The following is a 72,089-nucleotide window of genomic DNA, read 5'->3' as shown; positions in this document are numbered from 1 at the left end:
TTAGAGTACTTGATGACTCACCAAATGTTAGTGGTAAGACACTATTGCTGAAGACACCATATACAGCTGACCTGAAAAATGGAATGGCATGGCTGGAAGCCAGGAGAGATTCAGTCCCCAGAGAGTCAGCATATCTAGTACCAGAAGCTGCTACATGGGCGACTGGGGGAAAATGACCAATTTCTATCCAAGCAACTCGTGGTCTCACCTACTTAGCAACAAATAACCAGTTGTGATGCCCACACAAGTGCAGGATATGCAGAGACATTTATAGTACCAATAACTGTGGGCTAACTCCACAATGCATGACCCATATACCTCAACAAGGAGGGGTCAAAGGGAGGTGGTAAGTCATGGATGGGCCTAATCATGTCACCAAACTGACTGTTTTCCTGAATAGAAAACTAAATTTAAAAAAAAAAAAAAGATATTTGGACTTGGACTTTGATTTTATGAGAAGCAATATGGAGTGAATAGTAAAAAAGATGAAGTGGAGGGCAGTTGTGAGGTACACATTTCCAGATGTCAGAGTGGAATGGACAGGTGGAAATATAGGAAAGAAAAACGGATAAATAGTATATGAACACTTTCCACTAAACATGGGATGAGGCCCTGGCATGATCTGTAGCCATCCCAATACCACCATCCCCCTTATCTCACAATCACACTCTTGTGCCATATGTGAGATTATATTTTTTAATTTTTAAATAACATGTCTGGCCACCAATTCATGGTATTTAACACATATGAGATTTACTGAGTAATTATAAATTTGGAATTGTTGTCCCTCATCATTACCCTACACAAATGTTTCCTCTCTTCACATATTGCCCCTTCCTTATGCTCACTCCTTTCTTTTGTTGAGAACGTCAATAATTTGCATGATAACACTTAGAAAAAATATATTTTCATATTAATTTCTATTTTAGTAAAGTATCTTAAAATAGTTGCCTACATTCAAACTTTTCCCTCTCCCATCCTGTGGCCATTGATTTCTCTTGAACTTTTACTGCTTTTAAGCATAGCCTTGGGCTGGAAATATTGCTTAGCAGTAGAGTGCTTGCCTGGGAAGCCTAAGGACTCTGATTCAAAGCTCAATTCCCCAATACCCACATAAACCAGATGCACAAGGTGGTGCATGCACCTGGAGTTCATTTGAAGTGGCTGGAGGACCTGGCACTCCCAGCCTCTCTCTCTCTCCCCCTTCCTCTCTCTGTCCATCTGTCACACTCAAATAAAAATATATATATATTTTAAAAAAGAATAGTCCTAATGTTGTGGACAGGAGGTTATAATTCCTAAATATAATGATGACTTATGATGCTTTAAAAATTTGTTTCTTGAACTCCAGCTTGACTCTTATTTCCCAGTTCACCTTATTCTATAACACAACTCATTCCCTAGTTTTTTTTGTAATACCCATCTCATCCTCTCACATTTTCAGTAAAGTATTTCTGTGGGTCCTCCTGGATCACAGATTTAAATGTTTTGATATATCTTATCAAGAAAGCACACAATGTAGAAAGTGTGTTTGCTCCCTTTGCAGAGACTTGGACCAAAATAGCACTATGTCCTATACCATCCCCTGTCCCCAGGGGAACTATTAGTGTCCATGGGATTTCACAAAGTTTCTCTCACTAGATTCACACACAACTCATTTGGACACACTTATTTATCACTAGCAATTGTGTGTGGTAATTGGTAAAAGAGACAAAAGTTTTTGAGATTTAATTTACGTTTCACAATTGTTGTACCAAGAGATCAGATAATCTCAGGTCAGTAGGTGTTGGGCCCTGAAAGGCCCAGGTGTGAGGCCTAGTGGAACTTCCTGAGCCTAGCTAAAGTTTGGCGACCTGTCTCTGGCCAGCTATGACTCAGCAAGATGCCTAATGGCTTCTGGCCTGCTACCTCCGAGTGGCAATTGTAATTACCATTTCAATAGTTAAAGTTTACTATTGGCCCTTACTACTTCCCCCATCCTAAAATCCCAGCCTTCGTCCCCAACATGATATAGGCAACTGCTCAGAGTAATAAAGCGAGTTGTTTCTGTGAGTTCCTGCATTGAAAAGACTCCCAACTCAGTGTGGTTTTTCTCCGGTGGCCAGGAGAGTTTTCTGGGTCGTCTGATGCTCATCATCCTCCTCAACTCCTAGGGAGGAACCAGCAGGCCTGGTCCTTCCCTCGGCACTGCCTGAGAGGGAAGGAGCCCCACAAGGAGGTAGGCAAGATCAGAGGACCTTAAAGTATCTCTTACATAACTTTTGTCTCTTCAACACTATTCCTCAGAGTGTTGGGATTGGACCAATCCCCTGACAAAAGACAGCATAGAGGTGGTTATTTATCAGTCCTGTACACAGAGGCTGTGTGTCAGGATGGAAAAATGAGAGTCCTGTACACAGAGACTGTGTGTCAGGATGGAAAAATGCAAAACCTGGGAGTTGACATTTCCAACAAGCTTATACTGTCTCACATACATGAGGACAATGTAGTTCAAGGGATGTTTATAACACACGGCCTACACTTATGAGGTAAACCTTAAGGTAAGAATCTCCACATGCACCTCTGTCCTCCAAAGTGTATCCTGTACATGAGCACCTCAGATACCAGTTAGTGGTGTGAGTCAGTGTAGTGTAAGCTGCTGTACAAGTGACTTAAGGATATGATTCTGTAGTTAGAATGTCAGGCCCTACTTATAGGAAAGTGGGGTGGTGAAAGTCACACCAATATGAATCCTGGTGCAGGATCATGGGCAGACACTCACTTCTTGAATAACAAGTATTAGACTCTAAATATTTATGAATCTAACAAAAACTTTATTTGATTTACAAGAGGATGAGTTTCTCTACAGACAAGTGCTATCATCAGAAATGTTTCTCCCTCTCAGAGAAATGGAGGATGTCAGTGGAATATGTAATGAACCAGGTTATTGAAGATAAAGTCACCTGCTTTGGCTAGAAAATAGAATGATTCTAACTTTTCCTATGAGAAGTCTATTTTTTGTTTTGGTTAATTTTATTATTATTAATTAGTTTTGTACTCACTGAATACAGTCAACTTGCTACCATCCATGACCTACCATCTCCCTGTGCCCGCTCCTTGTTGAGGTATATGGGTCATGAATTGTGGAGTTAGGCCACAGTTATGGGTAGGATAAATGTATATGCATAGAATGACCCAACATGTGCCTCTTACATTCTTTCCGCCCCCTGTTCTGCAAAATTCCCCTGAGCCCGGTTGGGTTCATTTTTGGTCTGCTTCACTGATTAGCTGTGGGGTCCTCTGGGGCTCTGGGGCTCTGATTTGACAGGAGTTGATGTTTCTCTGTGTTAATCTCCTTCACCATTGAGTTGGTACCTGGTATCACCATGAAAACAGCACCCATGCTTGTTTCACCAATTTTTCATATTTTCAGCATGGGCCCTTTTGCGAAATGATAGGGTGGCTCTCTCCTTAGGATCTATATCTATCTGAAAAAGAGAAGCAGATTCTCCAATGGGGAGAAAGTGAGTACCAGAAAAATGAGACAACCCTTTCTTTTTTATAAAAAACTTAATAGGTGTAGGCCCCCTTGTAGCCCATGATTGGTGGTAACTTGATAATGAAGAGCAGGCTTATGTTCAGATATAGTTTTGACTTGGTTCCCAGACCTAGCTATCGGTCCCATATCACTGACGGGATCAGTTAGCCAAATCAAGAGCAGTTGGTTCCCCACCATGGCTGTGTGCCACTGTTGCACGTGTGTGAGCATCACAAGAGATTATTTGTTGCTAAGTAGGTTAGACCATGAGTTGCTTGGACAGATCTTGGTCAGTTTCCCCTAGTCACCCATGTAGCACCTTCTGACACTAAATGCACTAACTGTGAGGCTGGCTCTCTTACAGCTTCCAGCCATGCCATTCCATTTTATGTGTCAGCCACATAAGGTGTCTTCAGCAGTAGGGTCTTACCACTAACTTTTGTGGGTCATCAATTACTTTGACAGAAATCTGTCTTTCTTTTAGGAAACCTTTTAAGTCTCTCTGATCAAAAGCTCCTTGTGGATGATAGCCACATGCTGGTACTGGGAGTTACAGGTCAGTGCCCACTAAAAAAAGGAAGAAAAAAGCAACTAATATGAAAGTGTTAGAGAGAGAGAGAGAGAGAGAGAGAAAGAGAGAGAGAGAGAGAGAAGCTGTAGAAGATTAAGGTCAGTCTTCATCATACTATCTGTAGTGTCTTGTGGCTCAGGCCTTCCCTCTAAGGGCCTGGTGAAGGTTCAGCCATTTGGTCTGCCTTTTAGGATGTAGAATTTCATGGTAACATGACAATTTGGGTCTAGATTTTTGTTTCCCACACCCTCCTTTTCCTTCCCCTCCCTCCCCACACATCGTATGGTATAGTCCATCAGATGCTTGCTGGGTATGTAAGGAATCTTGGGTAGATGCAGGTTAGATGCTGTAGATGAGTGAGAGTATGTGGAGACTTTTCTGTGATTGGGTAAGTTCCTGAGAATGATGTGTTCCAAGTTCAACCATTTTTCCTCCAATTTCATTGTGTCAATTCTTCTTACTGTTTTGTAGAATCCCATTGTGTAGACATACCACATCTTAGTTATCCATTCTTCTAGTTGATTCCAGCTCTTGGCTATTATGAATTAAGGTGCTACAGACATGGATGAGCAAATCTCTCTCTACTGAGGCTTGGAGGTTTTAGGGTAGATACCCAGTAAGGGAATAACTGGGTTTGTTAGTATCTCTATAGTCAGCTTTTTCAGGAGTCTTCATATTGCTTTCCAAAGTTTTTGTACCATCTTATATTCCCACCAACAGTGGATGCATGTTCCTACTTCTCCACATCCTCACCAGCATTTATTTTCACTTGATGTTTTGATGTTTGCTATCCTACTAGGGTATGGTGGAATCTCATAGTTCTCATAGATGATGAAACTTTTCTTAAGTGTGTGTTTGCCATATCTATTTCTTCCTCTGTGAACTGCCTGTTCAGCTCTTTGCCCCATTTTGTGAGTCTGTTGTTTGACTTTTTACTGTTTAGGTTTTTCAGTTCTTTGTAGATTCTAGAGATTAGGCCTCTGTCAGTTGGATAACCAGCAAATATTTTCTCCAATTTATTTGTAATCTATTGTCTTTGCTTATTGTATGCTTGTATCTAGGGAAACTCTTTATCTTCATATATTTCTAAAGGTTTGTGCCTCTCTCTCTCTATCTCTCTCTCTTTTTCTCTCTCTCCCCTTGGGCCTGTGAAGGCTAGCCAATTTTTTCTGCCATTATGGAACTTCCCCTGGATCTGTAAGCTTCAATAAATATTCCTTCTTCCATAACTGTACCTGGTCTAGAAGTTTATCTCAGCAAACCTAAGGCTGTCTGATGAGCTGAGATAAAACTGACCATGTGGATGTTAATCTTTTTTAACTTTTGTTTAAAAAAATAGGCATAAACTTGATGCTTACAACTAAAGGTGTCTTCTCTAGTGGTAAGCCACATTTTATGGACTATTCAGATAAAAATTTATAAATTCTAAGTACAGACAGCATTAAACCTTAAGGCTTGGCTTATAAGCTTTCTAAGAGGAAAGAAAGACTACAGGGAACTTCACTGGAACTGAGCTACTGGCATAAGGGCTGGTTACGTCCTGCTGCCCAGACCCAGAGAGTTTAATCAAGGTTAAGTTTGTAATAGACTAATATACTTAGCTAGAGATATTAGATTAAGAGATTTTTTTTGTTTTGTTTTGGTTTCTCGAGGTAGGGTTTCACTCTTGCCCAGCTGACCTAAAATTCCCTATAAAGCCTCAGGGTGGCCTAAACCTCATGGCAATCCTCCTACTTCCGCCTCCCAACTGCTGGGATTAAAAGCATACACTACCACGCCCGGCTGACACTTAAGATTTTCAGCTAAAAATACCTCAAACAAGTTAAAATTACAGATACAAAAATTGACTTTAAATTCAAAATGTTTAACTAATTTATTTTTACAAATCTTAATATCTTAAATTAATCAAAACTGTGGGGACTTTTTAAATTAAACCAAGTACAATTTATAATATATAATGGTTACAAATCTATTGGGAGCCAGGGGAGAAATTTGGTAATTTATATAGATGGCACCCCTCCTGGCAGCTTATGCCCAACCCTCCCCTACTGGGAAATGTCAGGCAATCCACCTCCTGGGAGACTGCCACGTGGCCCCCTTAGACTCACCCAGGTGGGGACAGGGAAAAAGTCCATCCTCTCATGGTGAGTGGGCTCACTAACCATTTCCTAGGCCTACTGGGCATCGACACATGCCGTAAAAAAATCTAAACATACTATTAGTCATATACTTCAATATTTTGTCACTCTTGGGCTGCCTAATCAAATTAAAACAGATAATGGCCCCAACTTGGTAAGCAAGGCCTTTGTAGATTTTCTACAGACCTGGAAAATCTCACATTCCACAGACATTCCATTCAACCCCTGGGGCCAGGCTATCAATAAAAGATATAATCAAACTCTCAAGTCTCAATTACAGAAACAAAAGGGAAATCCTTACACCCACACAAACAACTAAAAAAAGGCCTTATTTACCTTAAATTTTAAAATTTTTCTAACAATTTATAATGTGTGATGGTTATAAATCTATTTGGCTCCAGGGACAGAATGTGATAATTTAAATAAATGGCCCCCAATATTTTCAATTGTTTATTTTAAGGTGTGATGGTGAGTTTCAGATTTCAATCTAAAGATATACAAAGTGTGCCTAGCAGAAGTTCCTAAAGTGTACTGTGGCTTTAGGCTTTAGGCTTGCACTTTTAATATCCAAATATCCTTCATACTCACAGCTTTAAACTAGCTCCAGAAAAATTCAATCTATACCTCCCTTTAAGATCTTCGGCTTGATCCTTACCATAAATACAGTTTCACCTTTTAGATGCTCTATATACTAGAATTAAAAGTTAAAACTCATTTGGAGTGTCATATATATGTTCAATGGATTTGGATTTGTGTTACTTCTAAAAAATGTAAGAACAGCTAACAGCATTGGGAAAATACATTTAAGAGATATTTGGCACAACAATAATATTTCCTTAGATCTGATTCAGTTACATTCAGAGATTTTGTCTTTACAAAATAATCAGCTTATTTTTGATACAGCTAAAGCTGCTAATGACTTAATATCTGCTTTTAAGTCTGCCTTGCCTGGATGGAATTCTCTCACTTCTTGGATAGGAAGCTCTGCTACTACAGGTGTTTGTCTTTTGCTCATTCTGTGTCTACTGCCCATACTCGTTAAATGCCTTTTAAGATCCTTTATGGATTTCCAAACAGAAATACATGGGATCCCAGAAAATGGCTGCCTTTGGTATGAGTTATTTTCTAGATGATATTCTGTGTAAACTCATCCTTCATTTCCACAGAGTGGCCAGAGGAGTATCCCTGGGTTCCACATCACTCTTGAGTGTCTTTCAGGTCATCACAATCAGCCCCAGCAACTGCAAGTGGGGACAGCTCAAGTTCAGAGCCCCCAAGGTCATTGATTCCTCATTGTGCAATAATAAAAGCAGTGTGCAAAGGCACACATGATTGGTATTGATGGTTTTCATGGAAAATGTTGCAGTACTAAGGAAAATTAAATACTGGCTATATGTATTTTTGAAAAATTACTTTGGAATTTTCAGCCCAACATCTCTTGTTTTGGCAAAGGTTAAGCACTGTTCAACTTCCACTAGTTTGGCCATCATTCAAGGGAAGAAAGGGGAAATTATGTGTCAAATTCATTCAGATAAAAGGAGCCAAAAACAATGATGGGCTAGAGTCAGAGTGACCAGGGAAGTAAAATTTTCTGGCAATTTATGGGCTTTCTATGATATGGGGAGTTTGCCATGAATTATGTTTCTGAAGTATTAATGACTCAGGTTTAAATATGTACTATTTGGGTATGGCAAAATTATTTTGTCATGCTCATATAATCATCCAGATAAAAAACATTCAGAAACCAGTAAAGAAACATATATTAAAACCATGGTGGTTTGAATCTAAAGGAAATATTCCCTACATACTCATATGTCCACAATCCCAACTTAGAGATTATGATGTGATCGAGGAAAGTTGGAGAACAACCGCCATGAAACATGCCAGGGAGTAGTGTGTGATGGGGCAAAACGAGAAGTCATAACCACCTCCCATTTCCCTTCCCTTTTTTTTCTTTCTTCCTCTCTCTCTCTTTCCCTCTTCTTCCTGAATTATATGACTATGATCAGTTTCCTCATACTAATGCCATTTTTTTTTTCATTCTCTAACATTAAAAATTCTATCTTCAGGCTGGAGAGATGGCATTATGGTTAAGGCACGTGCCTGCAAAATCTAAGGATTCCTGTTTGACTCTCCAGATCCCACATAAGCCAGACACACAGGGGATAGAATCACCCAAGTTGCCCACGTGCACAAAGAGCAGCACATGTCTGAGTTCGGTTGTGGTAGCTGAAGACCCTGGTGTGCCAATGCTCTCTCTCTCTCTCTCTCTCTCTCTCTCTCTCTCTCTCTCTATCTCTCTCTCTCTCCCTCTCTCCCATCACTCACATTAAAAAGGCTACTCTGTGGTCACAAAGAAAATTCTTTCCTCTCTAAATTCAAATCTAATTCAAGATTTTATTTCCTGTGTTTCATCTATTCAAGTAATTTGTCCCACCAAAGAGTAAGCAATAAATGTACAATTGTCAATATTATAAGGAAAATGTTATGATGGAATAACTAATTGATCTTGAAATTCACGTAGAGTGGTGTGATGGTCAATCTCATTGTCCACCTGATTGAGTCTGGGAGAAATTAATGTGCATCACTCTGGGCAGGTCTGTGATGGTATTTCCAGGATGCAATAGCTAAGGGGAGAGAAGATCCTCCCCCAGAGCAGGCACCAACGTCTGGGGACAGACCAGTAATAAATATATCCGAGGAAAAATCAGCACTGCTTACTTGCCTGTAAGAGCACTTATTTTGATGTTGCTGCTGCTAACCAATCCCTTGTCAACACCAGAATCCAGTTCATCCAGGCTTCCAATGTGCAATGAAGAGCAGTGACTATCCACAAATCCAACACTAGCTTGAGACTGCTGAGAGATCTTACTCTATGAACTGAGCATCAACTGGGTTCTCAGTAACTCCACTGTGTAGACAATTTTCACCATCTATCACTTAATGTGTAAGCCTATCTAATAACCCTGTAAACCATATATGTATATACTGTAGTGAACCTTGACAAACATAGCATTCTGAAATATATATAACTAATATAATGTACAATGGACTAGTGATACACTAATCTATTACAATACAGTAATGTAAAACTAGAGTGCATAATTTCCAATCATTAACATAAAAATGGATGAGCAATGGTGTAAAACAATAATATTGACAAAATGTAGAATAAAAGCTTATAAGGTCAATGCTGTAAAATCCCCCCAAATCAGGTATGGTGATATCTCCAAAATCATTCTTTTTTAAAAACATTTTTAATATTTTGTTTGTTTAATTTTACTTATTTATTCAAGAGTGACAGACACAAGGACTCAGAGAATGTGTGTGTGAGTATGTGTGTGTGTGTGTGTGTGTGTGTGTGTGTGTGAGAGAGAGAGAGAGAGAGAGAGAGAGAGAGAGAGGGCATGCCAATGCATCCAACCACTGCAAACTAACTCCTGACACATGTTTCCCCTTAAGCATCTGGCTAACTTGGGTTTTGGGGAACAGAGCATTGAACCGGTGAACTTAAGCTACACAGGGAAATGCTTTACCACTACGCCACCTCTCCAGCGCAAGAATCATTCTTTATGCACAGAATACATTACTATCTTTTATGCTTCCAAAAGATTTGTGAGCATCATTTAGTCATATGAAAAATTGCGTTGAAGTTTTGATAATTGTGTTGGACCCATAGTTTGTTTTGATAAGATAATCAGTTTCACAATATTGATTCTCTCACTACATGAGCATGTGATATTTCCATCTAGATTCATTCTTCAATTTCTTTCTTGAGATTTTCTTTTTTGTTTTCATTGCACATGTCTCTAGTTCCTTGGTTAGACATACTGCAAGTCATTTCATTTCTTGAGGTCATTGTGAGGTTGGTTCTCTGATTTATTCCTCAACAGTTTGATATTTGTGCAAATGAATGCTTCTAATTCTTTGGGCTTTTTTTTTTATTTTGCCATTCTGCTGCACATGTTTATCATCTTGGTCATATATGATACTGATGTGTTGAGATGGATTGCTTCTATTCCCATGTTCATCAGGGCTTTCAAAGTGAATGAGTATTGGATTTCGAAGAAAGAGCTCTTTGTAACAATTAGGATGATCACATTTTTGTCTTTGCATCATTTTGTGTGACCTGTTACATTTACTGATTTGTGTAGGTTAAACCATTCCTGTGTAACTCTATCAGAAAAATACTCTTTGAGGTGTGTGTGTGTGTGTGTGTGTGTGTGTGTGTGTCTGTTTGTTTTGCACCTTCATGTGGAGGCCAGGGGCCAACCTTGGGTGTCTTCCTCATCAAGGCCATCCGATTAATTTTTTACAGACAGGATCAATGAAGGACCAAGAGCATATGAAGTGCAATGGAGTGGACTGAGTGTGAACCCCGGAGGTCTTCTGCTTCCATTTCTATGGTTGAAACATTCAAACATGGAGCCTGAAATATCTCATTGAGAATTAATACACATACACCCATTAGAATATTGGTTTGTGATTTTCTATTTTGGGGAGAATGTCTGCTGATAATATTAAGGTAGTAGTTTCTTTCTGCAATATATAGTTTAACAAACAGCCATTAGTCCTAGGCTTCTCACCCACTTTGTTTTTGAGAGCACATAAGGAGTTCCAGAAATATACAGATAGACAAATGTGCTTCAGAATAGCTTATTCTAGAACCTTATCATACATAATTTAGATATTTTAGTTATTTATTTGAGAGAGAGAAAGGGGAGGTAAAGAGAGAAAATGTGAGCTTCAGGGCCACTAGCCACTGCAAACAAACTCCCGATGGATGTGCCAGCTTGTGCATGCATCCTGCTTTATGTGGGCACTGGGGAACTGCCAGCCAGCTCCTTAACCTTAAGCTTTCTCCCTAGCCCTGATTTAGATATTTCAGATGATACATTTTAGGACTGTAAAGTTAATGAGATTGTGAAAACAAGTTAATTTTGACTCAAATACAAAATCAGGTAGGTGTTTTGTGAACTTGCAATGGGATCACCATGCTTTACACTGAGGATAAGTGTGACTTCATGAGATACACATGCCAGACTTACACAGAATATTGATCTGAAAACTGTCCACTCCCTCGTCCCTGGGGTCCATAAATATGGAACTTTATATTGACAAGATATCTTTGGAGATGCAATTAAAATTGCAATGGGACAGATGCCTCAAGGAGCTTCATTTGTTCATGACCTTTAGAAATGCCGAACCTTGATGCTAGAGAGATGTCTTAGCAGTTAAGACACTCTCCTGTGAAGCCTAATAACTTGGATTTAATTCCCTAGTACCCATGTTAACCCAGATGCACAAAGTGGTACATGCATCTGCAGTTTGTTTGCAATGACTATAGATCCTGGAATCTCTCTCTCTGTCTCTCTCTGTGTGTCTCTTTTCTATGTCTTACAAATAAATAAATAAAATGCATAAATAAATAAAATAAATGGTGCTCAGTGGAATGGGGGCTGGGAGAAGGGAAAAGATGGTACCAGCTCATGATGTATCTATACAAACTATGATCTCAAATTAAAAAACCACAGAAGGAAAAATCAACATTCCAAAGGATAAAACGGTGAAGGATAAAAGATTATTATTACCCCAAATTGTGAAGCTGTTAATTCTCTAAAACTAGTGCTTTTCCCTGTAATGACCCTGTAATCCTGTGTGGAGTCTTCAACAGAAGGGAAGATGTTTTAAATGTGTCAAGTAGGAATTGCAGGAAAACCTAGCAGTTAAGGAATTTGTCTGCAAAGCCAAAGTACCCAGGTTCAATTCCCCAGGACCCATGTAAACCAAACTCACAAGGGGACACACATGTCTGGAGTTTGTTTGCAGTGGCTGGAGGCCCTTGCACCTCTCTCCCTCTCTCTCTCTATCTCTTCTTTTCTGTCTCTCTCTTTCTCTCTCCTCTCCTCTCCATCTCTCTCACTCTCCCTCCCTGTGTTTCTCCTTTTTTCTCTCAATCAAATAAAAATATATTACACGCATCAAGAAACCCTATCATTCAAGACCACATACTCCTTCTAGTGGCTCCACACTTTGAAGGACTTATGGAACTCCCATATTGCTTTCCATATCAGGATGACTCATCCACCAGGTGTCCTTCTCCACCCAAGATCTGGATTTCTCTAATACAGCCTCTTCTGTGGAATCAGGACGGGTGACACACTTTGCAGTAAAGTGACCTGGGATGAAGAGACAACGACGTAATCACCATCACAACGCAGGAAAAGTGAAACTTGAAACCTCCACAAGTCCATGTCTGTGGATGACTCTCAGGGAGCTGTCCATGAGGATTCCACAGTGTTCAGTCACAAGGCGTCATGAATCTTGGAACGTGGGTTCCAGGGCTGATTTGGGTGCCTTCCTGAGAGGGAGACCTTGTCTTATTGCTGGATTTAGGATTTCCTTGCCCCTTCTGAAGTTCTGTCCTGAAGCTCCTCCCGCAGGTTATTGCCTGTTCCTATGGTAACTAGAAACAGACCTTACCGTTGCCTGGCTACAAGAATTGAAAGTAAAGATTCAGGAATGACGTCACAACGCTCTGGATAGACCAAGCACAACTTGGTTCAGGTTTTGGAAATTTTGTCCAAGTTTTCTGACATTGAGACCTGGAGTGGGAGGCTGGGGAGGAGGAGTAAAACCAAGGACCAGGAAACAACAACCACATGAAAACAGGAAACAGGGACTAAGAAAGAACTAAGAACACGGAAAATGTAAATGTTTTGATGTTCCCAGGGTGAAGGTTCTGGAAAAGCTCCATGAGGAAGAGTTGCTTATTACAAGTGGTCCTTGTACAATCACTTCCTGAGGACAGGAAGACAGCCTTCACGCTGGTGTGTCTCCCAGACCAGCAGGACTGTGAAGAGCGCCTGAGTGCTCTTGTATGGAACGTGGTCATGGAGAACCTACACTTTACAGGTGAGTGGAATTGTCTGGTTCAATGCTTATTTTTTAAAAAATGATTATTATTATTTTTTTTTTTTAGAGAGAGAGATAAAGAAGTAAAGAGAGATAGGGGAGAGAGGAATTGAAGGCCAGGGCCTCTATCCACTGCAAAAGAACTCCAAATGCATGCGCTTCTCTGTTCATCTGGCTTATGTATGTACTGAGTAATGGAACCTGGGTCCTTAGGCTGCCCGTCCTCCCCTCTGTCACTCTTCTGTATCTCACTTTTCTTACAAGTAAATAAAAGTAAAAAAAAAATTAAATTAAATTAAAGAGTTTTTGCTGAATAATCTGTTTTAAGATAATGACCTCTCAGGCAGAAGTGAGTCCTTGGTGGAGAGGTCACTTCAGATGTCGACAGGCCAACAGAACAGACGTGAATCCGATGGGGACTCTGAAGAGCTGAACCTGCTATTACCCATGCTAGCCTTCACAGGTCCAGGTGCATCCCGTGAACCACAGGAGCAGGTTGGGGCTTCCACTGGTGGCAGGAAAGGGTGGAATGTCTGTGGTGCCAAGACAGTCTCTGAAGCATACATCTGACTTCAACTTCTGATACAGTGTTGAGTAAGAGTCAATTAGAAGTCAGAACAGCGGGGCATGGTGGTCACGTTCTAAATCCCGGGACTAGGGAGGCAGAGTGAGAAGCATCGCCATGAGATCAAGGCCACCCTGAGACTCCATAGTGAATTCCAGGTCAGCCTAATCTAGAGTAAGTCTCTACCTCAAAAAAAAAGAGAAATAAAGAAAGAAAGAAGTCAGAACAAGGATTTAGAAGCAGAATGAGAGTTAGTGACATAGGCATTCACCTTACCTAAGGCCTTGGATAATCACATTGTGATCCTCACTGACCCAAGTAGATTGTTTCAACCCTTAGGGATCTGTGTAGCAAAATTTAGGAAGAAGGGAATATAAATTCAAGAGAAGATACCTCAAATATTCCTGTAAAAAAAATCACGCTAAGCAGGACATGGTGGCGATGCCATTAGTCCCAGCACTCCGGAGGCAGAGGTGAGAGGATTACTGTGAGCTTGAGGCCACTCTGAGACTATAGAGTGACTTCCAAGTCACCTCAGGCTAGAGTGAGGCCATACCTCAAAAAAAAAAATCCTGGGGTGCAGAGCTGTCTTAGGGGTTAAGCACTTGCCTGTGAAGACTAAGGACACCAATTCAAGGCTCAGTTCCCCAGGACCCACATTTGCCAGATGCACAAGGGGTGCACGTGTCTGGAGTTCCTTTGCAGTGGCTGGATGCCCTGGCGGGCCCATTCTCTCTCTCTCTCTCTCTCTCTCTCTCTCTCTCTCTCTCTCTCTCTCTCTGCCTCTTTCTCACTCTGTCTGTCACTCTCAAATGAATAAAGAGAAGTAACAAAAAAAATTAAAAAGTAATCAGCCTAAACATTGCAAGGGAGAGAGGATCTGTTCAGACACTGGAACTTTGTGCTTAGCTAGGAAAACTGTGTCAACCATCACCTATCCATGTCTCAAAATAAGTTCTTTGCCTGGAGGCGCGCTCCATGGGAGGGAATACATACTTGATACTGAAAACTTAAAATAAGGGTAGACATGAGCCCTAAGGGTGTAACATCTTCTACTATCTGCCTAAATGTATGTACTATGCTTATCAAACTGCCCAGTAAGCACTTCTCTTGATGTTCATACACCTATATTAATGCTTATCTCAATTTTGGTAGAGAATCTTCTCTTTTCACATAGCATTGACTTTGGGATGACTCAGAAGGCATCATGGTGCTGGGAAGAAGTATCTGGAGTGTGCAGTACTGCAATATCTCTATCACACTTTCCTTGGTTCAGGGTCTGTGGCAGAAGAAGGGGCAGAAAGAATGTAAGAGCCAAAGGAAGGGTAGGACCCCTTACAACATGCTCCCCCCAGTCACATAATGGCCTGGATATCCATGAACTCACAGTGCCTGGCACTACCTACACATGTCCATCAGAATAGGAGGAAAAGATCATGACACAAAATAAAAGAGAGACTGATTGAGATGGGTAGGTAATATGATGAGAAAGGAGTTTAAAGGGGAAAGTGGGAGGAGAGAGGGTATTACCATGGGGTCTTTTTTATAATCATGGAAGTTGTTAATAAAAAAAAATTAAGAAAGAACAGACAGGACTGGAGAGATGGCTTAGCAGTTAAGGCACTTGCCTGCAAAGCCAAAGGACCTTGGTTATATTCCCCAGGACCCTCATAAGCCAGATGCAAAAGGTGGCACATGAGTCTAGAGATCCTTTGCAGTGGCGAGAGGCCATTCTCTCTCTCTCTCTCTCTCTCTCTCTCTCTCTCTCTCTCTCTATCCCTGTGTCTTTCATCTCAAATAAATATATAAAAATAAAATATTTTAAATTAAAAAATAAGTTCTTTCCACATTCCTTCAATCTCTATAGGAATCTATTTATGTATTTATTTATTTATTTACTTATTTATTGATGTAGGGTCTCTCTCTACCCCAGGGTGACCTGAAAATCACTCTGCTGTATCACAGCGACCTCAAATTCACAGATATCCTCCGACCTCTGCCTCCTGAGTGCTTGGATTAAATGTTTGTGCCACCATACTCAGCAAGGAATTTTTTGCTTGCTGTAATAAAAGGTGTGGGTCAAAAGTTCATGTGTATACGTGGTCTAGGTATTGGCAGATGTAAGGCAGCTATGCTCACCACTCTACCACTAACGCAGACAGCATGGGCAATTTGTGTATTGTGGGAGAGTAACTCCTGGAAACACAAAGTCAAGTCACAGCTTCCTCTCACCCACACTCCCTTTAATCAGAACTCAGTCCCCAGATTTTGCCATTCCTTGGACACCCTCTATGATGCTAACACTCCAGGAGACAATGCCAACCCTCTACAGGAGTTCATGACACAGAAGTTTCTTCTAGTTAATGACAGGAAGAAGTGTTTTTCAGGACTGATGTCATCTCCCTAAACAGACACTGTCATCACTGGCTCCTGTGACATAATCACCTGGATCACAGGGGAGATTAGGTCTCACTATATGAAAGCCTCACGCTGAGAAACTGAGTTCTTCCTTGGTATGTGTGGGATTGCTGTCTCCCTGACCCCTGGGTAATATTCCATATCTCACAAAAGCATTAGCAAGTTAGTTGCTTTCTTTCATTTTCCTTTCTTTCTTTTTTTTTTCTTTTTCTTTTTTTTTCTTTTTCTTTTTTTTTTTCTCTGTTTTTGAGTTAAGCTCTCACTCTGGCCCAGGCTGACCTGGATTTAACAATGTAGTCTCAGGGTGGTTTTGTACTCTCCTTGATCCTCCTCCTACCTGTGCCAATGAGTGCTGGGATTAAAGGATTGCTCCACCACTCCCCGATTGCAAGTAAGTTTCTTAACCCAATTCCCCAGCCTTAGACATTAAGACAGTTCAGTGGAACTGGGTGAGAGCTGCTCTCAGATATGGTCACATTCTTAGAGACAAAAGCACACAGAGAACAGGATCTAACCTCAGGTCTGAGCTCACCCCTTGCAGGAACCCAGTAGGAAAGAGAATGACCCTGGAATTTCCTTTTTGAAGCATTTAGCGAATGGATTCACTGTGATTTCCTTTTGAAAAGCAAGGGGCAGGGGGTTGTCTCAGTGACAAAAATGTGTGTGATTGTGCTTCAGAGTTCAGTTTCTCTTCTTTTCCTAATGGGGTCCTGTCACATTCTATTGAGTGAGATGCTAGAATAACAGGCAGATTTAAGTGAGCGATGGGAGCTGTTCCTATAGTGTATAGGAGGCTGGATTCAGTGTCCTGGATTTTCTGTCCACACATTACACGGCTGATAACAGCATTCATTTCTACCCTGGAATCACATGTTCCAGTTGGCACAGTGACAGGGTTTCTGTCATCCTTGAGGACAGGAACAGAAACAAGAATTCAATTTTATAATTACATACATAAAAGCAGACTCTGAAACATTCCCACTGCAATGATCCCAGTGAGGTTTCTCACCCATCACCAGACTTAGTCTGACATAGTGAGGGTAAAATGTTTCCGTCTCTGCAGCATTGGATTCCAAGGGCACTGGCTGCTCAAGCAATTCAACCCTTTTCAATGATTGGTAGAAACGAATGTAACAGATATTTTTGTCCTGTCAGGTTGTAAATGTAACACAAGCTATATTTATTTCATTTGATAAAATTTAGAAAAGTTTTATACAGCAGAAATGGATTTCTTGGTCAAGGGATAGCACTTCAAGTCTAGAGAGATGGCTCAGCAGTTAAGGCACTTCAATTTCCCAATGTCCAAGTAAAGATAGATACAAAACATTGTGCAAACAACTGGAGTTGCTTTGCAGAGGTCTTTGGCCCTAAAATGCACATTCTGTTTTTCTGTCTCTCTTCTCTGTCTCTGTCTCTGTCTCTGTCTCTGTCTCTCTCTCTCTCTCTGTCTCGCTCTCTCTCTCCATCTCTCTCTTTTTAAAGCTAACATATAAAAATTTTGAAACGTCATTACATATCATGTATGCCATCCTAATTTAAGCCACTTTTCAATCAACACCACTACTAATCATTTAACTATCAGAATTAGTATATTTTATTACTATTTTTTTAAGAAAATAGTTACTAGGTTGTAAGAAAGAGAGAGAGCTATATCAGGACTCCTTGGCCCTGAAAATGATCACCACATGCATACAACAATTTGTGCATCTCACTTTATGTGGCTACTAGAGAGTTAAATCCAGGCCATCAGGCTTTCAAGAAAGCATCTTTAACCACTGAACAATCTCTGCAGCCCCACTATTGTCTTGTGATACTTGCATTTTAAAAATAGATGTTATTGGCCAGCAGACTAATTTATAATTAAGAGACTATTTAAAAATATGTGCCAGGACTAGGCATGGTGGTGCATACCTTTAGTATGAGCAATTTGGATGCAAAGGTAAGAGGATTGCTGCACATTCAAGGCCACCCTGGAAGCACAATGTGATTTACAAGTCAGTCTGGGCTACAGTGAGACCCAATGTTATAAAAGAAAAAAAAAAAAAAAAACAAGTAGAGAGTGAAACCCTACTTCAAAAAAATTAACAAAAAATTATGTTCAAAGATTTTTTTAAAAACAATACTTAAGGAATAGTTCTTAAAAGGAGAAAGTGCATAAATTGAAATAACTAGTATTTACAAAGAGATCTCTTGTCTTTCCTATATTCTGAGGGTTGTTATTTCATTTGTTGCAGACATTTGAATTCCACCAAATCTGCGCTGTTTTCCTATGGTGGCTGTGGAGAACTTGATGCATATTTACAGTCATCATAAATCAATTTGAAACTTTGGACAAGGTATGGTTAAATTTAAGTCAGACATTATTGGATTGCATGAAGAAAAGTCCTTGTGACATAGCATGAAAAATATATGGTTTATGATTCATGGCAATAACATGTCTAATAATCTATCTATATCTGAAAAACTAGGAAATACCAAGAAACCTATGAGAAAAGGTAAATTTATTATCACTGACTAATGGAAGTTATGCTTACAGGTGGATCTAATATTTTACATGTCATACAGGAAGTAGCCCTGCTTGTCAGTGAAGAGTCCTGTGCCTCTGATACTGAGAGACACTCCAGTAAGGTGACAGATGTCCTCCATAAACCTGACCATAGGGATCATGTTCCTGTCACAGACAGCACTAGGAGTCCTGGGAAACTGTGCCTGCCTTGGCCACTTTGTTCTCAATGACTTCTCGGGGAGACGGGTGAAGCCCACAGATCTGATTGTCAAGCACCTGACCTGGGCCAACTTCATGGTTCTTCTCTTTAAAGGAATTCCCCAGACAATGGCTGCCTTTGGTATGAGTTATTTTCTAGATGATATTCTGTGCAAACTCATCTTTTATTTCCACAGAGTGTCCAGAGGAGTGTCCCTTGGTTCCACTTCACTCTTGAGTGTCTTTCAGGTCATCATAATCAGCCCCAGCAATTCCAAGTGGGGACAGCTCAAGTTCAGAGCCCCCAAGGTCATTGGTTCCTCCTTGGGTCTGTGCTGGGCCCTGCAACTGCTGATAAATGCCGGTATTCCCACGATTGTGACAGAAATTTTGGGGACAAAAAATAGCACAGGATTTAGAGATGTTGTATACTGTGCGATTGTAGAAATTCCCACTCTAACAAGGATATTCTATTCAATCCTTTTTTCCTCGATTGATGTCGTATGTTTGGGAATCATGATGTGGTCCAGTGGCTCCATGGTCCTTATGCTCACAAAGCACAAGCAGAGGGTCCAGCACATTCACAGCTCCCTGGCTCCTCAGTCATCACCTGAGACCAGGGCCACCCAGAGTATCCTTGCCCTGGTGAGCAGCTTTGTGCTCTTATATATGATCTCTGCCATCTTAGGTTTATGTTACCCTTTATTTGATGTAACTGCTAGGTGGGTGGTCAATGCCAGTGTTGCAATGTCTGCATGCTTCCCAGCCTTCTGCCCCTTCCTGCTCCTCAGCCAGTACATCAAGGTTTCTAACTTCTGCTGTACTTGATCATATTAAACAACAAATGGCTTTGGGGTATTAGGAGAACTCTAAGAGGGATATTACTTGCCTGTGCCATTTTGCCAGGCTATCCTATTCTCCAAATGAACCCCTAACATTAATCACCAGTTATTGCCAGAAATAAGCCTAACATCAGTCTCATATAAACCTCATACCAGGCAATAATAAAAGGCCATGTGCAAATGCAACCATGATTGTTATCGATGGTTTTCTTAGAATATGTTGCAGTACTAAGAAAATTTAAACGTGTGCTATCTGTATTTTTGAATAATTAGTGTGGAATTCTCAGCCCAACATCTCTTGTTTTGGCAAATGTTAGGCACTGTTGAACTTCCACTAGTTTAGCCATCATTCAAAAGGCAAGAAAGGGGAAATTATATGTCAGATTCATTCAGAAAAAAAATGAGCCAAAAACAATGACGTGATAGAGTCAGAGTGACCAGGGAAGTCAAATTTTCTGGCAATTTATGGGCTTTCTGGGATATGGGGAGTTTTCACTGAATTATGTTCTGAAGTATTAATGTCTCAGGTATAAATATGTATTATTTGGGTATAGAAAATTATTTTTTCATGCTCATATAATCATCCAGATATAAAACATTCAAAAACCAGTAAAGAAACATACATTAAGTCCCTGGTGGCTTGAATCTAAAGAAAATATTCCCTAGATGCTCATATGTCCACATTATCAATCCAGAGATTGATGTGATCAAGAAAAGTTGCAGAACAACCACCCTGAAACATGCCAGGGGAACGTGTGTGACTGGGGCAAAACGAGATGTCATAACCACCTCCCCTTTCTCTTCCTTTTTTTTTTTTCTTTTGTCCTCTTTCTCTTTCCCTCTTCTTCCTGAACTTTATGACTATGATCAGTTTCCTCATGCTAACACCATGGTTTCTTTTTTCTTTCTCTAACATTCAAAACTCTATCCTCAGGCTGGAGAGATGGCAACATAGTTAAGGCATTTGCCTGCAAAATCTAAGGATCCATGGTTGACTCTCCAGATCCCACATAAGTCAGACACACAAGGGGATAGAAGCAAACAAGTTGCATATGTGCACAAACAGGAGCACATGTCTGGAGTTCGGTTGTGGTAGCTGAAGACCCTGGTCCACCAATTCTCTCCCTCTCTCTCTCTCTCTCCTCGTTCTCTCTCTCTCTCTCTCCTCTCACTCACAAAGAAAACTCTATCCTCTATAAATTTAAATCTAAATCATGATTTTATTTCCTGATGTTTCTTCTATTCAAGTAATTTGTACCACCAAAGTGTAAGCAATAAATGTACGATTGTCAATATTATAAGGAAAATGTTATGATGGAATAACTAATTGATCTTGAAATTCACTAAGAGTGATGTCAACCTGATTGACTCTGGGAGCCATTAATTTGCAACACTCTGGCAGGTCTGTGATGGTATTTCTAGGATGCAATAGGTGAGAGGAGAGAAGACCTTCCCCCAGAGTAGGGAACAACTGCTGGGGACAGACCAGTTATAAATATATCCAAGGAAAAATCATCACTGCTTGCCTGTAAGAGCACTTATCTTGATGTTGCTGCTGCTACCCCATCCCTTCTCAACACCAGAATCCAGCTCATCCAGGCATCCAATGTGCAATGAAGAGCAGTGACTATCCACAAATCTGGCCTCCAACACTAGCTTGAGACTGCTGAGAGATCTGACTTTATGAACTGAGCATCAACTGGATTCTCAGCAACTCCACTGTGTAGACAATTTATACTATCTATCCCTTAATGTGTAAGCCTATCTAATATCCATGTATACCATATATGTATATACTGTAGTGAACCTTGACAAACATAGTATTCTGAAATATATATAACTAATTTAATGTACAACGGACTGGCGATACACTATTCTATTGCAATACAGAAATGTAAATCTAGAGTACATAATTTCCATTCATTAACATAAAAAAGCAGTGGTGTAAAACAATTAATAATAATCACAAAATGTAGAATAAAGCTTATAAGGTCAAGGCTGTAAAATACCTCAAAATCAGGTATGGTGATATCTCCAAAAGCATTCTTTTTTTAAACATTTTTAAAAAAATTTTTGTTTGTTTAATTTTCTTTATTTATGTAAGAGCAACAGACACAAGAAGACAGAGAGTGAGGGAGAGAGAGAGAGAGTGAGAGAAAGAGAGGGGGCGGGAATGGGCATGCCAGGGCATCTAGCCACTGCAAGCTAACTCCAGATGCATGTCCCCCTTGTGCATATGGCTAACTTGGGTCCTGGGGAACCATGCACTGAACCAGAGTCCTTAGGCTTCACAGGAAAATGCTTTACTGCTAAGCCATCTCTCCAGTGAAATAATCATTCTTTATGCACAGAATACATTGATATCTTTAATTCTTCCAAAAGAATTGTGAGCATCATATAGTCATATGAAAGATTGCACTGAAGTTTCAATACTTGTGTTGAACCCATAGTTTGTTTTGGTAAGATAGTCAGTTTCACAATGTTAATTCTCACAATCTATGAACATGTGATATTTCCATCTAGTTTCATTCTTCAATTTCTTTCTTGAGATTTTCATTTATATTTTCCTTGCACAGGTCTCTCTTCTTTGGTTAGACATGCTGCAAGTCATTCCATTTCTTGAGGTCATTGTGAGGTTGGTTCTCTGATTTCTTCCTCAACAGTTTGATATTTGTGCATTTGAATGCTTCTAATTCTTTGGGCTATTTTTTTTTTTTATTTTGCCATTCTGCTGCACGTGTTTATCGTCTTGGTCATATATGACAATGATGTGTTAACATGGATGACTCCTATTCCCACATTCATTAGGGCTTTCGAAGAGAATGAGTATTGGTTTTTGAAGAAAGAGTTCTTTACAACAATTAGGATGATCTTATTTTTGTCTTTGCATCCTTTTATGTGACCTGTTACATTTATTGATTTGTGTAGGTTAAAGCATTCCTGTGTAACATTTTCAGAAAAAAAACTCTTTGATGTGTGTGTGTGTGTGTGTGTGTGTGTGTGTGTGTGTGTGTGTGTTTATACGCATTTATGTGGAGGCCAGGGGCCAACCTTGGTTGTCTTCCTCATCAAGGGCATCCAATTTTTAGAGACAGTATCAATCAAGGACCAGGAGCATATAAAGTGCAATGGAATGGTCTAAGTGTGAACCTCAGAGGTCTCTGCCTCCATTTCTGTGGTTGAAACATTCAAGAATGAAGCTTGAAAAATCTCATTGAGAATTAATACACATACACTCATTAGAATATTGGTTTGTGCTTTTCTATTTTAGGGAGAATGTCTGCTGATAATATTAAGGTAATAGTTTCTTTCTGCAACATATGGTTTTACAACCATTAGTCCTAGGCTTCTCACCCACTTTGTTTTTGAGAGCACATAAGGAGTTCCAGAAATATACAGATAGACAAATGTGCTTCAGTATAGCTTATTCTAGAACCTTATCATACATAATTTAGATATTTAATTTATTTATTTGAGAGAGAAAAAGGGGAGGTAAAGAGAGAAAATGTGAGCATCAGGGCCACAAGCCACTGCAAACAAACTCCAGATGCATGTGCTACCTTGTGCATCCTGCTTTATGTGGGCACTGGGGAACTCAACCTGGGATCTTTTCTTTGCCAGCCAGCTCCTTAACCACTAAGATTTCTCCCTAGCCCTTCTTTGCACATTTCAGATGATTAATTTTGGGACTGCACAGTTAGTGAGATTGTGAGAACAAGTTAATTTTGACTCAAATACAAATCAGGTAAGGAGTTTTGTGAACTTGCAATGGGATCACCATGCCTTACACTGAGGGTAAGTGTGACTCCATGAGATACACATGCCAGACTTACACATAGAGTATTGATCTGAAAACTGTCCACTACCTCATCCCTGGGGTCCATAAATATGGCACTTTATATTTATAAGATATCTTTGGAGATGCAACTAAAATTGCAATGAGACAGATGCCTCAAGGAGCTTCATTTTGTCATGACCTTCAGAAATGCAGAACCTTGAAGCTAGAGAGATGTCTCAGCAGTTAAGAGAGTTTCCTATGAATCCTAAAAACTTGGGTTTAATTCCCTAGTACCCATGTTAACCCAGATGCACAAAGTGGTACATGCATCTGCAGTTAGTTTGCAATGACTAGGGGTCCTGGAGACTCTATCTCTGTCTCTCTTTCTCCCCCCTCCCCCGTCTTTCTATATCCTACAAATAAATATATAAAGTGCACTTCAAAAAGATGTGCATAACCTTCTCCAGTAGCAGGCACCCCATGGTGAATACCAGCATTCCCACTGAGGAGGGCACTCAGTGGAATGGGGGCTGAGAAAAGGTAAATGGTGGTACCAGCACATGCTGGATCGATACAAAGTATGATCTCCATTAAAAAACACCACAGAAGGAAAATCCAGATTGAAAAGGATAAAACAGTGAAGGAAAAAAGATTATTGTTACCCCCAAATTGTGAAGCTGTTAATTTCTAAAAGTAGAGCTTCTCCCTATAATGTCCCTGCATTCCTGTGTGGAGTCTTCAACTGAAGGGAAGGTGGTATAAATGTGCTAAGTGGAGCTTGCAGGATAACCTAGCAGTTAAGACATTTGTCTGCAAATCCAAAGTACCCAGGTTCAATTCACCAGGACCCATGTAAGCCAAACTCACAAGGGGGCACACATGTCTGAAGTTTCTTTGAAGTAGATTGAGGCCCTTGCATGGCCATTCTCCCCCCCCCCCCATCTCTCTCTCTCTCTCTCCTCTGCTTTCCTCCCCTCTCCTCTCCATCTCTCTCACCATTCATACCTCACTCCGTCCCTCCCTTTCTTTCTCCTTCTTTCTCTCAATCAAATAAAAATACATTTTATACATGTTCCAAGTTGTAAAGAAAAGTTTGCTAATAGCATGACCAGACTCCTTGGCACTTATAAAAAAAAAGAAAAAAAAAAAAAAACCACCCTGAAGGAAAGGAGGAGACCAGCAAGAAGAGTGACTGTAGAGCCTCCTCTCAGAATTTAGGTTGTTAGACCCACTACTGTTCCCTTCTTCTTGCTGGAGACATTACACACATCAGGAAACCCTGCCATTGCAGATCACATGCTCCTTCTAGTGGCTACCTCCCCCCGCCCCCTTGAAGGACTTAAGACACTCCCATATCGCTTTCCATGTTGGGATGACTCATGCTCCATGTGTCCTTCTCCACCCAAGATCTGGATTTCTCTTTAATACAGCCTCTTCTGTGGAATCAGGATAAGTGTCACACCTGGCAGTAAAGTAACCTGGGATGAGGAGACAATGACTTAATCACCATCACAACTTCAGAAAGGTGAAAACTTGAAAACTCCACAAGTCCATGTCTGTGGATGACTCTCAGGGAGAGGTCCATCAGGATCCCACAGTGTTGAGTCGCAAGGTGTAGTGAATCTTGTAATGTGGGTCCCAGGGCTGTTTTGAGTGCCTTCCTGAACAGGGAGACCTTGTCTTTCTGTGTTGGATTTAGGATTTCTCTGTCCCTTCTGAAGTTCTGACCTTCTGATCTCCTCCCAAAGGTTATATCCTGTTCCTATGGTAACTAGAAACAAACCTTACAGTTGCCTGGCTACAAGAATTGAAAGTCAAGAGGTCAGAAATGACTTCACAATGGTCTGGATAGACCAAGCTCAGCTTAGTTCAGGTTTTGGCAGTCCTGACCAGGTGTGCAGACATTGAAATCTGGAGTGGGAAGCTGGGGAGGAGGAGTACAACCAAGGACCAGGAAACAACAACCACATGAAAACAGGAATCAGACACTAAGGAAGAACTAAGAACATAGAAAATGTAAATATTTTGATGTTCCCAGGTTGGAGATTCTGTAAAAGCTCCATGAATAAGAGGGGCTTATTTCAAGTACGTCCTTACACAATCACTTCCTAAGGACAGGAAGACATCCTTCACACTGCTGTCTCTCCCAGACGAGCAGGACTGTGAAGAGCGCCTGAGTGCTCTTGTATGGAACGCGGTCATGGAGAACACACAGTTAGGAGGGAAGTAGAACTGTCTGGATCAATGCTTATATAAAAATATATTTACTACTTATTTATTTTTTTAGAGAGAGATAAAGAAGTAAGGAGAGATAAGGGGGGGAGGGAATTATAGGGCCAGGGCCTCTATCTATTACAAATGAACTCCAAATGCATGCACCTCTCTGTTCATCTGGCTTATGTATGTACTGAGTTATTGAAACTGAGGCCTTAGGCTTCTGAGCCTTTCACTCTGTCGCTCTTCTACATCTCACTTTTCTTATAAATAAAAAAAAGTTAAAAAGTTAAATTAAAGAATTTTTGTTCAACAATCTGATTGATGATAATGACCTCTCAGGCAGAAGTGAGTCCTTGGTGGAGAGGTCACTTCAGATGTCGACAGTCCAACAGAACAGAAGTGAATCCGATGGGGACTCTGAAGAGCTGAACCTGCTGTAACCCATGCTAGCCTTCACAGGTCCAGGTGCACCCCATGAGCCACAGGAGCAGGTTGGGACTTCCTCTGGTGGCAGGAAAGTGGGGAATGTCTCTGGTGCCAAGACAGTCTCTGGAGCATACATCTCACTTCTACTTCTGTTATAGTGATGGCTAAGAGCCAATAGGAAGTCAGAATATAGCCTCAGGACCAGAATGGAAAATTAGGGGCATGAGCACTGGCCTGAACTAAGGCCTTGTGTAATCCCATTGTGAGCCTCACTGACCCAAGTAGATTGTTACAACCCTTAGAGATCTGTATACCATTATATAGAAAGAAGGAAGAAGAGAATATAAATAAAACACAAGGCACCCTCAAATATTCGTGTAAAAAATAATCAGCCTAAGCAGGACATGGAGGCGTCGCCTTTAGTCCCAGCACTCTGGACGCAGAGGTACGAGGATACTGTGAGTTTGTGGCCACCCTGAGATCCAGAGTGACTTCCAAGTCACCTGGGGCTCAAAAAAAAAAAAAAAAAAAAAAAAAAAAAAAAAGAAAAAATCAGCCTGTGCTGGAGAAATGGCTTAGCAGTTAAGCACTTACCGGTAAAGCCTAAGGACTCTGGTTTGAGGCTCAGTTCCCAGGACCCATTTTAACCAGATGCACAAGGGGGCGCATGCATCTGGAGTTTGTTTGCTGTGGCTGGAGGCCCTGGCTCACTCATTCCCTCCCTCGCTTCCCCCCCCCCCTCTATCTCTATCTCTATCTCTCTCTGCCTCTTTCTCACTGTGTCTGTCGCTCTCAAGTAAATAAAGAAAAGTAACCAAAAAATTAAAATAAAACAGTCTAAAAACATTTCTGGGCGAAGAGGATCTGTTCAACTACAGGAACTTTGTGCTTAGTTAGGACAACTGTGTCGACCATCACATATCCATGTCTCAAAATAAGTTCTTTCTCTGGAGGCCCATTCCATGGGAGGGAATACATCCCTGACACTGAAAACTTAAAACTAGGGTATCCATTAGCCCTAGGGGTGTAACATCTGGGGCTGTCTGGCTAAATGTATATAGGATGCTTATCAAACTGCCCAGCAAGCACTTCTCGTGATGTTCATACACTTATATTAGTGCTAATCTCACTTTTGGTAGAGAATCTGCTCTTTTCAGATGGCAGTGACCTTGGGATGACTCAGAAGGCATCATGATGCTAGGAAGAAGTATCCAGAGTAGTCAGTACTCCAATATCTCTATGCCACCATTCAAGTATCAGGGTCTATTGCGGAAGAAGTGGCAGAAAGAATGTAAGAGCCAAAGGAAGGGTAGGACTCCTTACAACATGCTACACCAGACAAAATGGCCTGGATATCCATGACCTCACAGTGCCTGACACTACCTACACAAGACCATCAGAATAGGAGAAAAAGATCATGACATTAAAATAAAAGAGAGACTGATTGATGGGGAATGTGAGGGAAGGGAGGGTATCACCATGGGTATATTTTATAATCATGGATGTTGTTAATAAGAAAATTTTAAAAAGAACAGACAGGGCTGGAGAAGTGGCTTAGCAGTTAAGGTACTTGCCTACAAAACCAAAGGATCTTGGTTCAATTCCACAGGACCCACCTATGCCAAAGGCATAAAGTGGCACATGCGTCTAGAGAGCCTTTACAGTGGCTCGAGTCCATTCTCTTTCCTCTCTCTCTCTTACTCCCCATTTCTTTCACTCAAATAAAAAAATAAAAATAAAATATTTTAAATTAAAGAAAAAAGACCTTTGCACATTCATACAATCACCACAGGAATATATATATATATATATATATATATATATATATATATATATATATATTGAGGTTGGGTCTCACTCTACCCCAGGCTAACATGAAAATCACTCTGTTGTCTCAGAGTGGCCTCAAACTCACAGCAATCTGCCTACCACTGCCTCCCATGTGCTTGGAATAAATGTTTGTGCCACGATACTCAGCAAGGAATTTTTTGCTTGATGTAACAAAAGCTGTGGGACAAAAGTTCATGTGTATATGTGGTCTGGCTGGGCATTGGCAGTTTGTACACTCAGTGCAATGAGGGAGAGGGATTCCTGGGGAACACCAAGTCAAGTTACAGCTTCCTGTCACCCACACTCCCCTTAATCAGAACCCAATCACTGGACTCTGCCATTCCTTGGACACTGTCTCTGATGCAAACACTCCAGGAGAAAATCCCAACCCTCTACAGAGTTCATGACACAGAAGTTTCTTCTAGTTCATGGCAGGAAGAAGTGTTTTTCAGGACTGATGTCATCTCTCTAAACAGACACTGTCATCACTGTCTCCTGTGACATGATCACCTTGACCACAGGGGAGAGAAGGTCTCAGCATATGAAAGCCTCACCCTGAGATACTGAGTTCTTCCTTGGTTTGCATGGGATTGCTGTCTCTCTGACCCTGGATAACATACCTGATATCACAAAAGCGTTAGCAAGTGAATTTCTTTCTTTCTTTTATTCTTTCTTTTTCATGGTTATTGAGTTAGCATCTCACTCTGGCCCAGGCTGAATGGAATTAACTATGTAGTCTCAGGGTGGTCTTGAACTCTCATCGATCCTCCTCCTACCTCTGCCTAGAAGTGCTGGGATTATAAGGACACCACTCCCGGATTGCAAGTAAGTTTCTTATCCCCACTTCCCAGCCTTAGACAGTAGGACAGTGCTGTGGAGCTGGGTGAGAGCTGCTCTCAGATGTGGTCACATTCTTAGAGACAAATGCGCACAGAGAACAGGATCTAACCTCATGTCTCACCCTCTTGCAGGAATCCAGTAGGAACAGAAATGACTGACCCTGGAATTTCGTTTTTGAAGTTCTTAGCAAAGGGATTCACTGTGATTTCCTTTGAAGAAAGAAGGGGCAGGGGGTTGTCTCAGTGACAAAAATGTGTGTGGTTTTGTTTCAGCGTTCAGTTTCTCTTCTTTTCCTGCTGGGGTCTTGTCACATTCTATTGAGTGAGATGCTAGAATAACAGGCAGATTTAAGTGACTTGTGGGACTGGTCTTATAGTGTACAGGAGGCTGGATTCAGTGTCCTGGATTTTCTGTTCACACATTATAGTGCTGACAACAGCATTCATTTCTACCATGAAATCACAGGTTCCAGTTGGCATAGTGACAAGCTTTCTGTCAACCTTGAGGACAGGAACAGAAAGAAGAATTCAATTTCATAATTACATACATAAAAGCAGACTCTGAAAGATTCCCACTGCAATGATCCCAGTGAGGTTTCTCACCCATCAGACAACTTAGTCTGACATAGTGAGGGTAAAATGTTTCCGTCTCTGCAGCATTAGATTCCAAGGGCACTGGCTGCTCAAGCAATTCAACCCTTTTCAATGCTTGGTAGAAATGAATGTCTCAGATATTTTTGTCCTGTCAGGTAGTAAATATAACACTAGATTTATTACACTTCCTATAATTTAGAGAAGTTTTATACAGCAGAAATTGCTCTCTAGGCTTACAGAATAAAATTTTAGGGCAAGAGAGTAGGTTCAGCAGTTTAGGCTCTTTAATTTCCCAATGCCCATGGAAAGGTAGATGCATAAGATGGCTCAAACAACTGAAGTTGATTGGTAGTGGTGGTAGACCCTGGCATGCACATCCTCTTTCCATCTCTCTTGTCTTGTCTTCTCTTGTCTTCTCACTCTCTCTCTCTCCTTCCAAATAAATAAACAAAATTTTGAATAACCATTACATATCATGTATACAATCCAAATGTCAAGCGTCTTTTCAACCAACACCATTACTAACCATTTAACTATCAAAATTACTATAATTTATCACTATTATCTTTTTTATAAAAAATAGTTATTTGGTTGCAAGAAAGACAGAGAGCTTTATCAGAAGCCCTTGGACCTGAAAATGAACACCAGATGCACTCACCAATTTCTGCCTCTCGCTTTCTGTGGTTACTAGAGAGTCAAACCCCTGCCATCAGGCTTTCAAAAAAGCATCTTTAACCACTGAACAGTCACTAAGCCCAAGCATTGTCTTCTGATACTTGCATTTTAAAATATATGGAATTGTCCAGCAGACAATATCATAATGAAGAGACTATTTAAAATTATGTGCAAGGACTGGGCATGGTGGTGCATGCCTTTAATAAGAGTACTGGCTATGCATAAGTAGGGGGATTGCTGCAACTTCAAGGCCAGCCTAGAAGTTGAAAGTGAGTTCCAGGTCAGCCTGGGCTACAGTGAGACCCGACGTTAAAAAAGAAAAAGGAGAGAGTGAAACCCTACCTCAAAAAAACAAACAAAAAGGGATGCTCAAAGAGTTTTTTTTTAAATACTTAAGTAATAATTCATAAAAGGAGAAAGAGCATCAATTGAAATCGCTAGTATTTACTAAGAAAACAATCTTCTTTCCTATATTCTGAGGGTTGTTATTTCATTTGTTGCAGACACTTGTATTCCGGCAAATCTGTGCTGTTTTCCTATGGTGTCACTAACAATATTGACACATATTTTCACTCATCATAAATCTCTCAAATTGACACTTTAGACAAGGTATTGTTAAATTGAAGTCAGATATTATTTGTAAAGCATGCTGAAAAACTCTTTACACATAGCATGAAAAATATATGGTTTATGTTTCATGGCAATAACATGACTAATATCTATCTGAAAAATATCATCGGAAAACCTAGGAAATACTAAGAAACTTATGAGATAATATAAATTAATTATCACTGATTAATAGAAGTTATGGTTATAGGTGGCTGGAACATTTTACATGTCATAAAAGAAGCAGTCCTAATTGTCAGTGAAGAGTCCTGTGCCGCTGATACTGACAGACACTCTGGGAAGGTGGCAGATGTCCCCCATAAACCTGACCATGGGGATCATGTTCCTGTCACAGACAGCACTGGGAGTCCTGGGGAACTGCACCTGCCTTGGCTACTTTCTTCTCAATGACTTCATGGGGAGACGAGTGAAGCCCATAGATCTGATTGTCAAGCACCTGACCTGGGCCAACTTCATGGTTCTTCTCTTTAAAGGAATCCCCCAGACAATGGCTGCCTTTGGTATGAGTTATTTTCTAGATGATATTCTGTGTAAACTCATCTTTTATTTCCACAGAGTGGCCAGAGGAGTGTCCCTTGGTTCCACATCACTCTTGAGTGTCTTTCAGGTCATCACAATCAGCCCCAACAATTCCAAGTGGGGACAGCTCAAGTTCAGAGCCCCCAAGGTCATTGGTTCCTCCTTGGGTCTGTGCTGGGCCCTGCAACTGCTGATAAATGCCGGTATTCCCACGGTTGTGACAGACACCTTGCATACAAAAAATAGCACAGGATTTAGAGATTTTGTATATTGTGTTACTATAAATATTCACAGTCTAACAATGACATTGTATGCAATCCTATTTTCCTCCATTGATGTCCTGTGTTTGGGAATCATGACATGGGCCAGTGGCTTCATGGTCCTTATGCTCACAAAGCACAAGAAGATGGTCCAAAACATTCACAGTGCCCTGTCTCCTTGGTCATCACCTGAGACCAGAGCCACGCAGAGCATCCTTGCCCTGGTGAGCAGCTTTGTGTTCTTAAATATGATCTCTGTCATCTTAGGTTTATGTCACCCTTTCTTTGATGTAACTAGTAGGTGGCTGGTCAATGCAAGTGTTGCAATGTCTGCATGCTTCCCAGCCTTCTGCCCCTTTCTGCTCCTCAGCCGGTACACCAAGGTTTCTAATTTCTGCTGCACTCGTTCTTATGAAACAACACATGGCCCTCGGTTAGTGGGAGAGGTCTAAGAGGGATTTTACTTGTCGATGCCATTATTCCAGGTTATTATATTTCCCAATGACCCACTCACATTAAACACCCATTATAGCGAGAATATAACCCTAACATCATTCTCATATATTCTTCACAACAGGCAATAATTAAAGCAGTGTGCAAATGCACACATGATTGTTATCAATAGTCTCCATGAAAAATGTTACAGTATTGATGAAACATAAAGCCTGTGCTGTCTGTATTTTTGAACAATCAATTTTGAATTTTCAGTCGTACAATTCTTATACTGACAAAGGTTATGCACCTTCAACTAGTTTAACCTTCGTTAAAAAGGGAAAAAAGGGGAAATTGAGTGTCAAAGTCATTCAGATAAAAGGAACCAAAAAAAAAAAAATGGAGCTAGAATCAGAGTGACCAACGAAGTATCAGTTTCTGGCCATTTATGGCCTTTCTATGATATGGGGAGTTTGAAATGAATTATGTTTCTCAAGTATTAATGTCTCAGGTATATATATGTACTATCTGCGTATGGCAAAATTATTTTGTCATGCTCATATAATCATCCAGATATAGAACATTGAAAAACCAGTAAAGATATATTCATAAATACCATGGTGGTTTGAATGTAAATGAAATAGTCCCATCAGACTTCTATGTCCAGACTTTTAATCTAGAGATTTTGACGTGATCAAGGAAAGTTGCCAAAAAACCGCCATGAAACATTCCAGGGAGAAGTGTGTGACTGGGTCAAAACGAGAACTCACAGCCCTCCTGCCCTTCTTCTTCTCTTCTTTTTTCTCTTCTGTCTTCTTCTTCATCTCTCTCTCTCTCTCTCTCTCTCTCTCTCTCTCTCTCTCCCTCTCCCTTTTCCTCTTCTTCCTGAATTATAGTACTATGATCAGTTGTTCATGCAAACTGATTTTTTTTCTAACATTCAAAACTCTAGCCTCAAGCTGGAGAGATCGCTTTGTGGTTAAGGCACTTGCCTACAAAATCTAAGGATCCATTTTGACTCTCCATACCCAAAAAAAGCCAGGCACACAAGTGGACACAAGCACACAGGTTGCACATGAGCACAAAGAGGAGCACATGTCTGGAGTTCGGTTGTTATAGCTGAAGACCTTGGTGCGCCAATCCTCTCTCTCTCTCTCTCTCTCTCTCTCTCTTTCTTCTCTTACTCTCTCACATAAAAAAGGCTATTCTGTGGTCACAAAGAAATGAAAACTCTATCCTCTGTAATTTTAAATCTAAATCAAGATTTTATTTCCTGATGTTACTTCTGCTCAAGTATTTTTGTCCTATCAATGAGTAAGCAATAAATATACAATTGACAATATTATAAGGAAAATGTTATGCAATACCTTATTGACCTTGAAATTGACTTAGAGTGGTGTGATGGTCAATCTCATTGTCAATCTGATTGAATCTGGGAGTAATTAATATGCATCACTCTGGGCAGATTTGTGATGATATTTCCAGGATGCAACAACTGAGGGGAGAGAAGACCCTCCCCCAGAGTGGGCACCAACTTCTGCGGACAGACCAGTTATAAATATATCTGAGGAAAAATCAGCACTGGTTGCTTGCCTGTAAGAGCACTTATCTTGATGCTGCTGCTACTAACCCATCCCTTGTCAATAGCAAAATCTAGCTCATCCAGGCTTCCAATGTGGGCTGAAGACCACTCACTATCGACAAATCTTCTGGCCTCAAACACTAGCTTGAGACTGCTGAGAGATATGGCTTTATGAACTGAGCATCAAATGGGTTCTCAGCAACTCCACTGTGCAGACAATTATCACCATTTGCCCTTAATGTGTAATCCAATGTAATAGTTGTATATGCCATATATGTATATATGTAGTGAGCCGTAACAAATATAGCATTCTGAAATTTACATAGCTAATTTAATTGAACAACAAATTAGCTGTACACTAACCTATTACAATAAAGTAATTTTAAAATACCTGTGCATAATTTACATTCATTAACCTAAAAATGATGAGCAATGTTGTAAAACAATTAATATATTGACAAAATATATCTCTGCAGACCCACAAGAATTGTAATCAATTCTTCGTCTTTTTGATGATTTATGTCAAGTATTTGGTCATAGTGAACAGAGTCTGACAAACACAACTGGAGAACTTCAGGTTAAGTGACTTAAGCCAGTATCAGAAAGACAAGCATTGAGTTTTTTTCTCTCATATTGGTAATCTAGAAAAAATACAAAATACAAAAAGGAGTATTAGGGGAAAGGAAGGGGACCAGGAGGAATATAGATGGGGGAAAAGAGAGCACAATGGGGATATAAATATTATCAAAGTACATTAGATGTGTATGAAAATGAAACCATTATTTAGTACAGTTAAATTCCCTAACAAAAAAAGTTATGAATGAAAAAAAAATGAGGGTCAATGCTGTAAAATACCTCGAAATCAGGTATGGTGATACCTCCAGATTCATTCTTTATGCACAGAATACATTAATATCTTTTATGCTTCCAAAAGAACTGGGAGCATCATTTAGTCACACAAAAAAATTGCACTGAAGTGTTGATAAATGTGTTGAACCTATAGTTTGTTTTGGTAAGATAGTCAGTTTTACAATATTAATTCTTCCAATCCATGAACATGTGATATTTCCATCTTGTTTAATTCTTTGAGATTTTCATTGCACAGGTCCCTAGCTACTTGGTTTGACATACTGCAAGTCATTTCATTTCTTGAGGTCATTGTGAGGTTGGTTCTCTGATTACTTCCTCAACAGTTTGATATTTGTGCCTAGGGATGCTTCTAGTTTTGGGGGGGTATTTTTTATTTTGCCATTCTACTGCAAGTGTATATCATCTTGGTCATATATGATAATGATGTGTTCCCTCTTTCATCAGGGCTTTCATATTGGATGAGTATTGGTTGTGGAATAAGGAGCTCTTTGCAAAAATTATAATGACCTTATTTTTTGTCTTTGAGTCCATTTATGTGACCTGTTACATTGATTGATTTGTGTGGAATGAAACATTCCTGTGTAACTTTGTATGAAAAGTGCTCTTTGATTTTGTGTGTGTGTGTGTGTGTGTGTGTACCTTCATGTGGTATCCACGGGACAACCATGGATTTCTTCCTTATCAAGGCCATCCAATTTTTTAGAGACAGTATCAATCAAGGACCAGGAGTATATGAAGTGCAATGGAGTGGACTGAGTGTGAACCCCAGAGGTCTCTGCCTCCATTTATATAGTTGAAACATGAAGCTTGAAATATTTCATTGAGAATGATTACACATATACTGTTTAGGATATTGGTTTGTGATTTTCTATTTTAGGGAGAATGTCTGTTGATAATATTAAGGTAACAACCATTAGTCATTGGCTTCCCACCCACTTTGTTTTTGAGAGCACATTAGGAGTTTCAGAATTCTACAGATAGACTACTTTTCTTCAAATAGCTTATTCTAGAGCCTTATCATACATAATTTAGATATTTTATTTACTTTTTTGAAAGAGAGAAAGAGGAAGGTAAAGACAGAAAATGTGAGCAACAGGGGTACCAGCCACAGCAAACAAACCCCAGATGCATGAGCCACCTTTTGCATCCTTCCTTTTGTGGTCCTGGGGAACTGAACCTGCGAGCTTTCTCTTTACCAGCAAGCTCCTTAACCACTAAGCATTCTGTCTAGCCCCAATCAGGCATTTTAGATTATAAGTTTATGAACTAAACAGTTAGTGAGGTTATGAAAACAATTTAATTTTGAATAAATTACAAAATAAGGAAAGGCGTTTTGTGACCTTATAAAGGGATCACCATGCTTTACACTGAGGTAAATGTGACTCTTTGAGGAACAGAAGGCAGACTTACACACAGAGTATTGATCTGAAAACTGTCTACTCTGTAGCCCCTGGGAGCCATAAATATGGTACTTTATAGTGACAAGATTTCATTGGAGATGCAACTAATTTGCCATGGGACACATGACTCAAGGAGCTTCATTTGTTCATGACCCTTAGAAATGCAGAGCCTTGAAGCTAGAGAGATGTCTCAGCAGTTAAGAGACTTTCCTGTGAAGCCTAACAATGTCGGTTCAATTCCCTAGTACCCATATTAATCCAAAACACAAGGTGGTACATGCATGTGCAGTTTGTTTGCAATGAATAGAGGCTCTGGAGTTCTCCCTCTCTCTGTCTCTCTGTCTCTCTGTCTGTCTCTCTCTCTCTTCTATTTCTTACAAATAAATAAATTAAATTCCCTTTAAAAAGGTATGCTTAACATTCTCCAGTAGCAGGGTACCCCATGGTAAATACCAGCAATCCCAATGAGGAGGGCGCTCAGTGGAATGGGGCTGGGGAAGGGAACAGGTTGTACCAGCACATGATGTGTCCATGCAAAGTATGATCTCAATAAAAAAAAAATCACAGAAGGAAAATATTATTATCAATATTAAAAAGGAAAAAAAAATGTGAATATAAAAAAGTCAGCACTATTTCAGTGTGTCTGTGAAATGCCCCACGCTGGCTCTGACATGCAGTAGGTATCCGGCAAGAGTAGCACCGAGGCCCTTGGGGCTGAGAGCAGCACTCACCCACAGACAGCAAGGATATAGAGTTCTCGGCTCTATAACAGTGTGTAATCAAATTCAACGACCTACCCAACATACAGGAAGAAAATGATTGACTTGGCCTCTAGGAAGTTACCTAACTTCCTGTGTTCAGTAGTAACCAAGTCTCCAGGAGCTAGGATGATTTTCCTCAGTTAGTGGATTTCACAAGCAAAGTGCCCAGGTCTTCTAATGCTGCATGTTCATGGAAGGGTCTTGATTCTGATCCTGAAAGTTAGATAACAAGCAGATAATTCAAATACTGAGTTTGAAGATCTCTTCTATATTCATAGCTGAGCCTCTATTCTGAGGAAAAGTTGAATGGCCTGTGTGGCCTCAAATGCTGGGTCTAAAGAGCTCTTGTTGAAATGGTATTTAACACCAGTGGGTCTTGGGAATTTACTTCCCAGAACCAGTTGGTGGAGGTCTCTCTGATCCATGCAGTCTCATTCTTGACATCTCCATCTGTGCATTCCCTGAGCACCACCCATCTTTCCTCATCCTCACTGCTGCAGCCTGCATTCACTCCACTCCCTGCACAACCCAGGCACCATGTCCTTCCCTCAGTCACTGCCACACACAGTACACGTCCTGCACACATAGAATCCCTACTCTTCTGAGCACAGTGACCCACCTGTACCCTCTGTACTATGGTTTCTGCTTTCTCAGGCTAAGTGAGCCCCTACCCTTAGATGCAGGAACCACCCAGGCCTGCTGCCCCCATCTTGCCCTGCTCCATTGAGCATCCACTGGGGGATATTCTCCTCTTGAAATACTGTGTAGTTGACAGATAACCTTCATTGAGTCCATAGACAAACATTATTATTACCCCCAAATCATGAAGCTGTTAATCCTCCAAAAGTAGTGCTTCTGGCTCTTTTGTACCTGCATCCCTATTTGGAGTCTTCAAGAGAAGGGAAGATGTTTTAAATATGCAAAGTGGGGCTGGAGGGTTGGCATTTGTCTGCAAAGCCAAAGGACCCGAGTTCAATTCCCTAGGACCCACGTAAAGCAGATGCACAAGGGGCTTCACATGTCTGGAGTTTGTTTGCAATGGCTGGAAACCCTGGCATGCTCATTCTCTCCACCTCTCCCCCACCATCCCTCCCTCTAGCCTTCTTTTTGTCCCTCTTTCTCTCAATCACAGAATAATAAACTTTATAGATGTGCCAGTGGCATGGAAAAGTTTTCTAATAGCGTGACCAGACTCCTTGCGCTCAGCAAAACCCCTGAAGGAAAGGAGACCAGCAAGAAGAGTGACTGTAGAGCCTCCTTTTTACAGCATTTACCTTGCAAAATCCACTACTGTTCCCTTCTTCTGGCTGTATATTCTACACATATCAGGAAACCCTGACATTCAAGGCCACATATGCTTCTAGTGGCTCCACCCTTTGAAGGACTTAAGGCACTCCCATATCTTTTTCCATGTCGGAATGACTCATCCTCTGGGTGTCCTTCTCCACCCAAGATCTAGATTTCCCTTTAATACAGCTTCTTCTATGGAATCAGAGTAAGTGTCATTCCTTATATTAAAGCAACCAGGGATGAGGAGACAATGACTTAATCACCATTACAACACTGGAAAGAGGAAAACTGCACAAATCCCTCTCTGTGGATGACTCTCAGGGAGAGGTCCATGAAGATCCCACAGTGTTCAGTCACAAAGGCGTCATGAATCTTGTAAAGTGGGTTCCAGGGCTGTTTGGAGTGTATTCCTGAAGAGGAAGACCTTGTCTTTCTGTTCTGGATTTAGGATTTGTCTACACCTTCTGAAGTTCTGTCCTCTGAAGCTCCTCCCACAGGTTATAGCCTGTTCCTGTGGGAACTAGAAACAGACCTTATAGTTGCCTGGCTACAAGAACAAAAATCAAAGAGGTCTGGAATGACACCACAATGCTCTGGATATAGCAAGCACAGATTGGTTCAGGTTTTGGCAATTCTGACTAGGTGTCCGGACATTGAAACCTGGAGTGGGAAGCTGGGGAGGAGCTGTACAACCAGGGACCAGGTAATAAAAGCCAGAAGAAAACGGGAATCAGAGACTAAGGAAGAACTAAGAACATGAAACACGTAAATGTTTTGATGTTCCCAGGCACATAATTTAGAAGGAGTGTTTGCTCCCTTTGCAGAGACTTGGGCCAAAATAACACTATGTCCTAATCACCCCTCTCCCCGCAGGAGAACTGTTAGTGTCCATGGGATGCCACAAGTTTCTCTCACTAGTCTCAAAACTCATTGGGATATACTGATTTATCACTAGTAATTGTGTCTGGTAATTGGTAAAAGAGACAAAATTTTTTGAGATTTTTTTAAGTTTCACAATTAGGCACTGTCATTGTTGTACCAAGAAATCAGATAATCTCAGGTCAGGAGGGAGGCAATATCACAGAACTGTAATGTACTTCTTAGATAATATTTTCCTCTTCAACACTAATCATTGGAGGGTTGGGATTGGGCCAATCCATTTTCCCCAGTCGCCCATGTAGCACCTTCTGGCACTAGACACACTGACTGTCTGGGGATTGACTCTCTTCCAGCTTCCAGCCATGCAATTCCATTTTATGTGTCAACCACATAAGGCGTCTTCAGCAGTAGGGTTATACCACTAACTTTTGGTGTGTCATCAAGTGCTTTGGAGGAAATCTGCTTTTCTTTTAGGAATCCTTGTAGGTTTCTCTGATCAAAAACTCTTTGTGGATGATAGCCACATGCTGGTACTAGGAGTTACAGGTCACTGCCCACTAAGAAAAGGAAGAAAAAAAATAACTACTATAAAAGAGTTAGAGAGAAAAGAGAGAGAGAGAGAGAGAAAGAGAGAGAGAGAGAGAGAGAGAGAGAGAAGGAGGGAGGCAGAGAGAGAAGCTGTAGAAGATTAAGGTCAGACTTCATCATACCTTCTCCAGTGTCATGTGGCTCAGGTCTTCCCTCTAATGGCCTGGTGAAGGTTCAGTCATTTGGTCTGCCTTTTAGGATGTAGAATTTTATGGCACCATTGACATTTGGGTCTAGATTTTTGTTTCCCACCCCCTCCATTGCCCTTCCCTCCCTCCACAACCATGCTATTGTCTAGTCCATGAGATGCTTGCTGGGCATGTAAGGCATCTTGGGGAGATCCAGGTTAGGTGCTATAGATGAGTGAGACTATGCGGTGATTTTCTTTCTGTGATTGTGTAAGTTCACTGAGATCGACCTGGTCCAGGTTCAACCATTTTTCCTCAAGTTTCACTGTATCATTTTTTCTTACTGCTGTATAGATTTCCATTGTGTAGATATACCACATCTTAGTTATCCATTCTTCTAGTGATGGACATCTGGATTGATTCCAGCTCTTAGCTATTACGCATTGAGCTACAAACATGGTTGAGCAAATCTCTCTGGCCTGTGGTTTGAAGGTTTTAGGGTAGTTGCCCAGTAAGGGAATAACTGGGTCTGCTGGTATCTCTATAGTCAGCTTTTTCAGGGTTCTCCACATTGCTTTCCAAGGTGGTTTTAGAATCTTACATTCCCACCAACTGTGGATGAGTGTTCCTACTTCTCAACATCCTTGACAGCATTTATTTTCATTTGTTATTTTGATGTTTGCTATCCATACTGGGTAAGTTAGAATCTCATAGTTGTTTTAATTGGCATTTCCCTGATGATGAACATTTTCTTAAGTGTGTGCTTGCCATTTGTATTTGTTCTTCTGTGAACTGCCTGTTCAACTCTTTGCCCCATTTTGTGAGTAGGGTATTTGACTTTTTACTGTTTAGGTGTTTGAGTTCTTTGTAGATTCTAGAGATTAGGCCTCTGTCAGTTGGATAGCCAGCAAATATTTTCTCCCATTCTCTCGGCAATGTATTGGCTTTCCTATTGTGTGCTTGTCTGTAAAGAAACTCTTCAGCTTCATATGATCCCATTTGTTGAGTGATTATTTAAGATTGTGAGCTACTGGTGTTTTGTTCAGGAAGTCTTTTCACATTCCTATATTATGGAAAGTACTTCCTATATTTTCTTCCAGTACTACCCAAGTTTCTGGTATTATGTTGTGGTCTTTTATCCATTAGGACTTGAGTGTAGTACACAGCAAAATGTGTGGATCAAGTTTCAATTTCCTCCATATGGTTATCCAGTTGGTCCAGCACCATTTGTTGAAGAAGATACTTACCTAAAATGCCTAATGACTCATATTTTAATCCCCAGAGCCCATGTAAAGTCAGATGCACAGGATGGCTTGTTCATCTGGAGTTTATTTGCAGCTGCTGGAGGTCCTGGCATGTGATCCTTTCCATCTGCCACTCTTCTCAATCTTTCTTTTCATGCACCTTCACAGGTTCAGGTGCATCCCATGAGCTACAGGAGCAGGTTTTTACTTCCTGTGGTGGACAAGAAAAGTGTCAAATGTCTCTGGTGCCAAGAGAGTCTCTGGAGCATACACCTGACTTCAACTTCTTATATACTGATGGGCAAGAGTCAACTGGACCTTAGAACATGGCCTTAGAACCAGAATGGGAAATTAAGACATGAGCACTGGCCTGAATTTAGCCCTTGGATAATCACATTGTGAGCCTCACAGACCCAAGTAGATTGTTTCAAACCTTAGAGATATGTATACCACTAAAAAGGAAGAAGGAAGAAGAGCACATAAATACAAGACAAGGTACCTCCAATATTCCTATAAAAAAATTAGCATTACCTGAGCATGGTGGTGCATGCCTTTAGTTCCAGCCCTCAGGAGGCAGAGGTAGGAGGATCGCTGTGAGCTTCAGGCCACCCTGAGACTACAGAATAATTTCCAAGACAGCCTGGGTTAGAGTGAGACCCTACCTCAAAAAAAAAAAAAAAGCAGTCTAAACACTGTGATGGGGAGATAATATGTTCAGACACAGGAACTTTGTGCTTACTTAGGACAACTCTGTCGACCATCACATATCCATGTCTCAAAATAATTTCCCTTGATGCCCACTCCATGGGAGGGAATACATCCCTGATACTGATATCTTAAAACTGGGGTAGCCATAAGCCCTAGGGGTGTAATGTCTGCTGCTTTCTGGCTAAATGTATATACTATGCTTCTCAAACTGCCCAATAAGCACTTCTCTTGATGGTCGTACCCTTATATTAATGCTAATCTCACTTTTGGTAGAAAATCTTCTCTTTTTTGATAGCATTGACCTTGGGATGACTCAGAAGGCATCATGGTGCTGGAAAGAATTATCTGGAGTGCTCAGTACTGCAATATCTCTCTCAGACCTTCCAAGGCTTGGGGTCTTTTGCAGAAGAAGTGGTGGAAAGAATCTAAGAGCCAAAGGAAGGGTAGGACTCCTTACAAAGTGCTCCTCCAGACACAAAATGGACTGAATATCCATGACCTCATAGTGCCTGACACTATGTACACAAGGCCATGGGAATAGGAGGAAAAGGTCATGACATCAAAACAAAAGACAGACTGATTGAGATGGGTAGGGGATATGATGCAGTGATAGGCGCCTCTGGCGGGCAGGTAATGCTGAGGGAAGGACCAGACCTGCTCGTTCCTCCGTAGGGAATTGAGGAGGAAGATGAGCATACAATGACTCAGAAACCTCTCGTAGCCACCAGAGAAAAACTACCTTCAGTCACAAGTCTTTCCGAAGCAGGATCTCACAGAAAAACTCAGTTTATTGCTATAAGCAGTTGCCTATATCATGTTGGGGACAAAGGCTGGGATTTTAGGATGGGGGGATCATATGACTAATGGCATGTTTCAATTTTTTTCTGGCATGTGCCATCTATTTAAATTACCACATTCTGCCCCTGGTTCCCAGTAGATTTGTAACTATTATGTATTATAAATTGTGAAGGTCTCTACAGTCTTGACCAATTTAAGATATTAAGATCTGTAAAATTAAACAAGTTAAACACTCTAACATATACAGGTACAGAGTAAACATTTTTCCCTGGTATAAGGCATAGCAAGGAGAGATTAAAACAATGTAAAGTGAACCACTATAACCTAAAATTAGCCTCAGTGCCTGTAATTTTAAGTTGCTTGAGTTTTTCTAGCTTAAAATTTAAGTCTGTGCCAGGTGTAGTGATATACACCTTTAATCCCAGCACTTGGGAGGGGAAGGTAGGAGGGTTACTATGAGTTTTAGGCCACCCTGAGACTCCATAGGGAATTTCAGGTCAGCCTGGTAGAGTGAAACCCTAACTCAAGAAACCAAAACAAAACAGAAAAAAAAAAATCTTAAATCTCTTAATTCAATATCTCAAGCTAAGCATATCAGTCTATTACAAGTTTAACCTTGATTAAACTCTCTGGGCCTGGGCAGCAGGACGTAGCCAGCCCTTATGCCAGTAGCCCAGTTCCAACGAAGTTCCCTGTAGTCTTTCTTTCCTCTTATAAACCTTATAAGCTAAGCCTCAAAGTTTAATGTTGTCTGTACTTAGTATTTTTAAATTTTTATCTGAATAGTCTATAAAATTTGGCTTACCACTCCAGAAGACACCTTCAATTGTAAGCACCAAGTCCATGCCTATTTCTCCAAAACAAAGGTTCCAAAAGATTAACATCCACATGGTCAAGTTCATCTCAGCTCATCAGATAGCTTTAGGTTCACTGAGATAAACTTCCAGACCAGGTACAGTTAAGCAGGAAGGAATATTTATTGAAGCTTAAAGATCCACGGGAAGTTCCATAATGGCAAAAAGAAGCTGGCCTGCCTTCACAGGCCCATGCAGAGAGAGAGAGAGAGGAGTACAAACCTTTAGAAATGTAAAAGCCACAGATGCAGCTTGCTATGCCCCGTTCAGAAATACAAAAGCAGCTAGTGAACCGAAGGTGAAGGGAAAGAGAAAGGGAACAAAGAGATGTTGACAAACAAGTACAGGTTACAGAAACAAAGTTTAGTGCATTAAATATGAAGATAGCCTTCTAACTCATGAGGGTACGCTCACATGTACACCGATTACCTTCTGAAGGACTGCCTCTCAAGGGGCCACTAATCTACTGGGTTCCCAAAGCCCCACATTGGGTGCCAAATGCCGGCTCCTCCCCAGGCAGGTAGTGATGAGGGAAAGACCAGGCCTGCTGGTTCCTCCCTAGAGGTTAAGGAGGAAGATGAGTGTATGACAACTCAGAAACCTCTCCTAGCCTCCAGAGAAAAACCACACTGAGTTTGGAGTCTTTTTGAAGCAGGAACTCACAGAAAAACTTGCTTTATTGCAATTTATTGCCTATACCATGTTGGGGACAAAAGTGGGGAATTTAGGATGGGGGGAGAGGTAAGGGCCAATAGTAAACTGTAACTATTGAAATGGTAATTACAATTGCCATGAAGAGGTGGCAGGCCAGAAGCCATTTGGAGTCTTGCTGAGTCCTAGCTGGACAGAGACAGGTCGCCAATCTTCACCTAGGTTCAGGAAGTTCCATTAGGCCTCACGCCTGGGCACTGCAGCACCCAACAATGGAGAGTGGAGTTCCAAGGGGAAAGTGGGGGGAGGGAGTGTATTACCAAGGGGTATACTTTATAATCATGGATGTTGTTAATAAAAAGAATATTTAAAAGAACAGACAGGGCTGGAGATTTGTCTTAGCAGTTAACTCACTTGCCTGCACAGCCAAAGGACCTTGGTTTGATTCCCCAGGACCCACCTAAGCCAGATGCATAAGGTGGTACATGCGTCTAGAGATCCTTTGCAGTGGCTAGAGGCCATTCTCTCTCTCTCTCTCTCTCTCTCTTTCTCTTTGTGTCTTTCATATCAAATAAATAAATAAATATAAAGTATGCAATGATCCCAGTGACGTTTCTCACCCATCACCAGACTTAGTCTGACATAGCGAGGGTAAAATATTTCCTTCCCTACAGCTTTGGTTTCCAAGGGCACTGGCTGCTTAAGTAATTTGACCCTTTTCAATGCTTGGTAGAAATGAATGTTTCAGATATTTTTGTCCTGCCAGGTAGTAAATATAATACTAGCTATAGTTATTTTATTTCCTATAATTTAGAAAAGATTCATATAGTATAAACAGCTTTCTAGGTTTACAGAATAACACCTTAGGGCTAGAAACATGGCTTAGCACCTAAGGTTCTTCAATGTCCCAATGCCCAAGCAAAGGTAGATGCACAAGATGGCTCAAACAACTGGAGTTGGTTTGCAGTGGTGGTAGGCCCTGACATGCACATTCTGTTTGTCCATCTCTCCTCTCTATCTCTCAACAGCGTTAAATGAATAAAAATATTTAGAAATCCTTGCATATAATGTATGCTATCCTAATATCAAGCCACTTTTCACTCAATATCTTTACAAATATTTAGCTCACAAAATTACTATAATTTTTCACTACAGTCTTATTAAAAGATATTTGTTTATTAGGTTGAAAACAAGAGAGAGGGCTCTATCAGGACCCCTTGGCCCTGACAATGAACTCCAGATGCATGCACCAATTTGTGCATCTGGCTTCATGTGGCTACTAGGGAGTCAAACCCAGGCCATCAGGCTTTGAACAAAGCATCTGTAACCTCTGAGCCCTCTCTACAGCCCCACTATTGTCTTAGCATTTTAAAATATATGGAATTGGCGAGCAGACAATTTCATAATTAAGAGACTATTTAAAAATATGTGCCAGTACCGTACATGGTGGTGCATGCCTTTAATATGAGTACTGGGGATGCATAGGTAGGGGAATTGCTGTAAGTTCATGGCCAGCCTGGAAGTACAAAGTGAGTTCCAGTTCAGCCTGGGCTACAGTGAGACCCCACATTAAAAAAGGAAAAAAAATTAGAGAGTGAAACCCTACCTCACAAAAACAAACAAACAAACATAAAAGAGCGCTCAAGGAATTTTAAAAAGAATACCTAAGAAATAGTTCATAAAAGGGAAAGTGCATAAATTGAAATAACTATTATTTATCAAGGAAACAATCTTCTTTCCTATATTCTGAGAGTTGTTATTTCATTTGTTGGAGACACTTGAATTCCAGCAAATCTGCGCTGTTTTCCTATGGTTGCTCTAGAAAACCTGACTCATATTTACACTCATAATAAATCTCTCAATTGAATCCTTGGACAAGGAATTGTTAAATTATGCCAGATATTATTGGTAAAGCCTGATGATAATATATACCTATATCTGAAAAACTAGGAAATACTATGAAATTTATGAAAAAAGGGTCAATTTATTATCACTGATGAATGGAAGGAATGGCTACAAGTGGATGGAGTATTTTACAAGTCATAAAGGAAGTAGCCCTGCTGGGCAATGAAGAGAACTGTGCCTCTGATATTGAAAGACACTACGGGAAGATGACAGATGTCCACCATAAATCTTTCAATGGGGATCATGTTCCTGTCACAGACGGCACTGCGAGTCCTGGGGAACTGCGCCTGCCTTGGCTACTTTGTTCTCACTGACTTCTCGGGGAGATGGGGGAAGCCCACAGATCTGATTGTCAAGCACCTGACCTGGGCCAACTTCATGGTTCTTCTCTTTAATGGAATCCCCCAGACAATGGCTGCCTTTGCTATGAGTTATTTTCTAGATGATATTCTGTGCAAACTCATCTTTTATTTCCACAGAGTGGCCAGAGGAGTGTCCCTTGGTTCCACATCACTCTTGAGTGTCTTTCAGGTCATCACAATCAGCCCCAGAAATTCCAAGTGGGGAAAACTCAAGGTCAGAACCCCCAAGGTCATTGCTTTCTTCTTAGGCCTGTGCTGGGCCATGCAATTACTAATAAATGCCTGTAATCCCATGATTGTGACTGACATCCTGGGGACAAAAAATAGCACAGGATTCAGAAATGTTGTATACTGTGCTATTGTAGATATTCCCAGTCTAACAAGGATATTGTATTCAATAGTATTTGCCTCCATTGATGTCGTGTGTTTGGGAATCATGACGTGGGCCAGTGGCTCCATGGTCCTTATGCTCACAAAGCACAAGCAGAGGGTCCAACACACTCACAGCTCCCTGTCTCCTCAGTCATCACCTGAGGCCAGGGCCACCCAGAGCATCCTGTCCCTGGTGAGCAGCTTTGTGTTCTTTTATATGATCTCTGCCATCTTAGGTTTATGTTACTCTTTCTTTGATGTAACTGGTAGGTGGCTGGTCAATGCAAGTGTTGCAATGTCTGCATGCTTCCCAGCCTTCTGCCCCTTCCTGCTCGTCAGCCAGGACACCAAGGTTTCTAACTTCTGCTGTACTTGTTCATATGAATCTACACATGGCTCTCGGATAGTGGAAGAGCTCTAAGAAGGATATTACATGTTTGTACAATTCTCCAAGGCTATCATATTCTCCAAATGAATGGCTCACATTAAACACTGGTTCTAGCCAGGATATAATCCTAGCATCATTCTCGTATATTCTTCACACCAGACAACAAGTAAAGCAGTGTGAAAATGCACACATTATTGTTATCAATAGTTTCATTGGAATATATTGCAGTATTAAGGAAATTTAGACACTGTACTATATGTAATTTTGAACAATTAGTTAGGAATTTTCAGTCCAACATCTCTTATATTGACAAAGGCTAACCACTATGCACCTTCAACTACTTTAACCTTCATTCTAAAGGGAAGAAAGGGGATATTGAGTGCCAAATTCATTCAGATAAAAGGAACCAGAAAAAATGATGGGCTAGAGTCAGAGTGAATAGGAATGTATCATTTTCTGACATTTATGGGCTTTCTATGATATGGCGAGCTTGCATTGCATTATGTTTCTCAAGTATTAATGTCTCAGATATAAATATGTACTACTAGGGTATGGCAGAATTATGTTGCATGCTCATATAATCATCCAGATATAAAACATTCAAAAAACAGTCAAGAAATATACGTTAGGACCATGGTGGTTTGAATGTAAATAAAATGTTCCCCAGAGGCTCATATATCCAGATTATTAATCTAGAGATTGTGTTGTGATTGAGCAAAGTTGCAGAACAACTACCATGAAACATGCCAGGGAGAAGTGTGTGACGGGGGCAAAAGGAGAAGTCATAACCCACCTCCCCTTTGTCTTCTCTTCTTTTTTCGTTTCTTCTTCTTTCTTCCTCTGTCCCTCTCTCTTCCCCTCTATTTCCTAAATTATAGGACTATGATCAGTTTGCTTATGTCAGTGGCATATATTGTTTTTTTCTCTAACATTCACAACTCTATCCACAGCCTGCAGAGATGGTGTAGGTTTTAAGGTACCTGCCTACAAAATCTAAGGATTCATGTTTGACTCTCCAGATCCCACATAAGCCAGACACACAAAGTGACTCAAGCACATGTGTGAAAAGAGGGGCACATGTGTGGAGTTCGGTTGTGGAAGCTGAAGACCTTGCTGTGCCAATTCTCCCTCTCTCTCTCCCTCCCTCCTCCTCCTCCTCCTCCTCCTCCTCCTCCTCCTCCTCCTCCTCCTCCTCCTCCTCCTCCTCCTTCTTCTTCTTCTTCTTCTTCTTCTTCTTCTTTTTCTTCTTCTTCTTCTTCTTCTTCTTCTTCTTCTTCTTCTTCTTCTTCTTCTTCTTCTCTCTCTCTCTCTCTCTCTCTCTCTCTCTCTCTCTCTCTCTCTCTCTCTGTCTTTCTCTCCTCTCACTCTCTCATATAAAAAAGGCTAGTCTATTGCCAAAAAAGGAAACTCTATCCTCAGTAATTTTAAATCTAAATCAAGGTTTTATTTCTTGATATTACTTCTATTCAAGCATTTTGTCCCACAAATATTTAAGCAATAAATATACAATTGACAGTATTGTAAGGAAAATATTATTGGTGTTGAAATTCACTAAAAGTGGTGTGATGTTCAATCTCATTGTCAACCTGATTGAATCTGGGAGAAATTAATGTGCATCACTCTGGGCAGATCAGTAATGGTATTTCCAGGATGCAATAGCTGAATGGAGAGATGAACTTACACCAGACTGGGCACCAACTTCTGGGGATAGACCACTTATAAATATACCCAAGGAAAAATCCACACTTGTTGCTGGCCTGTAAGAGCACTTAACTCGATCCTGCTGCTGCTAACCCATCCCTTGTCAACACCAGAATCTAGCTCATCCGGGCTTCCAATGTGGGATGAAGAGCAGTGACTATCCACAAATCTTCTGGCCTCCAACACTAGCTTGAGACTGCTGAGAGATCTTTCTTTATGAACTGAGCATCAACTGGGTTCTCAGCAACTCCACTATATAGACAATTTTCACCACTTACCCCTTAATGTGTACACCAATATAAAAGACTTCTATACCATATATGTATTTACTGTAGTGAACCATGACAAATATATCACTCTGAAATTTTTTAAAAGATTTTATTTTTATTAATTAGAGACAGAGAGAGGAAGAGAGAGAGTGTGTGTGTGAGAATGGACACGTCAGGGCCTCTAGGCACTACAAACTAACTCCAGACACATGTGCCACCATGTGCATCTGGCTTACAAGGGACCTGGAGAATCAAACCAGGGACCTTGGGCTTCACAGGCATGTGTCTTAACCACTAAGCCATCTCTCCAGTCCTCACTCTGAAATTTATATAACTAATTTAATTGAACAAAGAATTAGCTATATACTAACCTGTTACAATACAGTAATGTAAAAATACCTGTGCAAAATTTCCATTCATTAAACTAAAAAAAAGATGAACAATTGTATAAAACAATTAATAATACTGACAAAATATAGAATAAAAATTTTAGGGTCAAATACTTCAAAATCAGGTATGATGATACCTCCAGAATCATTAGTTATGCACACAATACAGTAAGATCGTTTATGCTTCCAAAAGAATTGTGAGCATCATTTAGTCATATGAAAAATTGCAGTGATGTTTCGATAATTGTGTTGAACCTATAGTTTGTTTTGATAAGATAGTCAGTTTCACAATATTAATTCTTCCAATTCATGAGCATGTGATATTCCCATCTAGTTTCATTCTTCCATATCTTTATTGTGATTTTCTTTCAAGTTTTCCTTACACAGGTCTCTAGCTCCTTGGTTAGACATACTGTAAGTCATTTCATTTCCTGGGGGCATTTTGAGGTTGGTTCTCTGATTTCTTCCTCAACAGTTTGATATTTGTGCATAGGAATGCCGGTAATATCTTGGGCTTTTTTTTTTATTTTGCCATTCTGCTGCAAATGTATATCATTTTGGTCTTATATGAATATGATGTGTTGAGATAGGTTACTCCCATTCCCACTTTCATCAGGCCTTTCATAGTGAATGAGTATTGGATTTTTGTATAAAGAGCTCTTTGCGACAGTTATGATGAACTTATTTCTGTGTTTGAGTCCATTTATTTAACCTGTTACATTATTGATTTGTTTAGGTTGAACCGTTCAACTGTAACTTTGTCAGAAAAATATTCTTTGATTTTTTTTTTTTTACATATGTGAGTGTGTGTGGTGTGTGTGTGTGTGTGTGTATGTGTGTGTGTGTACCTTCATGTGGAAGTCAGGGACCAACCTTGCACTTCTAGTTCATCAAGGCCATCCAATTTTTTAGACAGAATCACTCAAAGACCAGGAGCATATAAAGTGCAATGGAGTGGACTGAGTGTGAACCCCAGAGGTCTTCTGCCTCCATTAATATAGTTGAAACGTTCTAAAATGGAGCTTGAAATATTTCATTGAGAATTATTACACATATAATCACTAGGATATTGGTTTGTGATTTTATGTTTTGGGGAGAATGTCTGCTGATAATATTAAGGGAAGAGTTTTTTTCTGCACATATAGTTTTACAAACAACCATTAGTCCTAGGCTTCTCACCCACGTTGTTTTTGAAAGCACATAAGGAGTTTCAGAAATCTACACATGGAGAACTGTGCTTCAGAATAATTTATTCTAGAAACTTATCGTACATAATATAGTCATTTCAATTATTCATTTGAGAGAACGAAAGAGGAAGGTAAAGACAGAAAATGTGAGCAACAGGGCCACTATCCACTGCAAGCTCACCCCAGATGTATGTGCCACCTTGTGCATCCTGATTTATGTGGGTGCTGGGGAACTGAACCTGGGAGGTTTACATTTGCCAACAAGCTCCTTAACCACTTGGCCTTCTCTCCAGGCCTAATTTAGACATTTCAGATGATAACATTTGGCACTGTACAGTTAGTGAGATTATGAAAACAATTTAATATTGTATCAAATACAAAATAAGGTAAGGTATTTTGTGACCTTGCAATGAGATCACCATTCTTGACGCTGAGGATAAGTGTGACTGTTTGAGGTACAGATGGCAGTAAAGTAACCTGGGATGAGCAGACAATGACTTAACCACCATTACAACTCAGGAACATTGAAAACGCCACAAATACATGTTTGTGCTCAGGAAAAGGTCCTTGAGTATTCAACAGTGTTCAGTCACAAAGGCATCATAAATCTTGTAAAGTGGGTTCCTGGGCTGTTTTGTGTGCCTTCCTGAAGAGGGACACCTTATCTTTTTGTGCTGGATTTAGGATTTGACTGCCCCCTCTGTAGTTGTCTTTCTGAACTCCTCCCACAGCTTATAGCCTGCTCCTATGGTAACTAGAAACAGACCTTCCTGTTGCCTGGGTGCAAGAATTGTAAACAAAGAGGTGAGGAATGACATCACAACCCTCTGGACAGACCAAGCACAGCTTGGTTCAGGTTTTGGCAATCCTGGCCTAGTGTTCAGACATTGGAACCTGGAGTGGAGCACTGGGGAGGAGGAGTACAAAAAGGACCAGGAAACAACAACCACATGGAAACAGGAATCAGACATTAAGGAAGAACTAAGAACATGGAACATGTAAATGTTTTGATGTCCCCAGGATGAAGTCACCCAAAATGGGGAGATAGGAACCTGGCAGACTGGTGCTCCGTGTGAGGCATTCTTGTTGAGGAGATCAATTGGTGTGCGGGTGGGTGTACCCTCATAAGTTATGAGGCAGTCTTCATATTTAAGATGCTAAACTTTGCTTCTATAACCTGTGCTTGTTTATCAACATCTCTCCATTCCCTTTCTCTGTCCTTTCACTTTTGGTTTCCTGGCCAGCTGCATCTGTGGCATCTGTATTTCTTGTTTTTTTCTTTTTTAGATTTTCATTTCTTAATTTTTATTAACATCTTCCATGATTATGAAAAGTATCCCATGGTAATAGCCTGCCTCCTTCCCCACCCCCACTTTCCCCTTTGGAATTCTATACTCCTTCATATCCGCTCCCCATCTAAATCAGTCTCTCTTTTATTTTGATGTCATAGTCTTTTCCTCTTCTTATATGGTCTTGTGTAGGTAGTGTCAGGCAACATGACGTCATGGATATCCAGGCCATTTTATGTCTGGAGTGAGCATGTTGTAAGGAGTCCTACCCTTCTTTTGGCTCTCACATTCTTTCCACCACCTCTTCTGCATTAGACCCTGAGCCGTGGAAGGTGTGATCGAGATATTACTCAGTACTCCAATCATTTCTTTCCAGCACTATGATACCTTCTGAGTCATCCCAAGGTCACTGCCATGTGAAAAGAGAAGATTCTCTACCTAAAGTGAGAGTAGCATTATTATAAAGGTATAAATCTTAAAAAAAGTGCTTATTGGGCAGTTTGATAAGCATAGTATACACATTTTTCAGACATCAGCAGATTTTAAATCCCTAGAGCTCATGACTACGTCTGTTTTAAGTTTTCAGTTTCAGGGATGTGTTTCCCCCATGAAGCAGACCTCCAGTCCAATTGGAGGGCAGTTGGTTTCCACCATGACAGATGTGCCACTATTGCACCTGTTTGCTTATTTGGCCTGGCTGTCTAATTATAAGATTTGCAGTTTCCACTGTTATGAATCTTCACTGGTGGTATCTCTTTCTCCCATTGAACTACATGTAGAATGGCTTCTTCAAGCTTTCTGTCAGCTGGTCTACATGGAGGAGGTTATCAGCTAAGTTTCAGCAGGATTTCTCAGTGGCCTTGCAGCCCAAGTATTTCGAGTCTTCAGCAATAGGGTCTTGAAATCTATTCCTGGTGAGAACCCAAGGGCCTAACAATGGCCTATAATGTTTTGGGGGCATCAGGAACCTCCCTAGCAAACAACTCTCTGGTGGTATCCCATCCCTGGCACTGAAAATTTTCTAACAATGGTCTATGGCTCCTGAGTGTTCCTTTGTCCAAAACTGAAGGATTCCATATGATTTATTTGCATCCTCTTAGATTTTGGTTAGCCCTCCCTCTACCTTTCCTTTACTCAATATCTTACCCTGACCTCACTTTGGGCCTTTTCACCCCTGTTAATCTATTCTTCTACTTACATATATGCAATACCAACCTATTAAGTCATCCTCCCTTCTTTTCTCTTCCCTTTATATCTGCTTTTTAACTTACTGGCCTCTGCTACTCGGGTCATATGTCGCTGGTGGAGACACCATGTGGGCAGACCTGGAGGAGACTCAAGGCGTATTGCCCCCTCATTTTAATGAGGGCTCCTTCCCAGAAGACAGAGCATACCTGCTGGGGAGATCTTCTCCCATCCATACCGTGTTTGCATTATTGTGCTATCCCCTAAGGACTCAGACTCTACTGACCACCATGGATCTCATCCTGACTCTGTAGCATGCATCATTTTTGGGGGTGGGGCCAGTGTGTCTGTGTAATACTTGTGTGTCTTGTCATTGCCCTAATCCTACAGACGTTCCTCCCCTGACTCAATAACATGAGACAGATAGCTTCCCTTTAAGACTCTGCCTCACACACTGGAAGGATATCAAAGCAGTTGCCAATAACAATGGGGTAAATGTTAAAAACGACACATGGATTACATTTTGTTCCTCTAAATGGCCTATCTTCAATGTAAAATGGCCACCAGGGTGACCTGTCACCTAAATACAATACTTGAGGTTTAAAAAAATGGTTTTTTGCCCTAGGAATGGACACCCTGTTCAAATCCCTTATTTTGTGACCTGGAGGAACCTAATAGAAGAGTGTCTTTCCTGGGTGAAGTCTTTCCTCCCTTCCTCACCCCCTCCTTTATAGGTGCTGGCAGTTACACCCAAAAGAGACACCAAACCCACAGCTGGTGCCCTGCCCAGCTGCAACAGCACACCAGAAAGTGGCAAGAAAGAAAAAAAAGTCAACTTTGTTACGTGATATTCTAAATATAATTACAGAGTTTATGTCCCAGGTCAACTTCAACATTCATAGATGATTATTAAAAACAACAAAATTCTCTCTGAAGTGGTAACTTATAATAGTCAGGTATTTAAAGAAAATTGTAAAGTAATTAAAAGGAAGAGGCAACTGACCTGACTTTTAGGCCAGCCTGCCTCAAGATAACAATATTTGCCTTCGTTTAGTGTCTTATTGGTAGTAATGACATAAAATTGTCTTTAGACTACTCATTTCTTAGTAAGTAATATGCTTAATTAATTTGGTGTAGTTTTTATAATAGCCTTATAACAAAGGTGGCTAAGAATGGGAAGAGATGAATTGATTAAAGAAACTGGGGAGGAATTTTTCAATGTTGGGACATAGAATGCTCATTAAAAATGCTTTTTGAGTGGTACTCATATAAGAATGTTAAAGTATGTAAATAAAGATGCACGTATGTTGGAAAGAATTTTCAGATTAAACCTAAATGCCATGATAAAGTTAGAGATTTTTCAAATGTTTACAGAACCTTAAGGATACTCTTAAAGTTTTATACAGGGACATAGTCTTAATCTAAATTCATCTTATATTTGACACAGTTGATGCCTATGCTAGGTGAGTCACAAAGTCATAAGTACAGATATAATTGGCGGTTTAACCAGGTTAAACATAGACAAGAGTCTATCACCTTGTGTTTTACAAATGGGTTAATTTCCTATGTAACCACAAACAACTTCACAATAGATTAAGGAATGTCAGGATGCTTATCTCTCTGCTCTGTAATTTCATTTTACTCTTACTTTCCAACATATGCTACTTAAATTCATGGAAAGCTGGAGTCAAAAAAACCCAGATAGAACCACCTTTATCACAAACGCCATGCAAGTTTAAGCCATGTGTCCCCCAGACTCTAACTAGAGACAAAGTGGCCAATTTTCCCTTACAAAGAAAAAGTAGTACAACATATAACTGTGGTTCTCTTTAGTTCTTCTCTTTTAAGCACCTAAAGTCACATCTTTTAGGTAAAATTTCTCACTAGACAAAATATCAAATAGGTAAACTGAGTGAAGGTATTTGATCAAATTTCAAACTCCTTTCCTAAGACAAACATCAGGCTTACCTAATGTGTATATCAAGGTAAGGGACCCTGCAGTGAAACATTTAATTTTATTAAATCTAACGTTTACCTTATGCCAAGGTTATAATCAGTGGAGAAACTGAGTCTTATGATAAGGCCCCACTCATTAACAGGTCACTGATACTAATTTGTTGATTTAAGGGTTATAAAACTGGCTTTAAAACTCTCTCAGGAAAGTAAATTAGGTTCCTCTTTTCATCAAGGTTTTAATTATTCTTAAGACAAAGGCTCACATAGAAGTGGTTAATTTCCAAAAGTGAAGTACACTTTCAAAAGGACTTGTGACTTTAAAGATAGTTTCTGTCTTATTTATGCTAATTCGATTAAATGGTCCTAACTAGGTATAATCACTAAGGTTTACGGGATTTAGTTTCAGTAATAACAAATTTCATCTTCCTGGGAATTGTTAGGATAGCTTACTTAAGCTTTATCAAATTTAAGTCAAGGGTAATTTTTTATTAAATAAAAGTTTCTGTGGTATGTAAAATCAATAACTGTCAAAATCATGAGTTGTCAAATACTGTTTTTTCTTTCAGAAAGATTTTCCAGGGTTATATCAAAATTTAGCTAGCTGTTTTGGTTTTAAAAAATTATTAAGCTCTATGGTTCTGTTTCCAATGTTCTCTGGGTAATTTGTACCAACACAGTTAGCTAAACTAATCAAAGATGTTTTCAAACACAGGTACTAAAAATTTCTAAGTTAAATGAATTAGTCTGTAAATCAGTTGGTACTGTTTTCAAGACTGGTAGCAGGTTCTGACTATATTTATAAATGCTAAATATTTAAAATGTGAGATATTTATAATTGTTAGATATTTCAAATATGAGATATGTCTACTTTCTATTCCTCATATATAAGGCTTATGCTACCATAGTACAACTGAACATTTAAAGATAGGGTAATCAGACTCCCAAGTCTCAATTACAAAAACAAAAGGGGGATCCTTACCCCCACACAAGCAACTAAAAAAGGCATTATTTACCCCAAATAAATTTTTCTAAAGAAGATAAAAAATTATCCCCTTTTAAAAACCATTGGTCCTCATCCATCACCTACAGTTCTATCTGGATCACATGAATGGAACAGCTCACTCTGCTGCCTCAAGATTGGCCTCATACTCACAGATATCTTCCTACCTCTGCCGCCCAAGTGCTTGGATTAAATGTTTGTGCCATCATACTCAGCAAGGAAGTTTTTGCATGCTGTAATAAAAGCTGTGGGTCAAAAGCTCATGTGTATACGAGGTGTAGGCATTGACAGTTTCTACACATTGTAATGTGGGAGAGTCAATTTTAGGAACACAAAGTCAAGTCAGAGTTTCCTGTCACCCACATTCCTCTTAATCAGAACTCAGTCCCCATATTTTGCCATTCCTTGGACACCCTCTATGATGCTAACACTCCAGGAGAAAATCTTAACCTTCTACAGGAGTTCATGGCACAGAAGTTTCTTCTAGTTAGTAGGAAGAAGTGTTTTTCAGGAATGATGTCATCTCCCTAAACAGACACTGTCATCACTGTCTCCTGTGACATAATCAACTAGATCACAGGGGAGATTAGGTCTCACTATATGAAAGCCTCACGCTGAGAAACTGAGTTCTTCCTTGGTATGTGTGGGATTGCTGTCTCTCTGACCCCTGGATAACATACCACATCTCACAAAAGCATTAGCAAGTGAGTTTCTTTCTTTCATTTTTCTTTCTTTCTTTCTTTTTCTGTTTTTGAGTTAAGGTCTCACTCTGGCCCAGGCTGACCTGGAATTAACTATGTAGTCTCAGGGTGGTCTTTAACTCTCCTTGATCCTCCTCCTACCTCTGCCAACCAGTGCTGGGATTAAAAGACTGCACCACCACACCCGGATTGCAAGTAAATTTCTTAACCCACTTCCCAGCCTTAGACAGTAGGACAGTGCAGTGGAGCTGGGAGAGAGCTGCTCTCAGATATGGTCACATTCTTAGAGACAAATGCACACGGAGAAAAGGATCCAACCTCAGGTCTGAGCTCACGCCCTTGCAGGAACCCAGTAGGAAATAGAATGACTGACCCTGGAATTTCCTTTTTGAAGCTCATAGGGAATAGATTCACTGTGATTTCCTTTTGAAAAGCAAGGGGCAGAGGGTTGTCTCAGTGACAAAAATGTGTGTGATTGTGCTTCAGAGTTCACTTTCTCGTCTGCCCCTGCTGGGGTCCTGTCACATTCTATTGAGTGAGATGCTAGAATAACTGGCACATTTAAGTGACTGATGGGAGCTGTTCCTAAAGTGTATAGGAGGCTGGATTCAGTGTCCTGGATTTTCTGTCCACACATTACAGGGCTGATAACAGCACTCATTTCTACCCTGGAATCTCGTGGTCCAGTTGGCACAGTGACAGGCTTTCTGTCATCCTTGAAGACAGGAACAGAAACAAGAGTTCAATTTCATAATTACATACATAAAAGCAGACTCTGAAACATTCCCACTGCAAGGATCCCAGTGAGGTTTCTCACACATCACCAGACTTAGTCTGACATAGAGAGGGTAAAATGTTTCCATCTCTGCAGCTTTCATTTCCAAGGGTACTGGCTGCTCAAACAATTCAACCATTTTCAATGCTTGGTAGAAACGAATGTAACAGATATTTTTGTCCTGTCAGGTTGTAAATGTAACACAAGCTATAATTATCTCATTTGATAAAATTTAGAAAAGTTTTATACAGCAGAAATGGATTTCTAGGTCAAAAGATAGCACTTCAGGTCTAGAGAGATGGCTCAGCAGTTAAGGCACTTCAATTTCCCAATGCCCAAGTAAAGGTAGATACAGAAGATTGCGAAAACAACTGGAGTTGGTTTGCAGAGGTCTTAGAGCCCGAATGCACATTCTGTTTTTCTGTCTCTCTTCTCTGTCTTGCTCTCTTTCTCTCTCTCTCTTTCTCACTCTCTCTCTCTTTCTATTTCTCTCTTCTTGCAAACTAATGCATAAAAATTTTGAAAAATCATTACATATCATATATACCATCCTAATTCAAGCCACTTTTCACTCAACAGCACTACTAATCATTTAACTATCAAAATTACTATAACTTATTACTATTTTTTTAAAAAAAATAGTTATTAGGTTGTAAGACAGAGAGAGAGCTGTATCAGGACTCATTGGCCCTGAACATGATCACCACATGCACACACCAATTTGTGCATCTCGCTTTATGTGGCCACTAGAGAGTCAAATCCAGGCCATCAGGCTTTCAAGAAAGCATCTTTAACCACTGAACAATCTCTGCAGCCCCACTATTGTCTTGTGATACTTGCATTTTAAAAATATATGTTATTGGCCAGCAGACTAATTTATAATTAAGAGGCTATTTGAAAATATGTGTCAGGGAGGGAGGGAATTACCATGGGATATATTTTATAATCATGGAAAATTTTAACAAAAATTAAAAAATATATATGTGTCAGGACTAGGCATGGTGGTGCATACCTTAATATGAGCACTTTGGATGCATAGGTAAGAGGATTGCTGAAAGTTCAAGGCCACCCTGTAAGCACAAAGTGATTTCCAGGTCAGTCTGGGCTACAGTGAGACCCCACGTTAAAAAAGAAAAAAAGAAGTAGAGAGTGAAACCCTACCTCAAAAAATAAACAAAATATCATGTTCAAAGATTTTTTAAAAACAATACTTAAGAAATAGTTCATAAAACGGGAAAGTGCATAAATTGAAATAACTAGTATTTACGAAGAGAACTCTCGTCTTTCCTATATCCTGAGGGTTGTTATTTCATTTGTTGCAGATATTTGAATTCCACCAAATCTTCGCTGTTTTTCCATGGTGGCTCAGGAGATCTTGATGCATATTTACACTCATCATAAATCAATTTGAAACTTTGGACAAGGTATGGTTAAATTTAAGTCAGATATTATTGGTAAAGCATGATGAAAAACCTTGACACGTAGCATGAACAATATATGATTTATGATTCATGACAATAACATGTCTAATATCTATCTGCATCTGAAAAACTAGGAAATACTAACAAACCTATGAGAAAAGGTAAATTTATTATCACTGATTAATGGAAGTTATGCTTACAGGTGGATTGAATATTTTACATGTCATACTGGAAGTACACCTGTTTGTCAGTGAAGAGTCCTGGGCCTCTGATGCTGAGAGATACTACGGGAAGGTGACAAATGTCCCCCATAAACCTGTTCATGGGGATCATGTTCCTGTCACAGACGGCACTGGGAGTCCTGGGGAACTGGGCCTGCTTTGGCTACTTTGTTCTCAATGACTTCTCAGGGAGACGGGTGAAGCCCACAGATCTCATTGTCAAGCACCTGACCTGGGCCAACTTCATGGTTCTTCTCTTTAAAGGAATCCCCCAGACAATGGCTGCCTTTGGTATGAGTTATTTTCTAGATGATATTCTGTGCAAACTAATCTTTTATTTCCACAGAGTGGCCAGAGGAGTATCCCTTGGTTCCACATCACTCTTGAGTGTCTTTCAGGTCATCACAATCAGCCCCAACACTTCCAAGTGGGGTCAGCTCAAGTTCAGAGCCCCCAAGTTCATTGGTTCCTCCTTGGGTCTGTGCTGGGCCCTGCAACTAGTGATAAATGCCGGTATTCTCACAACTGTGACAGATATCTTGGGGACAAAAAATAGCACAGGATTTAGAGATGTTGTATACTGTGCGATTGTAGATATTCCCAATCTAACCAGGATATTCTTTTCAATCCTATTTTCCTCCTTTGATGTCGTGTGCTTGGGAATCATGATGTGGTCCAGTGGCTCCATGGTCCTAATGCTCACAAAGCACAGTCAGAGGGTCCAACACATTCACAGCTCTCTGTCCCCTCGGTCATCACCTGAGACCAGAGCCACCCAGAGCATCCTTGCCCTGGTGAGCAGCTTTGTGCTCTTATATATGATCTCTGCCATCTTAGTTTTATTTTACACTTTATTTGATGTAACTGCTAGGTGGGTGTTCAATGCCAGTGTTGCAATGTCTGCATGCTTCCCAGCCTTCTGCCCCTTCCTGCTCCTCAGCCAGTACACCAATGTTTCTAACTTCTGCTGTACTTGATCATATTAAACAACAAATGGCTTTGGGGTAGTAGGAGAACTCTAAGAGGGATATTACTTGCCTGTGCCATTTGGCCAGGCTATCCTGTTCTCCAAATGAACCCTTATCATTAATCACCAGTTGTAGTCAGAAATAAGCCTAACATCAGTCTCATATAAACCTCACACCAGGCAATAATAAAAGGCCATGTGCAAATGCAACCATGATTGTTATCAATGGTTTTCTTGGAATATGTTGCAGTACTAAGAAAATTTAAACATGTGCTATGTGTTTTTTTGAATAATTAGTATGGAATTTTCAGCCCAACATCTCCTGTTTTGGCAAATGTTAGGCACTGTTGAACTTCCACTAGTTCAGCCATCATTCAAAAGGCAAGAAAGGGGAAATTATATGTCAAATTCATTCAGAAAAAAATGGGCCAAAAATAATGATGTAATAGAGCCATAGTGACCAGGGAAGTAAAGTTTTCTGGAAATTTATGGGCTTTCGTGATATGGGGAGTTTGCACTGAATTATATTTCTGAAGTATTAATGTCTCAGGTATAAATATGTACATTTTGGGTATGGCAAAATTATTTTTTCATGCTCATATAATCATCCAGATATAAAACATTCAAAAACCATTAAAGAAACATACATGAAGACCACATGCTCATATGTCCGCATTCTCAATCTAGAGATTGTGATGTGATCAAGGAAAGTTGCAGAACAACCACCATGAAACATGCTAGGGAAAAGTGTGTGACTGGGGCAAAACGAGATGTCATAACCACCTCCCCTTTCTCTTCCTTTTTTATTTTCTTTTGTCCTCTCTCTCTCTTTCCCTGTTTCTTTCCCTCTTCTTCTTAAATTATATGACTATGATCAGTTTCCTCTTGCTAACTCCATGGTTTCTTTTTCCTTTCTCTAACATTCAAAACTCTATCCTCAGGTTGGAGAGATGGCAACATAGTTAAGGCATTTGCCTGCGAAATCTAAGGATCCATGGTTGACTCTCCAGATCCCACATAAGCCAGACACACAAGGGGATAGAAGCAAACAAGTTGCATATGTGCACAAACAGGAGCACATGTCTGGAGTTCGGTTGTGGTAGCTCAAGACCCTGGTGTGCCAATTCTCTCTCTCCCTCTCTCTCTCTCCTCTCACTCACAAAGAAAAGAAAATTCTATCCTCTATAAATTTAAATCTAGATCATGATTTTATATCCTGATGTTTCTTCTATTCAAGTAATTTGTCCCACCAAAGAGTAAGCAATGAATGTACAATTGTCAATATTATAAGGAAAATGTTATGATGGAATAACTAATGATCTTGAAATTCACTTAGAGTGATGTCAACCTGATTGACTCTGGGAGCCATTACTTTGCAACACTCTGGCATGTCTGTGATGGTATTTCCAGGATGCTATAGCTGAGAGGAAAGAAGACCTTCCCCCAGAGTAGTGAACAACTGCTGGGGATAGACCAGTTATAAAAATATCCAAGGAAATATCATCACTGCTTGCCTGTAAGAGCACTTATCTTGATGTTGCTGCTGCTACCCCATCCCTTCTCAACACCAGAATCTAGCTCATCCAGGCTTCCAATGTGTGATGAAGAGCAGTGACTATCCACAAATCTGGCCTCCAACACTAGCTTGAGACTGCTGAGAGATCTTACTTTATGAAATGAGCATCAACTGGATTCTCCGCAACTCCACTGCGTAGACAATTTTCACCATCTATCCCTTAATGTGTAAGCCTATCTAATAGCCATGTATACCGTATATGTATATACTGTAGTGAACCTTGAAAAACATAGCATTCTGAAATATATATAACTAACTTAATGTACAATGGACTAGTGATACAGTAACCTATTACAATACAGTAATGTAAAACTAGAATGCATAATTTACATTCATTAACATAACATAAAAAAGGATGAGCAATGGTGTAAAATACCTCAAAATCAGGTATGGTGATATCTCCAAAAGCATTCTGTTTTTAAAACATTTTAAAAAATTTTTTGTTTGTTTAATTTTATTTACTTATTTAAGAGTGACAGACAAAAGGAGGCAGAGAGAGAGAGAGAGAGAGAGAGAGAGAGAGAGAGAGAAAGGGAGAGAATGGGCACGCCAGGGCATCCAGAGTGCAAGCTAATGCCAGACGCATGTTCCCCCTTGTGCATATGGCTAACTTGGGTCCTGGAGAACCGAGCATTGAAGCAGGATCCTTAGGGTTCACAGGCAAGTGCTTTACTGCTAAGCCATCTCTCCAGTGAAATAATCATTCTTTATGCACAGAATACATTGATAGCTTTAATTCTTCCAAAAGAATTGTGAGCATCATATAGTCATATGAAAGATTACACTGAAGTTTCAATAATTGTGTTGAAGCCATAATTTGTTTTGGTAAGATAATCAGTTTCACAATATTAATTCTCCCAATCATTGAGCATGTGATATTTCCATCTAGTTTCATTCTTCAATTTCTTTCTTGAGATTTTCTTTTATATATTCCTTGCAAAGGTCACTCTCCCTTGGTTAGACATGCTGCAAGTCATTTCATTTCTTGAAGTCATTGTGAGGTTGGTTCTCTGATTTCTTCCTCAACAGTTTGATATTTCTTCATTTGAATGCTTCTAATTCTTTGGGCTATTTTTTTTTATTTTGCCATTCTGCTGCACGTGTTTATCATGTTGGTCACATATGACAATGATGTGTTGACATGGATTACTCCTATTCCCACATTCATCAGGGCTTTCGAAGAGAATGAGTATTGGTTTTTGAAGAAAGAGTTCTTTACAACAATTAGGATGATCTTATTTTTGTCTTTGCATCCTTTTATGTGACCTGTTACATTTATTGATTTGTGTAGGTTAAAGCATTCCTGTGTAACATTTTCAGAAAAAAAACTCTTTGATGTGTGTGTGTGTGTGTGTGTTTATACGCATTTATGTGGAGGCCAGGGGCCAACCTTGGTTGTCTTCCTCATCAAGGGCATCCAATTTTTAGAGACAGTATCAATCAAGGACCAGGAGCATATAAAGTGCAATGGAATGGTCTAAGTGTGAACCGTAGAGGTCTCTGCCTCCATTTCTGTGGTTGAAACATTCAAAAATGAAGCTTGAAAAATCTCATTGAGAATTAATACACATACACTCATTAGAATATTGGTTTGTGCTTTTCTATTTTGGGGAGAATGTCTGCTGATAATATTAAGGTAATAGTTTCTTTCTGCAACTTATGGTTTTACAAACAGCCATTAGTCCTAGGCTTTTCACCCACTTTGTTTTTGACAGTGCATAAGGAGTTCCAGAAATATACAGATAGACAAATGTGCTTCAGTATAGCTTATTCTAGAACCTTATCATACATAATTTAGATATTTTAGTTATTTATTTGAGAGAGAAAAAGGGGAGGTAAAGATAGAAAATGTGAGCATCAGGGCCACTAGCCACTGCAAACAAACTCCAGAGCATGTGCTACCTTGTGCATCCTGCTTTATGTGGGCCCTGGGGAACTCAACCTGGGATCTTTTCTTTGCCAGCCAGTTCCTTAACCACTAAGGTTTCACCCTAGCCCTTATTTACGAATTTCAGACAATAAATTTTGGGACTGTATAATTAGTGAGATTGTGAAAACAAGTTAATTTTGACTCAAATACAAAATCAGGTAAGGAGTTTTGTGAACTTGCAATGGGGTCACCATGCTTTACACTGAGGATAAGTGTGACTCTTTGAGATACACATGCCACACTTACACACACAATATTGATCTGAAAACTGTCCACTCCCTCGACCCTGGGGTCCATAAATATGGCACTTTATATTGATAAGATATCTTTGGAGATGCAACTAAAATTGCAATGAGACAGATGCCTCAAGGAGCTTCATTTTGTCATGACCTTCAGAAATGCAGAACCTTGAAGCTAGAGAGATGTCTCAGCAGTTAAGAGAGTTTCCTGAGAATCCTAACAACCTGGGTTTAATTCCCTAGTACCCATGTTAACCCAGATGCACAAAGTTGTACATGCATCTGCAGTTAGTTTGCAATGACTAGGGGTCCTGGACTCTCTCTCTGTCTCTCTTTCTCTCTCTCTCTCTCTTTCTCTTCTATATTCTACTAATAAATATATAAAGTGCACTTCAAAAAGATGTGCATAACCTTCTCCAGTAGCAGGGAACCCATGGTGAATACCAACAATCCCACTGAAGAGGGCACTCAGTGGAATCGGGGCTGAGGGAATGTCAAAGGTGTTACCAGCACATGCTGGATCCATACAAAGTATGATCTCCATTAAAAAACATCACAGAAGGAAAAATCAAGATTCAAAAGGATAAAACAGTGAGGAAAAAAAGTTATTATTATCCCCAAATTGTGAAGCTTTAATTTCTAAAAGTAGTGCTTCGCCCTCTAATGTCCCTGCATTCCTGTGTGGAGTCTTCAACTGAAGGGAAGGTGGTTTAAATGTGCCAAGTGGAGCTTGCTATATAACCTAGCAGTTAAGATATTTGTCTGCAAATCCAAAGTACCCAGGTTCAATTCCCCAGGACGCATGTAAGCCAAACTCATGGGGGGGCACACATGTCTGAAGTATGTTTGAAGTGGCTTGAGGCCCTGGCACGTCCATTCTCCCCCTCCCCTTTCTTTCTCCTCTCCTTTTCTCCCCTCTCCTCTCCATCTCTCTCACCATTCATACTTCATTCCCTCCCCCCCTCTTTCTCCCTCTTTCTTTCAATCAAATAAAATTACATTTTATACATGTTCCAAGTGGTAAAGAAAAGTTTGCTAATAGCATGACCAGACTTCTTGGCACTTACAAAAAAAAAAAAAAAAAAAAAAAATTAAAAAACCACCCTGAAGGAAAGGAGGAGACCAGCAAGAAGAGTGACTGTAGAGCCTCCTCTCAGAATATTGGTTGTAAGACCCACTACTGTTCCCTTCTTCTGGCTGGAAACATTACACACATCTGGAAACCCTGCCATTGCAGATCACATGCTCCTCCTTGTTACCCCCACATTAAAGGATGTAAGACACTCCCATATCGATTTCCATATTGGGATGACTCATGCTCCAGGTGTCCTTCTCCACCCATGATCTGGATTTCTCATTAATACAGCCTCTTCTGTGGAATCAGGATAAGTGTCACACCTGGCAGTAATGTAACCTGGGATGAGGAGACAACTACTTAATCACCATCACAACTTCAGAAAGGTGAAAACTTGAAAACTCCACTAGTCCATGTCTGTGGGTGACTTTCAGGGAGCTGTCCATGAGGATCCCACAGTGTTCAGTCACAAAGGCGTCATGAATCTTGTAATGTGGGTCCCAGGGCTGTTTTGAGTACCTTCCTGAACAGGGAGACCTTTTCTTTCTGTGTTGGATTTAGGATTTCTCTGCCCATTCTGAAGTTCTGACTTTCTGATCTCCTCCCAAAGGAAGGTCATATCCTGTTCCTATGGTAACTAGAAACAAACCTTACAGTTGCCTGGCTATGAGAATTGAAAGTAAAGAGGTCAGGAATGACATACAATGGTCTGGATAGACCAAGCACAGCTTAGTTCAGGTTTTGGCAGTCCTGGCCAGGTGTGCAGACATTGAAACCTGGAGAGGGAGACTGGGGAGGAGGAGTACAACCAAGGACCAGGAAACAACAACCACATGAAAACAGGAAACAGGGACTAAGAAAGAACAAAGAACATGGAAAATGTAAATGTGTTGATGTTCCCAGGTTGGAGATTCTGTAAAAGCTCCATGAAGAAGAGGTGCTTTTTACACGTGCCTCCTTACACAATCACTTCCTAGGGACAGGACGGCAGTCTTCACGCTGGTGTCTCTCCCAGAGCAGCAGGGCTGTGAAGAGCGCCTGAGTGCTCTCGTATGGAACGTGGTCATCTTGGAAAACCCACACTTCAGAGGGGAGTAGAACTGTCTGGATCAATGCTCATATAAAAATATACTTGTTACTTATTTATTTGTTTAGAGAGAGAGAGATAAAGAAGTAAGGAGAGATAAGGGGGTAGGGAATTAGAGGGCCAGGGCCTCTATCCATTGTGTCTATCTATTCATCTGGCTTATGTATGTACTGAGTTATTGAAACTGGGTCGTTAGGCTTCCCATCCTTTCCCTCTGTTACTCTTCTCTATCTCACTTTTCTTATAAGCAAATAAAAGTAAAAAAGTTAAATTAAATTAAAGAATTTTTCTTCAACAATCTGATTGAAGATAATGACCTCTCAGGCAGAAATGAGTCCTTGGTGGAGAGGTCACTTCATATGTCAACACTCCAACAGAACAGAAGTGAATCTGATGGGGACTCTGAAGAGCTGAACCTGCTGTAACCCATGCTAGCCTTCACAGGTCCAGGTGAACCCCATGGGCCAAATGAGCAGGTTGGGACTTCCTCTGGTGGCAAGAAAGTAGGGAATGTCTCTGGTGCCAAAACAGTCTCTGGAGCATACATCTGACTTCAACCTGTGATGAGTAAGAGTCAATTAGAAGTCAGAACGGCCGGATGTGGTGGTGCACGCCTTTCATTCCAGCACTAGGGAGGCAGAGTTAGAAGGATCGCCTTGAGTTCAAGGCCATCCTGAGACTCTATAGTGAATTCCAGGTCAGTCTAGGCTACATTGAGACCCTACCTCAAAAAAACAAACCAGAAAAAAAGTGGTAAGAACAAGGCCTTAGAAGCAGAATGGGAGATTAGGGACATAGGAACTGGCCCTACCTAAGTCCTTGGATAATCACAATGTGATTCTCACTGACCCAAGTAGTTTATTCAAACCTTAGAAGTCTGTATACCATTATATAGGAAGAAGGAAGAAGAGAATATAAATACAAGACAAGGCACCTCAAATATTCCTGTAAAAAAAAAAAATCAGCCTAAGCAGGACATGGAGGTGACGCCTTTAGTCCCAGCACTCTGGACGCAGAGGTAGGAGGATACTGTGAGTTTGTGGCCACCCTGAGACTCCAGAGTGACTTCCAAGTCACCTGGGGCTAGAGTGAGGCCCTACCTCAAAAAAAAAAAAAAAAATCAGCTTGTGCTGGAGAGATGGCTTAGCGGTTAAGCACTTACCTGTAAAGCTTAAGGACTCCGGTTTGAGGCTCAATTCCCAGGACCCATTTTAGCCAGATGCACAAGGGGGTGCATGCATCTGGAGTTTGTTTGCTGTGGCTGGAGCCCCTGGCTCACCCATTCCCTCCCTCCCTTCCTCCCTCTCTCTTTCTCTCTCTCTTTCTCTTTCCCTCTCTCTCTCTCTCTCTCTCTCTCTGCCTCTTTCTCACTCTGTGTCTCTCTTGTAAATAAAGAAAATTAAAAAAAAAATCTAAATATTGCTGGGCGAAGAGAATCTGTTCAAACACAGGAACTTTGTTCTCAGTTAGGACAACTGTGTCGACCATAAAATATCCATGTCTCAAAATAGTTCTTTCTCTGGAGGCCCATTCCATGGGATGGAATACGTCCCTGACACTGAAAACTTAAAACTAGGGTAGCCATGAGCCCTTGGGGTGTAACGTATGCTGCTGTCTGGCTAAATGTATATAGGATGCTTATCAAACTGCCCAGTAAGCACTTCTCGTGATGTTCATATACTTATATTAGTGCTAATCTCACTTTTGGTAGAGAATCTTCTCTTTTCAGAGAGCAGTGACCTTGGGATGAGTCAGAAGCCTTCATGATGCTAGAAAGAAGTATCCAGAGTGGTCAGTACTGCAATATCTCTATCCCACCTTCCAAGTATCAGGGTGTATTGTGGAAGAAGTGGTGGTAAGAATGTAAGCGCCAAAGGAAGGGTAGGACTCATTAAAACGTGCTACTCCAGAAACAAAATGGCCTGGATATCCGTGACCTCACAGTGCCTGACACTACCTACACAAGACCATCAGAATAGGAGAAAAAGGTCATGACATTAAAATAAAAGAGAGACTGATTGAGATGGTGAGTGTGGGGGAAGGGAGGGTATTACCATGGGTATTTTTTATAATCATGGATGTTGTTAATAAGAAAATTTTAAAAAGAACGGACAGGGCTGGAGGGGTGGCTTAGTAGTTAAGGCACTTGCCTGCAAAACCAAAGGATCTTGGTTAAATTCCACAGGACTCACCCATGCCAGAGGCATAAGGTGGCACATGCGGCTAGAAAGCCTTTGCAGTGGCTTGAGTTCATTCTCTTTCCTCTCTTTCTCTTAATCCCTGTATCTTTCCTCTCAAATAAAAAAATAAAAATAAAGTATTTTAAATTAAAGAAACAAGTCCTTTTCATATTCATACAATCACTATAGGAAATTTTATATATATATAAATATATATATATATTTTTTTTTTTTTAATTTATTGAGGTAGGGTCTCACTCTACCCCAGCCTGACATGAAAATCACTCTGCTGTCTCAGAGTGGCCTCAAACTCACAACAATCTGCCTACCTCTGCCTCCCAGGTGCTTGGAATAAATGTTTGTGCCACGATACTCAGCAAGGAATTTTTTGCTTGATGTAACAAAAGCTGTGGGACAAAAGTTCATATGTATATGTGGTCTGGCCATTGATAGTTTGTACATTCAGTGTAATGAGGGAGACTGACTCCTGGGGAACACAAAGTCAAGTCACAGTTTCCTTTCAACCACACTCCCCTTAATGAGAAACCAATCTCTGGACTCTGTCATTCGTTGGACACTGTCTCTGATGCAAACACTCCAGGAGAAAACCCAACCCTCTACAGGAGTTCATGACACAGAAGTTTCTTCTAGTTCATGGCAGGAAGAAGTGTTTTTCAGGACTGATGTCATCTCCCTAAACAGACACTGTCATCACTGTCTCCTGTGACATGATCACCTTGACCACAGGGGAGAGAAGGTCTCAGCATATGAAAGCCTCACCCTGAGATACTGAGTTCTTCCTTGGTATGCATGGGATTGCTCTCTCTCTCTCTGACCCTGGATAATATACCTGGTCTCACAAAAGCTTTAGCAAGTGAATTTCTTTATTTCTCTTATTCTTTCTTTTTTTGGTTATTGAGTTAGGGTCTCACTCTGGCCCAGGCTGACCTGGAATTAACAATGTAGTCTCAGGGTGGCCTTGAACACTCCTTGATCCTCCTTCTACCTTTGCCAAGGAGTGCTGGGATTAAAGGAGTGCACCACCACACTCGGATTGCAGGTCAGTTTCTTATCCCCACTTCCCAGCCTCAGACAGTAGGACAGTGCAGTGGAGCTGGGAGAGAGCTGCTCTCAGATATGGTCACATTCTTAGAGACAAATGCGCACAGAGGAAAGGATCTAACCTCATGTCTCACCCTCTTGCAGGAATCCAGTAGGAACAGAAATGACTGACCCTGGAATTTCGTTTTTGAAGTTGTTAGCAAAGGGATTCACTGTGATTTCCTTTGAAGAAAGAAGGGGCGGGGGGTTGTCTCAGTGACAAAAATGTGTGTGATTTTCTTTCAGCGTTCAGTTTCTCTGCTTTTCCTGCTGGGGTCTTGTCACATTCTATTGAGTGAGATGCTAGAAACACAGGCAGATTTAAGTGACTTATGGGAATGTTCTTATAGTGTACAGGAGGCTGGATTCAGTGTCCTGGATTTTCTGTCCACACATTACAGGGCTGACAATAGCATTCATTTCTACCGTGAAATCACATGTTCCAGTTGGTATAATGACAGGCTTACTGTCATCGTTGAGGACAGGAACAGAAAGAAGAATTCAATTTCATAATTACATACATAAAAGCAGACTCTGAAAGATTCCCACTGCAATGATTGCAGTGAGGTTTCTCACCCATCAGACAACTTAGACTGACATAGTGAGGGTAAAATGTTTCCGTCTCTGCAGCTTTGGTTTCCAAGGGCACTGGCTGCTCAAGCAATTCAACCCTTTTCAATGCTTGGTAGAAATGAATGTCTCAGATATTTTTGTCCTGTCAGGTAGTAAATATAATGCTAGCTATATTTATTACACTTCCTATAATTTAGAGAAGTTTTTTACAGCATAAATGGCTTTCTACGCTTTCAGAATAACATTTTAGGACAGAGAGATGGTTCAGCAGTTAAGGTTCTTTAATTTCCCAATGCCCAAGGATAGGTAGATGCATTAGATGGCTCAAACAACTGAAGTTGGTTGGTAGTGGTGGTAGGCCATGACATGCACATTCTCTTTCCATCTCTCTTGTCTTCTCTTGTCCTCTCTCCCTCCCTCTCTCTCTCTCTCTCTCTCTCTCTCTCTCTCTCTCTCTCTCTCTCTCTCTCCCTTTCTCCTTGCAAATAAATAAATAAAATTTTGAATAACCATTACATATCATGTATGCCATCCAAATGTCAAGCCTCTTTTCAATCAACACCATTACTAATCATTTAATTATCAAAATTACTATAATTTATCACTATTGTCTTTAAAAAATAGTTATTAGGTTGCAAGAAAGAGATAGAGCTTTATCAGAACCCCTTGGACCTAAAAATGAACACCAGATGCACCCACCAATTTCTGCATCTCGCTTTCTGTGGTTACTAGGGAGTCAAATCCCTGCCATCAGGCTTTCAAGAAAGCATCTTTAACCACTGAACAGTCACTAAGCCCCAGTATTGTCTTTTTACACTTGCACTTTAAAATATATGGAATTGTCCAGCAGACGATTTCATAATTAAGAGACTATTTAAAATTATGTGCAAGGACTGGGCATGGTGGTGCATGCCTTTAATATGAGTACTGGCGAAGCATAAGCAGGAGGATTGCTGCAACTTCAAGGCCAGCCTAGAAGCTGAAAGTGAGTTTCAGGTCACCCTGGGCTACAGTGATACCCCATGTTAAAAAGGAAAAGGAGAGAGTGAAACCTCAAAAAAACAAACAAAAAGGATGCTCAAGGAGTTTTTTTTTTTTTTTAATGTAATGTGCATCTTGGAGCAGGACTAGCGACCTCTCCCTTCTTTTTATTTATTTATTTATTTATTTATTTATTTATTTATTTATTTATTTATTTATTTATTTGAGAGCGACAGACACACAGAGAAAGACAGATAGAGGGAGAGAGAGAGAATGGGCACGCCAGGGCTTCCAGCCTCTGCAAACGAACTCCAGACGCGTGCGCCCCCTTGTGCATCTGGCTAACGTGGGACCTGGGGAACCGAGCCTCGAACCGGGGTCCTTATGCTTCACAGGCAAGCGCTTAACCGCTAAGCCATCTCTCCAGCCCGGGAGTTTTTTAAAATAATACTTAAGTAATGATTCATAAAAGGAGAAAAAGCATAAATTGAAATAGCTAGTATTTACCAAGAAAACAATCTTCTTACCTATATTCTGATGGTTGTTATTTCATATGTTGCAGACAGTGTATTCTAGCAAATCTGTGCTGTTTTCCTAAGGTGGCACTAAAAATCCTGACACATATTTGCACTCATAATAAATCTCTCAATTTGACACTTTGGACAAGGTATTGTTAAATTAAACTCAGATGTTATTTGTAAGGCATGCTGAAAAACCCTTGACACACAGCATGAAAAATATATGGTTTATGTTTCATGGCAATAACATGGCTAATATCTATATGAAAAATATCATCTGAAAAACTAGGAAATACTAAGAAACCTATGAGAAAATGTAAATTTATTATCACTGATTAATGGAAGTTATGGTTACAGGTGGCTGGAATATTTTGCATGTCATAAGGGAAGCTGTCCTAATTGTCAGTGAAGAGTCCTGTGCCTCTGATACTGAGAGACACTACGGGAAGGTGACAGATGTCCTCCATAAACCTGACCATGGGGATCACGTTCCTGTTACAGACGGCACTGGGAGTCCTGGGGAACTGCGCCTGCCTTGGCTACTTTGTTCTCAATGACTTTTCGGGGAGACGGGGGAAGCCCACAGATCTGATTGTCAAGCACCTGACCTGGGCCAACTTCATGGTTCTTCTCTTTAAAGGAATCCCCCAGACAATGGCTGCCTTTGGTATGAGTTATTTTCTAGATGATATTCTGTGCAAACTCATCTTTTATTTCCACAGAGTGGCCAGAGGAGTATCCCTTGGTTCCACATCACTCTTGAGTGTCTTTCAGGTCATCACAATCAGCCCCAGCAATTCCAAGTGGGGACAGCTCAAGTTCAGAGCCCCCAAGGTCATTGGTTCCTCCTTGGGTCTGTGCTGGGCCCTGCAACTGCTGATAAATGCCTCTGTTCCTACGGTTGTGACAGATATCTTGCGGACAAAAAATAGCACAGGATTTAGAGATTTTGTATACTGTGCTACTGTAAATATTCACAGTCTAACAATGACATTCTATGCAATCCTATTTGCCTGCACTGATGTCGTGTGTTTGGGAATCATGACGTGGGCCAGTGGCTCCATGGTCCTTATGCTCACAAAGCACAAGAAAATGGTCCAAAACATTCACAGCTCTCTGTC

At 40.4% G+C, this 72,089-nt stretch overlaps 5 protein-coding genes across 5 annotated transcripts in view; all 5 read left to right on the top strand.

Moving 5' to 3' along the window:
* The first annotated feature begins 18,759 nt into the window (after positions 1–18,759).
* On the top strand, positions 18,760–19,656 carry LOC123454599 (vomeronasal type-1 receptor 4-like). Its single transcript, XM_045133300.1, has one exon. The coding sequence runs from the start codon at positions 18,760–18,762 to the stop codon at positions 19,654–19,656; it is 897 nt and encodes a 298-aa protein (XP_044989235.1).
* An 11,289-nt stretch (positions 19,657–30,945) lies between these two features.
* On the top strand, positions 30,946–31,887 carry LOC101611093 (vomeronasal type-1 receptor 4-like). The gene has a single exon (XM_004672727.2). The coding sequence runs from the start codon at positions 30,946–30,948 to the stop codon at positions 31,885–31,887; it is 942 nt and encodes a 313-aa protein (XP_004672784.2).
* A 13,881-nt stretch (positions 31,888–45,768) lies between these two features.
* On the top strand, positions 45,769–46,680 carry LOC101611380 (vomeronasal type-1 receptor 4-like). The gene has a single exon (XM_004672728.3). The coding sequence runs from the start codon at positions 45,769–45,771 to the stop codon at positions 46,678–46,680; it is 912 nt and encodes a 303-aa protein (XP_004672785.3).
* Positions 46,681–58,851: 12,171 nt separating this feature from the next.
* LOC123454598 (vomeronasal type-1 receptor 4-like) lies at positions 58,852–59,718 on the top strand. The gene has a single exon (XM_045133298.1). The coding sequence runs from the start codon at positions 58,852–58,854 to the stop codon at positions 59,716–59,718; it is 867 nt and encodes a 288-aa protein (XP_044989233.1).
* An 11,706-nt stretch (positions 59,719–71,424) lies between these two features.
* LOC101611671 (vomeronasal type-1 receptor 4-like) overlaps positions 71,425–72,089 on the top strand; it is a 942-nt gene continuing 277 nt past the window's right edge. Inside the window, exon 1 of the mRNA XM_004672729.2 lies at positions 71,425–72,089. This exon is cut by the window's right edge and continues 277 nt beyond it. Coding sequence (XP_004672786.2) covers positions 71,425–72,089 — 665 coding nt within the window.

This window comes from Jaculus jaculus, chromosome 14, assembly GCF_020740685.1.
Source record: "Jaculus jaculus isolate mJacJac1 chromosome 14, mJacJac1.mat.Y.cur, whole genome shotgun sequence".
Classification (NCBI taxonomy): domain Eukaryota; kingdom Metazoa; phylum Chordata; class Mammalia; order Rodentia; family Dipodidae; genus Jaculus; species Jaculus jaculus.
Note: the sequence above shows the minus strand (reverse complement) of the source record. Positions and strands in the feature narration are given on the sequence as shown.

Excerpts from the sequence above, each read along its gene's own strand:
- LOC123454599 (XM_045133300.1), top strand. The coding sequence starts at position 18,760 with ATGTCCTCCATAAACCTGACCATAGGGATCATGTTCCTGTCACAGACA.
- LOC101611093 (XM_004672727.2), top strand. The coding sequence starts at position 30,946 with ATGTCCCCCATAAACCTGACCATGGGGATCATGTTCCTGTCACAGACA.
- LOC101611380 (XM_004672728.3), top strand. The coding sequence starts at position 45,769 with ATGTTCCTGTCACAGACGGCACTGCGAGTCCTGGGGAACTGCGCCTGC.
- LOC123454598 (XM_045133298.1), top strand. The coding sequence starts at position 58,852 with ATGTTCCTGTCACAGACGGCACTGGGAGTCCTGGGGAACTGGGCCTGC.